Source organism: Sinohyriopsis cumingii, unplaced genomic scaffold, assembly GCF_028554795.1.
Source record: "Sinohyriopsis cumingii isolate HCF-2022 unplaced genomic scaffold, ASM2855479v2 utg000360l, whole genome shotgun sequence".
NCBI lineage: Eukaryota > Metazoa > Mollusca > Bivalvia > Unionida > Unionidae > Sinohyriopsis > Sinohyriopsis cumingii.
This window is the reverse complement of record NW_028315892.1, coordinates 1,067,108-1,139,196: the sequence shown is the minus strand read 5'-3', so window position 1 is coordinate 1,139,196 and position 72,089 is coordinate 1,067,108. Positions and strand designations below refer to the sequence as shown.

Here is a 72,089-nt window from a genome sequence, read left to right as displayed (position 1 = left end):
TCGTGATACAACTATGAAATCATTAAAGAGTCAGATTTTCCAAAATTCAAACATGGATGCTTCTTGGAATTAAAGTATGTATTATCTCACATTGAATCTTGTCCGGCTGAAGTCCAATTAACTTTTTCAGCTCAAGTATTGATTCATCGCTGAAACGGTGGTCGTGCTAAATTTCCTCATAAGCGTCGACGTAACTTTTAACGAGGTTTGTGGTGCTACACCTTTAAACGGAGGATATTGTCCTTGCCATCCGCACATGATAATTGCCATTTTTTTGTACACAACCAGTCAATCAACATTGTTAACATGTAATTAGACACAATACATATTTCGTACCAAATTATAATTTTAAGATTATTATTCCCATCCAGCTGTGTGGGTGTCCACACATCACCATGCCATCGAAAGAAGCCATGATACGTGCATTATTTAACTCCACGTTGTTTCACCTCCCAGACAAAGCCATTGAGTTGGCGTAAGCAATCTTATCTGAATTTCTACATAAATTTATCGCACGTGTTGCTTTACCAGAACAACCTGAACCATTGAGATAAAATGGTTAATGTCTTGCGATTGAAGCAATCACTGACGGAGACAATGATGGTCGTGATAAATTATTATTACATCAATATATCGCAGGTGGTTTAACGTTGGCTGATTCAATATAAGTACGTATTTGTTCACGCTTTATTCTCTAATGCCCCAACGTGGACTAATGTCTTTGCTGCCACTGGCGTTTTCAACGCCTTCGTGGGGCGTTGCGTCTGCGATTATCTGAGCTGTGTCAAAAAACGGTTTTACAAGATCTGTTTTTGATCGACTTATATAAAATAATCCGTTGCTACTCTAACAGCGTCATTTGGAAATATGTTGATCATCGACAACAGGTTTATTGACAAGTACGCAAGCATCTATGATCACAAGTGAGCAAACTGCGGGGAATCACCATCGCAGTAGCTAACGATTGTGCCAAACATTGGTCATATCTGTGCAAGGCATGAGCTTTCCCTTCAGAATAAGTTCTGAGTAAACTAATACCTGCGTCGTCAGGACTGGCGATATTGCAGCCAGATGGCGTAAGCGGTGTTAGGTCAACATGGAGGGGGGGGGCTTATTTGGGGTGAGACTACCTTTCGCTCTACCTTTATCTACCTATATCCCTCAAGAATTTACCTTCCCTTTCATAATTTTACTTCTGTCAAGATTTTATTTAAATCACGGTTTAATGCAACAACTACTTTTAATGGCGAAAGCAGACTTATCATCACTTCAGCACAGATAAGGTGCATTTCCTCACTGTCAGACACTGTGCTTTACAGAATGAAGACAAAAATGCATTTGTGACTTTTTCCGCCCACTTTTAAAAACAACTGCCAATTGATAATGTCGACGCCTGCATATGGTCAACCAGTTTTTAAGGGAACTATTGAAAAAACCTTCCTTGACACTTGACACTCATTAAAAATAGTAAGACATGTAATGTTATGCTGATTCTGGCATTTCCGTGGTCTTGCCTAATCGATCCGTAGTATTTTTCAGGTTTCATCCATAGAAAATAAGTTTAATCCATAGGGTTAAAGAGGTCTGAAGAAGGTGTGGAGTTTAGGGAGCATTTCATTGATCCAGATGTACTTATTTTTATAGATGCGCTGAACAAATATTTTAAATGGATTAGTCAGCCTGAAAACAAAGTCCAACCAGTAATATTTCAGGATGTACAACTGACCTTGGTATTGAAAGTAAAACTCATGAATTTATTTTAATGTTTATATCCTTTCTTTATAACACTTAAAAATGACAATCTTGAGAGCTGCTTCTTTTAAAGAGATCTCTTTGTTCTCGGGAATCTAATTTCCAAAAGGGCAATATTTTCATCTTTTTCTATAATCTTCCCATCAGTATATGCAGCCAGATGCGGGTGGTCTCTTTTAATGACCAAGCCAAATTTTCCACCATATTGCTATCAACATTTTGATGTCTGTTTTATTTTAGGGTTGCTTTCCAGTACCAAATCTCTGACTGTGAATATATTGCCATGGCAATTGGAATACTATGTATTAAAGATTTTTAACTAATTTTTAGGAGACATTAGAAGCTTTTCAAGATATTGTTTCCCAAATGAAGAACGTCAGTCAAATATTTTAATTCTCTTTTCAAATCTCTAATACTGCTGTCTGGTTCCTTCTTCAATGTTCCTAATTTCTTCATCTATCTGTTGTATGACCTTTTATATGTATAATGAGCAAAAATTGAGAAGCGTATCTGGTTTTACATCTGTTATCATTTAGCACATCTGATCCATGGTATTGTTTGGCCATCTATGCCTGCTTTTCGAGTCACACTTTCTTTCTTCTTAATTTGACATCCTCCTTCCATTGCGATGTTCATATCCTATCTATGTGCAAAGCTTGGCTATGGAAAAACTTTTCTAACCCTCCAAAATTTCAACAAACTGTTTGATTTTAAGTAATAAAATATTTTTATCATCATGGAATATATGCAGCTTCCTATTACGCTATATATTGATGTGCCGATCAAACAATTTTGGTGACTTTCAGCATACAACCCTTTCTTTGTTATCAACTGATATGGTTGGTATCTAATCTTGTCCTACAATGATGCTGCACCTTATCATCTCTGGACGTACAAATGTTCTTCATGGTTTGCCTATACTTTTGACTGTAGACCACCAGAGTTATTAAGTATCCCCTTATTCTTTCTGAAACACTCCATGACTGCAAAATCATTCTACTGCTGGATGATAATAACCAACTTACCTAAAGTCTTTAAAATTGAAAAACAAAACAGTATCAATACATATTAAAAAGAAATATAAAATATGTCACTAAAGTACAAAAAATATGTATAAAGTTATGTGTACAAATTAAGTTTATGCTCATAAGCTTTTGTGGCCTACTCGACACTCCATACATTCCACTGTCGAAACCCACTTCGATCAATACATGTTTACATGTCATCCTTACCATGTTACGATGCACTTACGTTAACCATCTCGATCTGACGATTGTTAACAATAGTAGTATTCAAAGTAACTAATGATAGAACATTCTTACAAACTACACAAGTGTTCATTTCCTGTACCTGATATGGTCGTAATTATCCTGGAACTTGTCGTTCCCTTCATTTGAACCACACTCTCGCAATGCAGGAAGTGCCATATCACACACCAATGGAAATACAACCTTCAAGTTCATAAGTTCAGTAACAAAGAATTTAAATATATATATATATATATATATATATATATATATATATATATATATATATATATATATATATCACAATTATGCACAAATATTATGATACAAATATTTAGCTTATGTTAAATACTTTTAATAACCATTGCAGTTATAAGAAGACCGATTACGGATGGAATAATACCATACGATATACACTTATGTGGAATGATGTTTAAAGACCTACATGCGGCTAACGGAGAAACAAGAAGATCATTGTAAACAAACAGATAACTCACTGAATACAGTCTATATCAGTAATGGTCCAGAATAATATTTGATATTAACCTAATCAACTATAAGTCATATTTATATATGAAAAGTTTCATTGCCATCAAATTAAAGACATAATGTTATTATGACGCTCAGTCACAGGACTGTCTTGACTGCAAGAAGACCAATATGGAAGCCCCCCATTACATATAATGGTCATGAGTTTTGCATGCAGTGTATGCAGGGTACCATGTACGTGTAAGATATAACACTCACTGCATATTGCATAATCTTATGGCAACACAATAATTACAATGAAGTAGCTCAGTTTTATTCCAATGCCGTGATCTGCGTGTAAAATGTTTAATTAAAATCTTATAAGTAAGCTTTCCGCAAAAGATTGTACAGTTGTACCTACACATTTAATTTTCATTTAATTTTCATTTCTGAAGTAACTAATACCAAATATTTGACTTATTATGTAAAATATATTGTATTTGGCTACACCACACCCACCCAACATGTCAAGCCTATTTACACTCTTAATAGTCCTTAAGAAGTGTATGAGAAAATGTATCATTGTCATTTGCTATCCATTCTTGCTAAATAACTCATGTTTCTAAAGTAATAAAATATCAATATGAAAGAAGTATATTTTTAAAAAGGTGAAAGTATGTGCTTAAGTGTATGTAAACCAAGCAGTCCTGGATACAAATCAAATGACCCATATATGGGACCTTCTATGGGGCATCTTCAGATTGACATCTTATAATAAAAGCAGAAATATATGAATGACTAGAAAGCAATATACAGTAAAGGATCACAATGACATGATTACGTTACCATTATCAGAAGTTCACTAGCGGTGCTTAATCATGAGAGGGTAACTCTAAGCAGCTCTGGGACAGCAAACTCAAATCCGAGTCCAAAACATCCCTATTTCGGCATCATACATTGTACTCATGGGGTGATATTTTGTATGGAATTTATGATATTTATACAGAGCTAAACCATACCCCTTGTGTATTTGGCCTTCTAATAATATTACCACTCGTTTTCAGCCGAGGAAGGAACTACAAAATATTTGAATTGCATTTGATCCTCTTAATATGGTCCAATGGCAAGTCTTTTCACCATAGAACACCACAGAGCATATAAAATTGCACCAGTGACATATAATAATAGTATTTTGTTAGTATTTGGGGTTTGAAAATAATTCTTCAAAATGTGAGAAAAAATGTAATTTTTATATATTTAATTGAAACAATAGAGTTTGGTCATAGCTGACACTCTGACTGATAACTCTGACAAGTCAGACAAAACACCTCCAGACTTGTTTAAAACACTATGAAGCTGCCAGGAACACCACACAAAAACCTATACTAGGCACTCTTCTTAAGCCTTCACAAAAAAAGAATATTTAAAATATAGTCATGCATTACGTCTACGGGAAAATTAATGCGCTTGTCAATCTCAACCTTATCATCACAGCGAACTCAGAGCAGAGGTAAACCAGATTTATTGCACTCATTTCATCCCTCTCATTCGGAAATCGCGAATTTTGTGATCAAAGCATCAATATCCTCTTCGACCTCGCCGTATATACATTATTTCGCACGTCAAACTTCTAAAACTACTTTTATTGGATGCAATTGTGTCATGGCATGCCATGCTAAGTGTATCAAGCTGTGCATAGCTGATATTTACGTTTGTTGTATTCATCACGATCTTTAAATGATGAAATACGAAAGGAGGGGTGGCGTATATACGATTCGTAGAACAGTGCAAAATATTTGAATTCATACCACATATTTCGTTGACGAACAGTATAATCTTATTGTACTCTTTTCATTATTTTATATAACTTTTAGATGCAAATAAACTTTAAAAATCCCCACTCGGCTTGCAAGAAATTTGTTGCGATTGTCAGTGTTTATGACATGTTCAGTAACTGAAACCTCGTTGTGATACATGTTTCGGTTGATACTAAACTTCCGAGGGAGGAAAATATGTTGAAAGAAACAAACTATTTGTTAAAAGTTACAAAATGGCTTTATTTTAGAAATGACGATATAAATATATGGTTATATTTGTTTTGTTATTTATATGAGTAGATAACAAATATTATTTAATAGATGGAAATAGTTAATTTAGTGTACGCAAGGCTCCCTTCCCGGGATCCAGTGAAACTGCTTTGCCACCAGCCCGGATGATTTGCATATGAAATACATTGTGACTATAAACAGCTCTAGATAGTTGTTGGTGAATAGCGATCAGAGCTCTGTTTCACAAAACAAGATGCGCCCAAGATTTTTTAAAGTTTTACGTACGATATTTGTACATGACTAACGAGAATTAAGTTGCGTACGTTTTATTTCCAAACTTTCCCTTACAGTTTTACTTAACTTTACGGCAAGTATCAGGCAGTCGTGAGTTGCTAGTTTTTTCGTATGTAGGTTAGTGAAGAGCGAACGTCAACCTGAGAGGGTTGATTTGAGATTCCAATACATACCGTATAGCGGTCCTTTCTTTATTAAAACCATAATTTATATTTATAAATGATTTCTGTTAAACAAATAAATAAATAAACGATAATATATGTATGATACATGTTATTTCTTGATTAGAAAAAATATAAACATGCTAGATATTAATTCATCAATTATAATCAAATTATTTCAAAACTACGGCAGGAAAATTACTCTTTTATGCACGGTATGTCAGGGTTAGTAAGAACCATACCCACACTGGCCGAGCCCAAGACTCGAACCCACGCGGATTGAGGTGTGATGGTAGTGATTAGACCACTCGGCCACCAAGGGCCAAGCTGTCTCTTACGAAATCAATCGGAAAATAAAAATCATACAGGTATCACTTCGAACGATGAGTACCATCATCAACAACATTTTCAGTATAACCAAAAGGAGACAGCCCTATCCTGAAGAAACTGGAATTAGTTAAAGTTTAAATAACGGCATATGTTATGATTTTTTTTCTTGCAGACTTTGTGGTAGTTTAATTATAATAAATCGTGTCATCTAAAACAAGAAAATATTATTTATGAAAGTGATAACTGTATTATTGAAGAATATTTAAAATCGAAAGTAAAAATAAAATCTTGGCTGGTATAATCCATAAACATCTGTACAGTATTTAGTCACAATTGGATATTATACAAAATTTAATTTCGACACAACGATTATATAGAGAGAATAATACACTTTTCCCACTGGTTTATTATGATTCGTTAGTGAGCTTAACAAACCATTTTCACTTTGTATGTTCATATTTCCCTTGAAACTGCACATTTTTCAACGTTTCCTTAGAGCTACAAATATTGTGATTAAAAACATCGTAGTATCTAAGTAAGCCTGAGCAAACTATTATTAAAGCAAATGATAAGCGGTATATGTATTCATCAGGTAAAATTTGACCATAGTGCGTACAGTGCATGATAGCAAAGTTCGATTGAAATAATTCAATCATGACGGCTGCTTACTAGTGCACACATAATGCAGGTAACATTATCAGTCAGCGGGGCAATCACTCAAATATGGGCGTACAATTGCAGCAAATCTTGATAATATCTTGATAGGATAACTATAGTTTCATCTGACTTCTATTTCGAGTTTGTAGTTGTTTGCAGAAGGATATTGCTAATCCCTTTTCCTATATCACTGTCAATATGCTTGATTTTTTTAATGAACAGAATGGAATGTTTTGTACAAGTCTACATAATGTATCGTTTTATAATTTAACTGCATATTTTTTCAATGAGGACATTCGGACATCTGGAAACAGCAGCTCAGAACTCCTTATTTCATACAGTCTTACAATGGAATTTTGTATTTATATGTAAATATGCAAGGACATAAAAGTCGATAAATATAGATAAGCATTTTGATCTAGACCGTTACAGTATTGTTGCTTAACGTCTACCGTCAACATGTAAGTTGAATTATGTTTATTCATCGACTTCTATTATAGCTCGACAATCTCTCTCTCTCTCTCTCTCTCTTTCTCTCTCTCTCTCTCTCTCTCTCTCTCTCTCTCTCTCTCTCTCACACACACACAGACACACACTGTTTTCCCATTAAACAGACAAGGCAACTGCCTGCCTAGAGCGGAAATAAATCAAAGCAGCAGCAAATTCTAAAGTGTGAAAATCTGGGTTTGTTCAAAAGTGTATTTATATTGCACATCAAAAACACCGGATACAATTTGTTTATATTAAGAGATGAAAGGCCTTTACAAAGTTTGGTTTGAAGACTTTACTTTTGCAAGGGGTGGAGGTGGTGCCCCAAGCCTGATAGTGACTTGGGTTTGCAAAATCATACATCCGTCGCCACAGACAGACACACAAACATATACACACATGCAACCTATCTTCTTTAATCAGAAATAGTATATATATTTCATTCAATATGACCAGTACGTTAAGGTATATTTTACCTAATATATTTGGCCATTGTATTGCTAGTATTGTTCTTGTCGTCATCTTCATCGCCGTCCTTTGCAAGTATCTTGCACGTGCCATATGATATTTTACTGATGTATTATCTACCTCCCATACAAATGAGTAGCCTACTCAAAATGTTTCATAGAAATACGAAATGTTCCTACGGATATATTTGTGAAACACACTTACGAAATAGCGTACGTTATTCTTAAGCTTAAAACTTAGAAAAAATGTGCGTAAACTTACATTACAACGTGAAACGGGGCCCCGTTGAATAGGGGACTTCCAGTGAGTGTGTACAAAGGTTAATAGGTGAATCATACTATAATTCCGTTGAGATCAGAATGTATTTGGGATAAGACAAACTAGGAATAAAGCAGAATTGCATGTTTTTACTTTTGGAGAAGTTATCTTTGATTACCTAACTGCAATCTATGTGATTTAAATCTTTCCTCAGTGAGACATGCATTCGGTGAATTTATTCACATCTTCTTTTAGTACAAGTTTATCGTTTTATTTTAAGCCATAGCAATTGAGTGTATACGGTTATTTCCCTGGAATTCATTCTAAGGCTGAAATATGTATTTCATTCAGTGATAACTATTATTGATTCAATTCGTTATTAAATTTGAATGTCAATCACTCTGTAGATATTATTCAAATATACAAATTGTTGGATATGCAATTCAAAAATAATGCAAGTGTGAAGTCTCTTGCTGGGATTGTTACTACGTGAAATGTTTCTTCATAATCAGTGATCCTTGATATTGGAAAAAGAATAACATATCTGTACCAGTTATAGTTTTGTTATGAAGCATGTGTAATGAATTTATTCTGAATAAATCAATGCAAGAAAGCAATTGTCTTCTTGGGATGGAGGGGGTGGGGGAAGGAGTGCAAAACAAAATGGGTGTGGAAGGTCCAAATTATCTGCATTGAACCTGTTATTAAAAACCGTTTGATCTGCATGGGAAAACGGCATTAAAATTGGTGCAATCGGATGTGTTCAGCGGTGTTCTGTGGTGAAACGATGCGCCTAATGACCCCAAAACGTTTCAGCATATACACATTTAAAGAACATTTTGAACGATTTTTATAATAGTTTTGAAAATTGTAACGGTTTATGCGCCTTGGCTGTAACTAAGTTTTGGGCCAACCTTGGTATCCAAATCAAGTCTCCAAACCGGAAGATGCATTGCCAACATGGCAGAAATAGTACATGTAGTTAGTGATGCTGATTTCTCTACTAAACTGACTGATTCGGACTAGGATTAGAAAGTGCTCCGCATATATTATGAACTTCTGAGAGAGAGAGAGAGACACGTGCAAAGAGAAGCTGTTTGCAATGCAATGTATGAGTTATCAAATACATAAAATGTAAAAGAAATGATATGCTATTTATATACGGCTTACCAATGAAGTCCATGAAGCGAAAATTACCAAGCGGATCTAGCAGTTTGATTTATTCTCTACAAATTCACATCTGAGGTAAGGTCAAGCTGTATACTATGTAGTCCATAGCATACCCGTCGATCATTCACCAAAATAAAAGGAAATGCAATGTCTTTTAACAATACCTAAGATATACATTGTCTTTTTTAAATAGTTAAAACCTTCGAGGAAAACGGGGAAAATCTCTTTCTTTAAAAATGTAACCCTCTTCAAAATATGGAACTGTTGAGCGCCGACTTAAAACAAATACGAAAGTTTTAACAATTATTATTTTCTGTTTTACATGACATCATACTCTCAAAACAAACCCGGCATATTAACCACCTTTGACTTCATTGAATCTGATGTGTTCCATCCCTTTTTAAACTGTAAAATATATTAATGACATTTCAGTAATAATTGTAGCAAGTTTCATGATACTGTTTTTCAGCATAACATTGTTTGATATATTAAAATAGTGCAATGTGCATTTTAAAAATAATTCAAGTTCCTTCATAAGACGGGGGAGGGGGGTACCTGGTCATGAGTGGGAATACATTACTAATGAATACGGTTCTATGGGTGGATGAGAATTGTTCACAATAAAAGTGTTGACGCTTGTTTCTTGTGACAAAAATGTTTCAGCTATACAACCAAAATTAAATCACGCAATGCTAATACCTATGTAGTGATTAAAAGAAATATGAAAATGTATACAGTTACTTTTCTTATTTTCGACCATTATGAAAAATGTTTTCTATAACCCATGTTGCACTTATCAACCTTACACCAATATAAAGGAATTTAAAATCATCCAAATAATTGGAATTAAAAGATATGCAAGGTTTTTGTTAATTAATATAGCATGTGACGAAAACCTAAGCAGTTCTTGTTTTAAAGAAACTTACCCTACGTAATATATGGAACGATATTATTATGTATGATGTTCTCATAAAAAAGCTACGTAACATTGATGTTATGCATGCAAGGAAGGCAGTAATTCTTAGTCTTCTCTTTCTTACAAATTTGTGCATTGTGGAAATATTGTGTATACAATGGCTCTATTACGGGGAAATTAGAAGTAATAGTACACAGGTGTGAAGTCAACTTAAATTTAAAATTGTTGCATTAAGTGAAAGAAATGGGTAGTAAAAATGTTTATTTTTATTCGTATAGCAACGAAATTAAGAGATAAATGATTGCAAAGCAAATTTGCTTTCTTCCATATACCATTGTTATAAGAATAAGGAAACATTATACCCCTTGATGATTGACCTCGATGAAGCTGTCAGATTCGTTCCATACCTTTTCAAACTATACTATTTATTAGTCACGTCTTAGGAATAATTATTGCATGATTCATGTTCTTGTATTTCAACAAAACATTGGTTGCTGTGTTCCAAAAATGCGATATGCATTTGCTTCAATGGGTTACTTTTAATTTGGGTGGAGGGCTTTGATAATATGGGACTCTGCTACTAGTGAATACCGTTTTGTCGGGAAAAAACATGAGATTTATTCACAAGGACCCTTTTTTGATTGCTACTTACATGTGTCAACTATACAACCAAAATTAAATCATATACTCTGGTGGGGTGTTGGGGGAGCGCTCTACATATATTATGAACTTCTGAGAGAATGACATGTGTAATGTGGAGTCGTTTGCAGCATGTACACGAACAGTCGCAGAGAGAATATACACATAAAAGTCTCATCAAGTAAATTCAGAAAGTGATAATGAACTGTTCTTATATTTGGAACTTATGGATGCTTTGAACAAAGCCAATGCTACATCCACCGGGACCAAAAACAATTCCAGTGTTTGAAATATCTAACAAAACCCTCATTAATTGATCGCTTGGGAAGTTTTAAATGATTAACGGACCATTGGTAATATCCCTAAAACTTGGGAAGAATACCCGACAACACGTGTTCGCAGGTACGTATAACGCAAATCCTTTGAACGACTGTCCCACTGGCTTGACGAGATGTGTCTCTAAAACGATGAAACGAATACGCAATGCAAGGCTTAAACATGAACGTCTTTTGATTGAAGCGAATGACCCACTCCTTATCACATCATGGATAAACATTATCTTTACAATATGACCTAAAACTGAGACCCGACGATGTGAAACCTGCGTTTGCATCTGTTTTCCACCCAAATAAAACACGTGTTAAAAAACCCAAATGCCATTCCTGCCTGTCTCAGAATATCTTCCAGCTTTAACAAACAAAAATTTGCCTTTGAAAACTCTAAAAGTCTTCTGTTCAATATTATACCCCACTGACATTTAAAACAGCCGACACTATCTTGCATTGCCTCGTGAAGGAAATAATTCAGACAAAGATTTCCACTTTTTATTACTCTTATAACGAAGTTCTCTCTCAATTAATAAATACACAAGGAAACTCAAAGTACGGAAAAAAGGCTATTGCAGCCTTTATTTGTGGAAATCACTGCAATTGTCTGTTTGACAGATGGTGTATCGACATTTTTAGCAGAAATTAGGGCAATATACTTTGCCCTGAAATATATCGAAAGCAAACATATTATAAACTTTATCACCTTCTACAATTCTCTATAATATATCAGTCATTACACAGTATGAAGGTGGAAACTCACTATTGACCAGTATTCTCATCAAACATACCGATCTGTGTACCTCTCACAATATAGTGGATTTTTGGTTGCCTAGATATGTCGATATTGAAAGGAATAAAAAAACAGATTGTGTTGCTAAAATAGCCCTATCTCTACAACCATCTTATTTGTAAATATAATACACCTATTTTAACCCTGGCATTAACAAAATCAGTTTTTAGTTAATGACAGGCATCGTGAAATGATGATGTCAATAAGCCACATGTGATCAAGCCTACCATAGGAGAATGGCTTCCTTCTTTCAGAACCAGCCGTAAAGTCGAGGTAGTCACTGCACGAATCAGAATACGCAATGGTTACATAATCCATCCATACATACTAAAGGGCGAGAACCCACCCGAGTGTGTCTCTCTTAATGAACCCTTCAATGTAAAGCACTATATGGCTGACTCTTTTGTTTCCCAACATACACGAGATCGTTAAGTACATGGTTTGGCACATGAATTAACCTTTTAATGCGGAAAATGTATATTTGTGCTTTAAATTTCTTGAAGGAAGTTACTATTTATTCCAATATATGGTTTGTGTCCAATTAGAGTTCCTCTGAGTATTTTAAACAACATTTATAATGTTAATCGCACTAACTTTTATTATATTATTATTTTGTTATACCCACTTTATATATTGTCCTCACGATCTCATCGTTTTCTCTTTTTAGTACTTGTATCTCTCGGTGGTAATAAACCTTTTTCTTAATATATAAATCTTTATCATGTAATCTTTTCAGTAGCACTAGATTGTCTTACAGTTATGGTGCACCCATAATCAAGTAATCAACGTTCAGTATGAAGTTATTGAACAGTTGCCAAGTATTTAATATTACCTTTTGAACATATTTGTCTATATATACATGTCTGTTTTTTCCACAACCGTTGTGGGTGACATTCTATTATCAATACCTGCACACACTGTTAGTTAATATTACAGACGTGTTGAACCATGCCAATGTCAGGTAGTCGGTTGAATTTATGAATAGTGTCCAACGATATTTTTTGTCGGGCTAAGTATTATTGACGTTACGAAGGAACAAATAGAGTGCATGTTTCAAACGTACCAGATAAGGTAGTAGCACATTGAATGCACCGTCACAATAGCCAGTAAAAGTATCATGGGATGTATGTATAGTGTAAATATTTAAGTGGAAACCTTTCGTCCTGCATCGTCGCTTATAGTGAATCTGGTGCGTAAATGATATCGGGGAGTGCTTGTGGGAAGTAGGGCATAATGTTTCTTTCCTTATTCCCCCAAGCTTTTGCGTGAAGTAAGGACCTTATATTAAATTGTATTTGTGATGAGTGTTTACGAAATGACGATACAACGAAATACATGTACATACACGTCTGCAGAGATATGGATAGAGATGGGTATAAATGAACACCATACATTATTTCACTCTATAGTATCACCCATACTCTTGTAGGATCAACGGATAGTATTTTCCACAATTGTCTGGTGTAGATTTATGCCCATCTATATAAATTTCTTCAAGCCTTCATTTCCATTGATGTGAGTGTGTCGTCTTCGTGTTTCTTTCACGCAGGAATGCTTACCTTTACAAGTGCCAATGTTTTCTAGACTCTCTTAGTCATGTACGCATGATCGAGCGGTGTATGATTTGGTGAACACAGATAAGGCGGTTTTTGCCGTATCCTGACGACCCAGGTTCGAATCTCAAATAAGGAACCACATTGCATTTCTAACATTTATGATAACATTGTTTCCCTTTAGATAATATAAATCTATATTATCACGCATCAACGTGCGGCATCCAGGCAATGTTGCATTTAGATTTTAACTTTTGCAAATATGGTACCGACCCTCAAACACCGCCTTTCCATCAATACATGTCTTCATCGTATGGTTTACCCGAATGCACCAGTTTACTTGCACCACTAGATCCATTGATAGCACTATCCACTCCAACCTGTGTAAAGTTTTTAAACCGTCTGGTGTAAGCTCTATGTCTGTCTGTCTGTCTCACTCTCTCTGTATATATGCAAGGCTTGAACGTTAACGTCTTTTGACTGAAGCGAATGACACACTTCTTATCACATCGTGAATAAAAAGTATCATTACAATATGCCCTGAAACTGAGACCGACCATGTAAACCCTCCTTTTGAATTTGTTTTCCACCCAAATACAAAACGTGATAAAAAAGTCATTCCTACCTGTCTCATAATATCTTCCAGTTTTAACAAAATAAACGTATGCCTTTTAAAAATCTAAAAGTCTTCTGTTTATACAATACCTTACGGACTTCTAAAACAACCGAAACTATTTTTTGTTTCCTCGTGAAAGAAACAAGTCAGACAAAGCTTTCCACTTTAATTTACTCTTATAACGAACTTCTCTCCCAATTTCAGAAATACACAAGGAACGTAAAGGACGGAGAAAATGTTATTGCAGCCTTTATTTGTGGAATCACTGCAAAACATCGTTTCACAGATAGTGTATCGACATTTTTAGCAGACGTTATGGCAATATACCTTGCCCTGAAATATATCGAAAGCAAACATATTTAAAACTGTATTACCTTCTACGATTCACTATTATTACATCAGTCACTACTCAATATGAAAGTGGAAAGCCTATTATTGACCAATATTCGCATCAAACATACCGAATTGTGTACCTCTCACAACATAGTGTATTTCTGGTTGCCTAGCTATGTCGATATTAAACGGATTCAAAGAGCGACTCGTGTTGCTAAAAGAGTCTATCTCTACAACCATCTTATTTTTAAATATCATACATCGGTTTTAAACATGGTTTTACCAAAATAAGTTTGTAATAAGTGGCAGGCATCATGGAATGATGCTGACAATTAGATCCATGTGAAAAAACTACAATAGGAGTATGGCTTCCTACTTTCAGAACAAGCCGTACAATCGAGGTAGTCATTGAACGAATTAGAATAGGCTGTGTATACATAACCCATCGCTACACACTAAAGAGCAAGAACCCACCCGAGTTTGTCTCTCGTAATGAACCCTTTACTTTGAAGACTATATGATAGATTATGTCGATCCCCAACCTAAACGAGATCATTTATTACAAGGTTCCGCTGAGGAATTAACTTTTTTATGCGGTAAATATATCTTTGTACTTTAAATCTTTTAAGGAAGTTAATGTTTATTCTAATATATGGTTTTTGTGCAATCATGGTTCCTTTGAGTACTTTAAACAACATTTGTACTGTTGATCACCCTAATTCTTATTATATTATTATATCTTATATTAACTAGTTGCATCCCCCTTTCATCGAGGAACTTCATATATTATCCTCACGATCTCATCGTTATGGTATTTTTTGTACTTGTGTCACTCGTTGGTAACAAACCCTTTTTAATATATAAATCTTTACCATGTAATCTTTTCAGTAGCGCTAGATTGTCTTTGTTATTTTTTACCATAAAACCCACATTCAAGTAATCAACGTTAAGTTTCAAGTCATTGAACAGTTGCCAAGTTTTTCATATGACCCTTGAATATATATATCTATACATACTTGTCTGTTTTTTCACTAACGTTGTCACTGACATGATATTATCAATACATGCACACACTGTTAGTTATTTCATACGTATTGAACCGCACCAATGTTAGGTAGTCGTTTGAATGTTATAAATAGTGTCCAACTATCTCAAGCGACTATTTTTGTCGTGATAGGTATTACTGACTTTACCAACGCACAAATCGGCTGAATGTTCCAAACATACCTGTCATAATTGTCAGTAAACTTATCGAGGAATTCATGTAAAGTGTTTATATTAAAGTGGAAGTATTTCGTTCTGCGACGTCGCTTATAGTGAATCTTGTGTGAAAATGACATAGGGGCTTGCTTGTGGTAAGTACGACATAACGTTTCGTTCCTTACCAACCTAAGCTTATGCGACATGTAAGGTCCCTTTATTAAATTGTATATCTGCTTGTGTTTACAAAATGGTGATACAACGAAATACATGTATATACAAGTCTGCAGAGATATGTATGTATAGAGATTGGTATAAATGTACACCATACATTATTTCACTTTATATTATCACGCATACTCTTGTACATATGTCTGGCGTAGATTTGTACCTATCTATATCAATTTATATACGCCTTCATTTATGTCATATACATGCGGAATTGCTGTGAGTCTGTTGAAAGTATAATGTAATTTCCTAAATAATTATTTGGGGGTGGGGGCAAATATACAGTGGTCAGCTTTACGTTTTATAGATGTAGGACAAAACATGGTTAGAGGTCAAATCGGGGTGGGGGAGGTCCTCCCACTCTCTTGCCCATATGTGTCGGCGTCTATATCCACTAGATAAAAATGTATGCCACCTCAGAGTTTACAAAATTGTTATGCAACGTAATACATGTATGTACATGTCAGCAGAGATATATAGGTATAGAGACAGGTATAAATATACATTATTTCACCCTATATTAGAAAACATCCTTGTTTAGTATCCACAGATAGTGCTTTCTACTCTGCCTGGTATTTATTTGCACCTATCTAAATTAATTTCTACAAGCCTTGATTTCTGTCATGCGGAGTCGCTGTGACTGTGTCGTTTTTGTTTGTGTCCGTTACGCAGAAATACTTGCTTATGCAAGGGACAATTTTCTATATTATCTTGGCAATGTGCGTATGATTCAGTGTGCGTATGATTGAGGGTTATATGGTTTGGTTTGCCCAGGCAAGACCATTATTGCTGTATCCCGCCGATCCAGGTCCGAATCTCATATAGGGAACCACTTTAAACGTTTCTAACATTTATGATAGTATTATTTCCCTTTATATACTTTAAAGGTATATTATCACGCATCCTCTTCTAGGATCCAGACAGATATGTAATTAAATTTTAACTCTTACTTGTATGGTACCGACTCTCTCACCCCGTCATTCCAGTAATAAATAACTGCATGGTACGGCATACCTGAATGTACCAGTTTACTTGTACCACTGGATCCAGGGATAGCACTGGAAACTCCGTGAAGTGTACAGTTTAAGATCGTCAGGCGTATCGATTTTAAATCTCTATCTCTCTATATATTTCTCTCTCTGTCTCTCTCTCTGTCTCTCTCTCTCTCTCTCCGTTGGCCTAGTGGTTAGTTCGCCCGCCTAAGACGACCGAGGTCTTGGGTTTGATCCCCGGTCGAGTCATAACAAAGACTTACAAAAATGGTACTGACAGCTGTCTCGCTTGTCGCTCAGCATTAAGCGGTTAGTGTTATGACTGGTCGGCCTGGTGTCAAGATAATGTGAATGGGTGGGACACCATGCTACATGTCTGCGAAATGATGTCCCAGTGCTAGACTTAACTATAAAGCGAAATCGGGATGGGGAAGGCCCCCCTTGCCCCTATGTGCGGGTGCCCACTACCCCAAATCAACTCGTATGTCACCCCAGTGTTTACAAAATGATTATACAACGAAATGCATGTATGTAGATGTAAGATGAAATAGGTAGGTATAGATGTGATGTGATGTGATGTGATTTTGATTTTTAACGTAGCTTTAACAATGTTTCAGTCATATTGCTACGATGTCTGCAATGTGGCAGCTTATTGTGATGTCTAGCACTGGAGCAGCATGCCGCAGACATGTAACATGATATCCCACCCAGTCACATTATCCTGACACCAGGCCGACCAGTCCTAACACTAACCTCTTAATGCTGAACGCCAAGCGAGGCAGCTGTTAGTACCATTTTTTAAGTCTCTGGTATGAATCGGCCGGGGATCGAACCCACGACCTCCCGCATCCGATTCGGACGCTCTAACTACTAGGCCACCGGAGCGGTCGGTAGGTATAGAGATAAGTATAAAGATACATCACACACTATTTCACCCTATATCAGCATGCATCATAGTTCAGTTTTCACGCTTGGTACGTTCCAGTCTGTCTGATGTATATTTGCACTAGTTATACTAATCTCTGTACGCCTTCATATGTATGACTGTAAGTGTTTCGTCTTCGTTCGGCTGCGACGCACAAAGTGCTTATATCAATGACTATGTTGCTGCCTCTAATGGAGACTTGCGCATGATCGATGTGTCTATAGTTTGGTACGTCAAGACAAGGCAGTTAATGCCGTAACCCTCCGACCCAGGTTCGAATCTCAGACAGGGAACAACTTAAAACTTGTCTAACCTGTATCATGATAATATTTCCCTTTATATGTATTTGAGCTACATTATAATGCATCCACATGTAGGATTCAGACAGCTATCCAGTTTGATCTGTAATCTTACAGGTATGATACTGTCCGTCCCACCCTGTCATTCCGGCAATAATTTGTGTCTTAATGGTAAGGTTTACATGAACGTAACAGCTTGCTTGCACCACTGGATCCAGGTATAACACTTTCCACTCCGTCTGATATCTCTCTCTCTCTTTAATTATAGGTCAATGGAACTAGAAAACACGTTTCTTTTCTTGTTCTTCTTGTGTATTTTGTGTGTGGCTTCTGTCACAATTTGCATTTTTGAATGTATTAGAAAAATGACATTAGAGGAAGTATATTCCGACTAAAGCAACACTCCTTTATTGTGCGGAAAAGAGTCAATATGGGCTGCCAAGTGTGTGAGATATTCCTGAAAATTTGACGTCTCTTTCTTATGTTACTCGACCTCGGAATACTCTACACAACGCCGTTATAAAAGCAATAAGGCGGCAACATAAAAGTGTGAATATCAGGGGTGACGTCTTACGTTGCATGACTAGCCCTGAGTGCGATATAGTGTTTGGTTGTATTGTTTCTTAGATTATATTATGACTGTAAAGTGTGTAGAATGGTTGTGTAATCTTAGAAAAGGTAGTTTTTATATAAGTGTTTTATAGAGACGTTTGCTTTTCGTCCAATTAACACCGAGATAATGTAAAATGTAATGATGTAAAATGTTATCTGTAAAATAAAATGCTGTGAAAGTATAATGTATCTATCTGAACAAAGCCAGCACTCTGGACGATTCTTGCCTTTTTGTTTTTTTGCAACCAATACACCAACAACCCTTACATCATTTATATCAACAGACATGTTAAATGATAGACTGAAATTTAGAGCTGAAAGAAACTGAGCACTCTTAAGTATGGACTTAATTTATCAAAATCCTGCTGACATTTCAGAGCAATGAAGCCTGGTTTTCGTACTCAGCAAAAGGTGTAACTGATACATCAGTTATGAAATATTTGAGCAAAATGTCCGACAACATCTAGCCATACCCAATATTTGTATCAGTTGCATTTCACAGATATGTACAATACATTCAGTGAGAAGAGTAACGTTAACGTCTACAGATTTAACACGTCCTAAAAATGTGCTGTAAGTAAGGCAAACTTGAACCCGAAGTAATTGCGAAATTTGTATCACATAGAACGGTTTCTAAACTATATTTGCACCTGTAGTTTTAGTCGGTGATGACATATATTTATATGTCACAATTATGAAGACAACATTTAATCATGTTTATTAAATGCAGAAAGATTCAAATGGTTTAATATTCATATGGTCCATCTTGAGTTGCAAATGCCGAAATTTCATTTTGTTCTTTCTGTGAATGGAATTTGCCACAATCCTTTGAAAAGGTGAAACTTGGTGACTTATTTTGCATTTCCGATTTTGTCAATGTATTCATCGATATGTGGTTATAGAAACGAGTCTGTTTGGTGACACTGTTTACTTTTCTATAATTTGTACACATACGGAAAGTATTATCTAGTTTCAGCGAAAGAATACGTAGTGAAATCCTATTTCGTTTACTTCGTACAATAACATTATTCTCCAGAAAATGTTGAGTTTCATTTTCCAAACATTCACGCATAATAGGATTCAACATGTAAGGATACTGTTTCACAGCTGCAGAATCTACACTTTTAACGTCACGGTACATTGTATTTGTCGGAATATCTGAAAACAAGTGCTCATAGACACATAACATCTGTTTTAATTCACAATCTTCTTGTAGCTGTAAATATGAAAGTTTCTGATCGAGAATGTTTAATATTTTTGAATTCCGAAGACTGGTTAAAGCAACGTTACTAAAGTCTGATCGAACGCCATCTTTTAAATCCACAACTGTGGGACAGGTACGACTAAACTGAGTTGATAATCAACAGTAGTATCTATATCATAGTACTCCTTCACATTTTAAATGGCACAATTGTTTTTGTTATCACCCTCCTGGTTATATAGGTTAAGTCACTTACGGTTATTTTTACCTATTTTTGAACGATGATACTTAGCCAGTGGGTAATTTTGATATCGGCAATATAGCCAGAACTCTGCCACACCAGGCTGAAACCTCCTTTTTTGTATTTATGTCATAACTCGATATCAAGTTAGACAGAGACAATTAGAGTGAAGATTACGTATTTCTACATTACACTCTTTGAGGACTTTTATTTGAAATCAGAGAAATAGCCATGAATATTAACCTACGTATATTTGGTTGAAAGCAGTTATGCTTTGGCTACGTACAATGATCCACACACAGTATGTACAAATCTAGTTCAAAAGGACTAAATAATTATTGTGTGTGTGTGTGTGTGTGTGTGTGTGTGTGTGTGTGTGTCTGATTTGGAATTTTAACGTAGCTTTAAAAGGTTTCAGTCATTTAACTACGATGTCTGCAGTGTGGCAGTGTAAAGTCATGTCGAGCACTGGGGCATCACTGACACCAGACCGACCAGACCTAACACTAACCTCTTAATGCTGAGCGCCATGCGAGGTAACATTAGTATGAGTGTATGGTATGATTCGGCCGGAAATCGAACCCACGACCTCCCGCATTCGAGGCGGATGCTCTAACCACTAGGCCACAAGAGCGGTCCTAATAACTCATGAACTGATTCACAAAAAACGAATGTGCATATTCATTACAATATTTCCCTGTATCAAAGCAATATGATCTGTATCATACTTTTACGATTTTGATGAAATCTTTCCAAAGCGCCTTGATTTCAGGGTGATTGGCAGAATATTTGAACTATTGGTTGCCGAATTCATACGATGCTGGAAAATACAGATATAACATTTTCCCCTTCATCAGATTAAACAGATTGGGGACGACAACAAGTGTAATGGTAAAAAGATTTAATGATGGTTTCTGGTTTAATATTTCTTAAAAGAACTCCCCTCTGGAAATCTTGGAAGCACACGTTATGGTCACCAAATGTTGCTTGACTGACTTAGTCTTAGGTGAAGGAACTACACAGAATACCATTATTCTGCTAAATGGTTTGTCAAATGCAGGAATAGGTTGGCAGATGAACCTACGGTATCTTGTAGGTTTTTCCTGCGATTTCACGAGTGTGCGAACAGTATTTACAGGAATCACATAAATGACTTTCCGATGGAGATTCATTGGTTAGACCAATGAATTCCTGTTGCTTTGACCTAGGAATAATTGTTGATATCTCATTGACCACACGCCACCAGCAAGTACCACATGTAATCTCCATTATCTCAAAAGAACCCCATGATTCACACAATCACAAACTGGTACTAGCGTGACTTCCATTTCGTTAATTATCCTTTGAAATAAACAGAAGCTCTCAGGATATTGTTTCCGTGATTTTCTTGTCACCCATATTAGAATGTTCATGATCAATGCCTTTTGAGTCATCAATATCAGGAGCGAAATTGATCTCATCAAAAGACTGGTCAATAAAGGCGCCAGTTAAATAGAAAATGTCCTTATCAACATATTGTAATAAATAATTTTAATAGTTGAGACCTCTCAAATTAAAACTAAACACAACATTACATACATTTATATACTGAAATTAATTAAGAACAATAATACATTTGGATTTAGGAATGACTTAATCGCTTCTGCATCCAGATAAATAGCCCAACTATTCAATTAAGGCTATATGGCCCAAAACCTCCCACCTGACTAATGTGGTGACAAAACCCACGTGATAATATATATATTATTTCTACAAATCCAGACGAATTAAAAAAAGTATAATGATAGAATGCTCTTTTATTTACGAGGTGACGTTTCTTTCTCAGACTGGTATTTCATACTTATTGGGAAATAAGACCATCTTTTCCCCCACAAATGCATTACAAATTGGCTTATGTCCCCTCTGTTTAAACCGTTTTGCTTGCTACCGTGAATACGTTATAGATAAAGGTGTATATCACCCGTAAGCCTAACTTTAACAATTCCATAGCCATTGTTAAAAAATACGGTATTTATTATCCGATTTTAAGTGGATTCAGACCTTTTTGTACCGAAATGCATATGTATGATTCTTTCTAAATTAAGTGATTATGTTAATTGCTGAATTTAGAAAGGTCAGTAATACTTAGGCACTGAATGCTGTTTTGAAATGCATGTCGTCATTAAGAGAGCGAATGTGAGCGTCTTCTTAAAAAAAAAAAAAAAAAAATTAGAGTTTTCTCCACACGCGTACATCCGAATACTTACTTATTTCAAGTCTATTTTGGTCAAGATCCTTGAAATATCTTGTACAAATGATGGAGAATTTGCGTCCTTACAGGACCGACATGAATTAGATACGTTATCCCCCCTCCCTGCATCTATTTAAATATTGCATTAAGTTCTCACCTGAATAAGTCTGAAGTGAATGAGTTTTTATTCTGAGGTTTCAGGTTGAACGCTTTGGTGCTCTTTTGAGCAACAAGCCCAAACTTATTCTATTTTTATTGTTGTATTATACTGATCTAATTTGGAAACATCTATATATGTAGGCCAATGAATATTCAAAATTGTGATATTTTCTAAATATATAGAAAACTATGAAATGTATTGTTGAGGCTTGTCAAGTAATGATTTCTATGAAAAAGGCAAAGAGCGATTATCCCAGCTATAACCACAAAAACGAACGTGTTTTATACCAATCGCAATTCAATTATCTCATTGATTTTATTCCGCTATTTCTCATATTGTTGTTCTTGTTAGTGTACGATACAATAAAGGGAGGAGTCACACTAGTCACATGGAATACTGTTCTTTCTTTACAATGTCGTAACTATTACTCGAGGTTAACTGTAACGCTCTTAATAACACTTCGCCGTATTTCATCATCATCGAAAGCGATATTTCTAGGCACCTCTTCTCTAGGAGATTATATATATATATATATATATATATATATATATATATATATATATATATATATATATATATATATATCTGTAACAAGTAAATATATTTTGGCACTACATCGGACTAGTCATTTAAATTTTTCAACTAAAAATTTCATTTAATTTGGGATAGGGTTTTTATCATATATACAGCAGGCATACCAAGATATCAACTAATATCGAATGAAATATTACGCGAAATCACCTAATGGCCTTAACCTATTACAAAAACATATCCATTGCCACGCTTATGTTGCTGCATTTCATTCTTTATCAGTCTAGAAAGATGGTTATCATGTTAAGTTCAGAGGATAATTTATGGTGGCCGATTTTTGGTCATTTCATATAGTCGTAAGCCGATAATGTTCCAGTATGACAAATTGACATTCCGACAAAATGCCACATCAGCAAGACAAAACGGGGTTGAAAATGCAACGGTCTTATTTTGACACTTTATGGCCATATTTAGTCGCGATGGCGCTTGGATTTTCTGAGATGTTATGATTTAGCTCCATTCTGTTATAGTTTTTTCGCAATGCGGCTTTGTCGGATTGTTGACATTCAGTACGCATGTGCAATGGAAGCATTATAGGATCACCATTTGCAATTACTGCTAACTGTTATAATTCCAGCAAAGTTTACCTTGGCCGGTGTAAGGAGGGAAGTTGAGTCTAGTGAACGAATCATATAACACTAGTCCTTTTTCATTGTTATAACAAACTATGGACAAGACTATTTGATAGGAAAGTATATTTTAAGTTATTTCAATTGGGAAATACGACATAATATTGGTTTTCTTTAACTGTTACTGATAGTACGAAATGTATATACTAGTAAAGGACGACTCGACAGTGTTCACGTATGAAATTGAAAAGAAATCAGAACGATTCCGCTCCAGTTCGACAAACAAAAAAGGTGAACACAATGAATTGCTAACGATTCAATGAGCCAAGCAATAACATTTAGCACATTGCACTACTAAGCCACAAATCTCTGCAGGCGATGATTTGAATCCCGTAGGCGGCATGTATGTAGGACCGTAATTAACCATTATACTCCCGTTGGATGTCGCTCGGTTCAAATGATACTTGATGATGACATTCCGAGCTAGTCTATTCCAAAATGTCTCAATATATTTATCGTATTATTACAAACTGTATCCATGTTACTTTAGTTTGAGTACTCATATCACGCCCATATATATATATATATATATATATATATATATATATATATATATATATATATATATATATACATATGTGTGTAATGTAATACATTTTGAGTATGCGCTTTTGTTTATAGCGGTCCGTTTTAAGGATGTCTTAGATTTGTGTGACTACTTGTTTGATTATGAGAAGTCGGTGCTGCGCATATAGTCCTCAAACTTAAATAGTTGACAGACAATTGGGTAGTTGTGAGATTTGTGGTCTTGCATTAATTAGAGTAAAATTATTTATAGAATGGATGTGTTGCACTTTCCAGTTTACAACAGCAGTTGTATAGAGGTCTTTTGAATCAGGGGAAACTTATGACCTAGCGGAATCGCCCCAAGGTTTGACATCGCTCGGTCAAGAAACCCATTTGCTTGTTACAGGAAATAAAGTTATGCTGATAGCGTATGATACACGTTGGAGAGATACAGAGACAATATAATACTTTGTCTCAAGCACTTAGTTGGATTTGAGCACAGTAACGCCTCTCTTATGAAGACGTATATGGGTATAGCGCAGACGTTAGGCGACATGGAGGGCATATCATGTTTTAGAGATTTTAGACGAGATGATTGTAAGAGTTTGGCTAGATTGTTCCGGCAAGCCAATTAAAAGTTTCCTTGTCGTATCGTACAGCTGGTTGCGAGAAGTCTTAAAGCAACGCCATGATGGATTACCGGTAGACATAAATGCATCTACAAAACTTTCAGTAAAGTGAGCAAATGTTAATATTGTTCCTGTATGAGGGACGATATTCGTGAGTATTGTGCGTCTAGCTCCGTGTGCTCTTAGCAGAAAAGTTAGAACCAGAAGCGCCGAGCGAAACTTCAGGCCATAACTGCTGAGGAAAAAGGAGAGAAACTCGTAGCCCTCGATATTTTAGGACACCTTACAAAGACAGAGGAAGGAAATGCATACAGGTTTTATCTCACTTGCCATTTACTACTGTGAACTTCAAGAACTTTCCCCATAGCATTTCTGGAAATGTATTCGTTGTTCTTTGACATATTGTAACTACTATTCTAGAACTTGCTCTTCATACTCACTGCTTGCAGGTTGTTTGTCGTATTCCACAGTTAATTATGGATTTCTTTAAATATATCAATTCCAAACCTGTGCCTTTTACTACACCACCTATCAAGTAATACTTGAAATATATTTAACGATCACAATACAGTACACAGTGATTAGGAATTGTCAGTGGTTTCGTGTACACAAATTTAAAGACTTGCTCATTACTCATTTGAAGTTGTTGTAGTTGCTCAGCATCGCTACTCTCAGTTTCATATCGTTGAAAAGTGTATGTTTAAACGTTGTTAAAACTGCACTGAATTGTAAAAACATTCCAAAATATATTATTATATCAGTTGCTATGTAATCACCTCTGTAGATTTGTTTAAATGGGAAGGAATTAACTACTTTAGCTGATCTCCAATTAAAATTAAAATAAGTATATACTCTTAATTTGTTTTATGTCCATTATTTAGAACTCTTTGTCACTTAAGATTTTAAGTTTATTTTTACTCGATGTTCTGATTGCTATGCTTAGTATCAATTCCTGCATTTATAGACTCATTCCACTCATATGTGGGCAATAGTATGTATCTGCCCATATGCTTCATATGATTATTCCATCTTTTGCAACCATTACAGTGTATATCGTACACACAACTGAACCAGTTTCCTCTAATTCAATATCGTAGCTGAACAGATCTTTAAATACAAGACCTCTGAAAGGGATACAAATAAATATAATTTAGACAGGTGATCGCATATTCTAAATTATGTGTCTCATGTAATCTCTATGCTGGAAAGATCCCAAGAGACCATCTTATTTGGGCGATTTCATTCAACGAATTTCCTCAATTATTTCCACTTGGTGTCCATGCAGATCAAAGACGTAAATCTCAAGCAGGGTCCAAATAACAATATTTTGAGCAGAACACGTTATGGCCAATAGTTCACGTAATTTCTAATTTAGCTTCGAAGTTTCTTTTTATAACTATCCTGTACTAAGTTTTCTACATCTTTGAGCCGGTTTGAACAATGACGTGTAAACGTTTTCTCTATTTCAATAGTTGTCTGACTACAAACATCAAAGACTTGTTCAGATTAACATACAGCTAAAGATCTCATAGTTCAGATTTAAAAGATCCTCTTTCTATTTAGCCTGTAGATACTTACATCTCTGCTTTACCATGCATTCCTTGAATGTGATCTTGAGTGTTCGGGATTCCTCCTCGGCGATCGGCGTCCGAACAGCCATGTGGAATTGTGGCATCATTGACAAGATCGATGCTATTGAGGTGATTCTCGGGTTGTATCTAGAACACCATTCTTCATCGTGGCATTGATTTCACGAAGAATAGGAAGCGCCTAAGAACTCATCGTCAGTGCTTTTTACATCACCGATGTCTACAATCAGTCTATGATTAAAGAGTGCAAGGTCTCGGTGTTCATGATGTTGACGGCAAGCAACCTCTGACAAATCGATATTCTCCTCCTTCGGCATTGTATTCATTGTTGTAGCTGATATTTCTTTACACGTTTGGGTGTGACGTGTTCGCGTTCGTGTCGTAAATCGAGCGGTACATTTTTCCTACACAAGTTAAGTCAATTGTGAGGAAGCTACATGGGTCCCAAAATTCTTCTCACCATGAAGTTTCGACTGCACACCAGGTCCAACACACATTTGCAAGGCTTCGCACGACAACCGGCGAAACATCTTACACATATTACAATTTTCCTGGGTTACGTTTGGCATCTTCCGTATCGTCGGGTCACATAGGATACGTATGTTTTATTGTGCCATCCTTGAGAAAACAATCTCGGAGGGTTTATCTTGCTGGTCAAGCTTCATATTTGCGCACACGACAAGATTATTGGCGCCGAGTACATGGATGAAATATAGTATATATGGAAGGATCAATGCAAATTAAATATTTACGTGCATTTCACGTTGAACACATGCGGGGTGTTTATGATATGTACCCATTTTAGTATCAAGCTTTCCTGAGACGTGGGTTAAACAAACACACAAAAAACCCACAAAAATAAGTCTTTTTCCATTACAACAGGTTCTAGACATACAGCAAATAGGCAAATTAGATGTATTTTATTTGTCAGTGTTGCATGCCTTAATGTTATGTGATGTTGAACTTCGGCACTTGCTAAGGGTTTTATGTTCAAGGAGTAAAACCATACTGGGCCAAAGGATGATTATGTCACATCATTGCACATGACACGATTATTCGCGTTAAGTGCATTGTCGTCGATGATATATAGTATATATGGACAGATCACTTCAAATAAAAACATGCATTTCCAGAAGAAAACATGTGGCATGTTTATGATATTTACCCGTTTTGATAAACAGAATAGAACACAAAAAAATAAATCGTTTCCATTGAAACATGTTCAAGATTGACAGCAAGTAGGAATATTAAGTTTATTTTATTTATCAATGATGCACTCCTGAATGTTTAGCAACATTGAACTTCAGCGCTTGTTGAGGGTTTAAATGTACACATAATAATTTTCAAGGTGTAAAGCGACATTTGGCCATTTGACAATTATCTAGTAAAGCTTTACTCGGCGTTCATCCTGTCAAAATGAGTGGACGAGTGATTTGTTTTAGGCCCTAAGTGGATTATTCATAGTGTATTTAAATAAGTAGTAATAATTTGCAATTAATAAACATAAGTTTGTACCTCCAGAGAGAAAAGTGAAAGTACTGGAATAGTCATAAGCTCGCGAGACTTACATGTTTGGTCATACCAATATGTTCGCATTATAGATATCCAGCGTTATCCTTTCCGCAACTTCTGTATTTGTCTCAGTCAGATTATACACAAGCGTAAGGCAAAAATTCACGTAAGTAAATGCCCTTTACCGTGTTTAACTAGTTCACCCATGAGTAACATTGAAGTGTATAAGGAGAGTCAAAAATGACAATTATTTAAAAACAAAATCAAAATTGAGAGCATTACCGAGATAAAATTAAACGGCGTTTAGCCGATTACACTAGCTTCGAAGCTGGCAAGAAATAAAGGAGAATTGTTTTATACGCATAATTATACCGAGATTTTAAAAATTCATTATTCAGCATATCTATGTCTGAGCAATCGTTCATTGGAACGAAAATGGTCTTGCGTAATGCATTAAATTACATATTTTATTATTATAGTATTTAGATGATGCATTTAAATACATAACCATTTAATTAGCACATGTTGCTTATAATAGAAATATTGTACTGAACGGAATCGCTTGTTAAATATCGAATGGAAACTTCTGTCAAACATAACTTTTTGTACTTGTTATTGATGGAACAATTGTAATATATCACAACCTTATATAAAAGTTCTAAGAAAGGTTAAACAGCTGTGTAGAACATGAAATTATTGTTATAACAGATTGGCTGGTTTACCGAGAGATAGATGATGAAAAGATTTGGATTTGTTTTCCTGTAACGTAGCTTTAACAACTTTTCAGTCATATCACTGCGATGTCTGCAGTGTTGGAGTTTATAATAATGTCTAACACTGGGGCATTATGCCGCAGACATCTAGCATTGTGCCCCATCCAGTCACATTATCATGACCACAGTTCTAACACTAACCTCTTAATGCTTAGCGCATAGCAAGGCAGCCGTTAGTACCATTAGTATAAGTCTTTGGGATGGCTCGGCCGGGGTTCGAACCCGAGACCTCTCGCATCCGAGGCGGACGGTCTAATCAACGGGCCGCCGGAGCTGTAAATGAGGAAATGAAAACGAAACAAGAAAGTTAAAAGAAAACCTATAATGCTTATGGGATCGTTTACTAAATCACGCAAGTTAATTTGACGTTTGCTACTCGTTATAATTAGCAGGTTAAAATATATGCCTGTTCACGTGTACTAATGACCATTTCTTACTTTTAGATTAAAAAGATGATCAAACCCTTGCATTGCTGCGTGTTCTTACCGGTAACTCTATTGGCATCACTGTGTACAGGTCGGTAATGTCACTATAGTTACGTTTTAATAAGTTGTTCAATATATGGTATATAATATATATTATCATATTATTTCAAAAGATATGTGAGTTTATGAATATAAATATTTATCTTTCTATTTATAAGAAGAGATTGGGCATATTGCTTTTCTTCACCTCGTTCTTTTTGTCTTATTTGAGACAAAATGTCATGGAAAACAAACTGGCAAGGAAAAAGGAAACATTCAAATTATGTCGAAATAAAAAGAGAATTGCAAACACAAGATTAAGATTGACTCTAATCAGATATTAACTTACCTGGTATATGTGAACTAATTCTGACATTCAATAATGTTGTTACTTCACAAGACAATAACAGGAACTTTCTTTCAGAACTTGATTTGTGTCGCTTCGATAATAGATACACAATTTAAAACCATATTGAGGAACATAGCATATATGTGCAGATGATGTTACTATTAGAAATAAGAAAATAAGCTGTAGCAGCGTTTATCAATGAACTCGTCAGAAAAAGTACTGTTTACATTATAATCATGGCGCACTCTTACAAGTATCGTCAAAGTAATTCTATGTATATGTGAAATAGTGTAATTTAGTTTTATGCACTAAATATCCATAAGGACAAGTATTGTAGATTATAGTATTGGAAGCTTATAATAATAACAACTCAGTTCATAATAGTAATCCCATTGCTTCCAAAAAGAGATTCGGTACTCTAGGCGAGTCTAGTTTTCCATAAATCTAAAGTTATTTGGCAAAATCACTGTTCTTAATTAATCATGTTCCTTCATTCGTCAACTTTTTTATGTATGTCAGATTCCACTTTGGCCAACTATTACTTTGTCTGCCATCTTTTCAGTTTCAGATTTATTTGCTCCTTCTGTTACAAAATCGTAGCATTTGTCTTTACAATGCACCACATAATTCCAAGATTGTTGCCTGTGAATAGCTGGAAAAAATTTAACTAATGTGTGTGTGTGTGTTCACATTGTGCTAGTTTATAAAGGCAGAACATAGCTCGGTCACCGTTTTATCATTAATTTAACTACTTCTGCGAAAAAGTGACACATATTGTCCACTACTTCATCTTTACCTTGTCGATTATTGTGCTCCTGCTCTACTCTGAGAAGTTCCTCTATTTGTAGTATTACGACATTATGTAGAGTTCTAGCTTCAATATTTCACTCACTTCATATAATGACTTGGCGTTTAGATTATTCAACTACCGACGTATGCTGTTCTGCTAATAACACTTTTTCCATCTTTCTATGTGGAATTTCTGTTTAATTATATGATATGCACCCCCTTTTTTCGTTCATTTTTTCTCTGCAATTTGTATTTTATTGAGATGGCATTATTTTCGTTTGCAGTTTTTACTGAAACGATTACAGCATAGATCCCGGTTTATTATCGCAGCACTCTCTAATATAAGTTTCATTTTTGTGTCTTCGATTTTGTCGGTGTGGACTTGTATTAGTACGTGTTAAATCGATCTTTGATGATTATTTGGTACTTTAGCTCCTTTAATGCAGGAGGTCTTTTATCGTTGTTTGACACTAATACCATTGTTTAATATTTTAGTTCCATGAAAATATTAAATGGTTTATTCACCTTTCTATCACTATGCTTACTAACTCTGCACAAAAGTGATATATGTTGACCACTACTTCGTCTTTACATTATTGATTATTGTGCTCCCGCTCTAGTCTCATCGGTTTCTCTCTTTGTAGTATTGCTTCTCCCAGATGAAGTCATATCTAGATGTAAAATCTATAGCCTCTTGCACTGGTTCTCTCAGAAACTGTACATGCTGTTAATTGATGTCTGTAATAGCGAGTCGTCCGTATTTGGCATAATAGCCTTTTAAAGACTTTCCGGCACCAAAGACATGAATTCATATATCATCATATATTCGGTTCAGTACACTATATATATCAATTCAGCTCCATTCATTCTTTTGGTTCAATCGACGATGCAGGATTTGTACCGTACACCTGAGGCCGTGCAAATATCACGACTGCTACAGTGTTACCTCTGTGTATCTTTCGTTTATATTGTGATACTTAAAATATCAAGTTTTTTAATTCCAGAATCTATCTAAAGAGTATTATTAAAATATTACTGTCTGGAAAGAAACGTCAATTTCAGTTTATCTGTGACTGTATATTATAAAGCTGTCCATCGGCAGTAGGTGGTTGATATTTATTTTTATGGAGTCCTTCATTCTTTAATGTATTTAATATGGAATCATAATAAGCGCTCGAGGAGAAATTACGCACTTAAGAAAACTATCTTGATATAAAACCTATATAGAAGACATCAGTTATGATTCAAAAAGCCCTGAATGGCTGCATCCAGGAAGATAAATTAGATAAATTACTGAATGCAATGAATTTCGGCGTGTTTAAGGCTTTGCAGACTATGAGACATTTCAAGATCCAAGAGTGCAGAGTGCATTTCTGAAGTTATCAATGTTAATCACTTGTTTCGTTTACTATCTCTTCCTTTTCGGATGACACTGCTATATATGGGAAGCCGAATCTGTGTTGCTGGCAAATTTGTCGAAGATCATATTGATCGTTTCAACCCGGACCTTTTCTTTTTTGTAGTTGCAAATATTTTAATTAACATGTAGTTCATCTCATTTAGGAAATCATCTTGCAGACTTTCCTCATTCATCAGAAAACCTGCATTTGAGTATGCAGTAGAGTCTTGCAAATACAGTTCAATACTGGTGGATTTCTGTAGCCAGAACCGTTGAACTTTGGACGTAATAATTTCCCAATCCGTTCTGTTGGTCTTAATTTGTATTCTTGCTGATCGACATCCTTCAGCTCCTCCCCGTCTTTGATCTGCCTTAGTGTTTAATCGGTTTTCCTATATGATGTTTTATATAATCTTTTACCCTCAGTTTTGTGCAGCATGGTACTGGATAAGTTATCCCGAACACTGATCTCTGAGTGTACCTGTTGTTGTTTGATCTTGAATCGCTAGTCTTATTTGCACTATTTTGCAAACTTTTTATATCTACTCATTTCTTATGACCCGTAGATCTCTTGCTTCAGTATTTCGATCACTTCATATAATGACTTGGTCTATTTATTACACAACTAATGACGTATGCTGTTCTGCTAATAACCCGTTTTCCATCTTTTTCTGTCTAATTTTAGTTTAATTATATGATATGCCCCTCCTTCTTTTTGGTTCCTTTTGGTTTTTATTTTCTCTGTAATATGTATTTGCTTATTTAGATGGCATTCTTTTCGTTTGCAGTTTTGTTGAAAAGTTTACTGCACAGAGCCTGGTTTATTGTCGCAGCACCCTCGAATATAAGTTTTATATTTTTTTATTCGATTCTGTCGGTGTGTACTAGCTTTAGCACACGGCGTGCGTTAAATCGATCTCTGATGCTTATTTGGTACTTTAGTTTTTTTTAATGCAGGGTTCCTTTTTATCATTGTTTGATACTAATACCATTATTTGATAGTTTACTTCCACGATCCACGGCTGCGTGTCTCTAACTGTCTGGATTTCGACTAAACGCTATTGTTTGTATTTTGTTCCAGTTTCTTCTATTTATTTTATATCAATATTTATACTGAACATTTATGGTTAGTGTTTATATTCAGGTCAGTGTTAATAATATAGTCCGAAGTATCAGTATTTACTTTTTTCATGGTTCATCCAACATATAAACATGCATAGTAGTGCATTCTATCTAATCCGTCTAACATTGTTCAGGGGCTAATATCATACACTTTTCTATAGCCACCACGCTTCCTTGTCTGTCTATTATTAGAAGACAAAGACCATCGGATAGCGTCTTCTCCCCCATTGACCACCTTATCGGGTTAAGGGTTGTCCGTTTGATTGTAGCGCTTTTCTTCCTCCTTGACATGACCAGTTATGTTGACCATATGAACATTCATCACTTCTTTCTTGTCGTTGATGACGAAAATCCTGGAATTCTTCTAGTTTTTCTTCTTCTTCGTCTTCTTCTTATTCTTCTTCTTCTTCTTCTTCTTCTTCTTCTTATTATTATTATTATTATTATTATTATTATTATTATTATTATTTCTGACGATAATGTTTCAGATAAAAATATTTTTATCTAATATTTTAAATTTCAGATACAGGACATAGTTCTATATTTGTCTGCATCGGAGATCCCGTACATGTGTTTCAAAACATTACATCTTCCAATTTCAGTGGAGATATTATCCTTTACAAAAAAATTGCCGATAAAGCAGAGGCAATTGCTACGTTTCGTAGCGAAAACGATATAATACATGATAGATACAAGCAAAAGTTGTCTTTGGAAAATGGAGATATATTGATAAGAGACTTTCAAACATCGGATGAAGCGATATATACTATTTTATATGACGGTTTTTCTAAAAGAAAAGAGGTGGCAATATGTGCAACTGGTGAGTATTCAATTATACTTTTATAGTCCAGATTTGTTGTATGTACTTATAGCAGTGTAGCGAGTTAGGATACGTCAGAAATTTCAGCTCTAAATCGTTTGCATGTATCATTTTATTCTATAATTATTGTTCTTTTGTCCTCTTGTTCTTTGCGAAAAAAGGTGAATGCAAATTGATCATGTTACGGTGCTTTGTATATTCGCTATCAAGACCTATTTATTTCTAATTCAACAATAGCACATAAAGATTAAGAGCTAATAATACTGAGGTTAAACAGAGACGAAATGGTTTATCCATGGGCACCACAATGCATACATGAAAACATAATCAAATGAAACAAATTTGTATATAATAATATAAAATACCCCAGTTATAATCGCACAACATAGTGAATATTAATTTGTTCTAGTCCGAAAGGACTCGAATACGCACAGCGAATAATGGCACCTGCTGCCACGCTCTAATTTACTTGCAATGCGTTCTTCCCCGAAAGACTTTGGAAGGATGTCAAAAGGATAGCAAAACAGTGAATTTTCAGCATAGTATAAGCCACACACATTAATTAATTAATAATCAGCCAAATGCAGGTTTATATATGTATATATTTATTGTTTCAAGTGTTAATATTAAGATAGAGAGAGAGAGGTAGAGAGAGAGAATATGACACAATATGTTCATATTTTATGGTTGCAGCTTCAGCATACCATGTGACCGACGTTATCCATCCTCCCAACATGTTCACTTACAGCTAGTAGTTTTAATGAAATGACAATTCCGCGTTGTTTTACAGGATACTAGGCATTTAAGTTTGTCATAGTTTTCCAGTTTAAAATACATTATATATGAGCATTCAATTATCTGCAGAAACATGCAACGTCAACAATAATTTGAGAAGCTTATGTATACTTACTGGCACTGGATATAATACGATTTGATCATTTCATCTATTTCATCATTCGCAAGCGACAGCTGACACACATTCAGTACGTTGAATAAGCCCTACCACTAATACAACGAATACTAGTAATGTTGTTATGGCTAGACGTTCCAGAAATGTAGTTCAGATCAAAATTTAGTCGATGTAACTAAATGTATTGTTCCACGATTTGTCTCCCACTACCTTGCAATTTGCACAACACAACTCGATTACAAATATTCTCTGTATGAATCTGCATTGCAAATGTTTTGAACATAAGCACATACCAGTCATTTTTAGATGACAAATATAACACAAAATATTTCATTACTTCTATTCTAAGTACAAAAATTTAACGTCATTTGTTTCTGCTGACATTGTTTCCATCACTGCTTCGGACGTGAAAAAACCTAATGTGCACTTTATGGCCTAAACGTTGATTCATCACAGCTGATTTTGAGAAACAGTTAACAAGAAAATCATGTTTATCATTATGAACACAGTACCCGATACAAGAAGAGGCGGCAACCAGACGCACGTATAAGAATCGGAGAGCGCATTGAAAAGCATTGACAAGCATACATCAGCACAGCGCACGTTGGACAGACGACTGGTTCCAGCGCCCATCTATATATATATTTAGATGGAACATTGTGCTATAGTTCAGCATAGTGGTTTCTAAAGACATCTAAAGACATCTTTGTTAACGCTGGATATATATATATATATATATATATATATATATATATATATATATATATATATATATATATATATAGTTACAACACTATGGTCTTAAAATAAAATAACATGAAAGAGGAAAAACCAACACATTTGGTATAACTGAAAATATTAATATTTTTAACTAAAATAATTTTTTGCAGGAAATGAAACTGAAAAAAGTATCAATAACGTAAAGTAGAGTGAATTAATTATTAAGGTCTTAAATGGTCTATCAATTCCAAAACTATCGATTAATTTGATTTGGTCTTTATTGTATTTGCTTATCAACACGAGAGAAAAAGCACTGCAATTCAACCCCAAAATGTCTTTAAAATAATCCACACTAATTCCGTAACGGCTATAAGTATCCAACTAGTCCTTAAATAGTATTTCCGTGACAGCTGTTACAAATCAAAATAATCTGAAATATTTCGAATACATTAGTTCGAACGAATACATAATTTAAGCAAAATGTGTTGCTTGAAGATGACTTCCTAGACTAGTGGTAATACTAAGAATGCCTAATTATACATAACATTTCTATTATACAGATTACCAGTTAATAAGACTCTTTTATTTACAAGAAATGAAGTATAAAATATAATGCTGCTCCCTTCCTATTACATCTCAACCCAAATAAGCAATTAGTCCAGAACTAGACTTATATTGGAAAACTCGCGAACTTTTAAATTGGTGCGATCTTTGCCCATGCACGGTAAATGGGCACACATACAAATTGGTGGATGATCTAATTATAAGGAATGAACATGGCTTTCTTATTGCAAACAATTTTGTCAGTAGTACGGCAATTGTAGATAAATGTGAACAATTTTCAAATAATATACAATCATATCAATATATTGCATTATTTGTTTTTTACTAATATACACTGGGAATCCAGAGATAATATTTTCGAAATTCCTCTCAGTACTTGATACAAAAAGGCTCTGGGAAGTTCCTTTGTACATTAATGTTTTAACAGAGATGAGATAGGCTTGACAGAATCCTAGCGAAGCAATAAAAACATGCTGACATGCATGGTTCATAATTCTCCGAAATCAGAGAGGGGTTTAACAGTGTACTGCTTTTAATACAAGACCGTGACCTTAAGGTCTTGAAGATAAGATCATTTGGAAAACCTTTATGTTGTTGCTTATTGTACTTTATTATATTATACGACCTATTGTAATCAGAAATGACGTGTCCTTTATTTTAATGTGCGTGCAGGTAGGACAAGGACGAGATAAGGATATCTGATCAGTCTTATCGATATCTGATTTCTAAAAGTTGTGATGGATTGATATTTGAAAGTACCCGTATGAGATTAAGATCATTTTTTTACCAAAATAAAACATCTAAAGGATGTTGTACTGACAATGAACAGTAGATTTCCAGATCTTTGTCAGTAATTACACTTTGTAATAGAAGAGTCCAATGCCATTTTAAATTTTTAACAATATTATCAAAGTGAAAAATAAGTATCTACTGGTTGTTGAAAAAATGGATTCCAACCTAATGTTTCTGGTGACATTAATGCCTAGTATTTTTGTAAGAGAGGAGTGATCTGTTTACCAATTCTATTTCCACTAGTCTATGCCGAATTTTCATTTTTTTTACTCATATTGCTCTTTTCTCCTTCTGCATTTGCATTTGGTTTTCCTCACTCTTAATTTAATTTGCACTTTTATTTCATTCTTCTTGTCCTGTCTTTGAATTTGTATTTCCATCATTTTTTCTGAAGATGAACTTTCTTATTCCAGTTCCATCAGTTGTTTTTAACTGTAATTCTGTCAATTTGCTATCATAACCCAAAGCACTAATATCCCAACTTGTCTTTCCAACCAAATACTGAATAAAAGAATTGTCTTTCTTGTTCTTTGTTAAAATTCTTTCATTCCAGAACTGTCAAAATGTATACCTAGATGAAGCACCTCGTCCTTTATTATAGACTCTAACCAATCCTGGGTAGGATTTGAGTCAATTTATCAACATCCGATTAAATGTGTTAAATTAAACTGTTTTCCAGGGAAAATGACAATTCCGAAACAAAGTCAATTTAAATTTTATACGTTTCAATATATATCTCTGAAATATTTTTGTTTTGAAGAAATTCAGATCCCCAAAGAGCTCCCAAGTTTTGTTACGATCCTGTGCCTTAAGTTATGCAATATAATGAAAGTGATATGTTGGTAAAATCAGCTAAGATTGTTTTTTCTATACAATGCAAACTGGAAATTCAAGGTACAGCATATTATTGCGAATTAAATCCCAAATGATCCTAAATGTCCGATCACAGTTCTCAAACATAGAATGTTTCCTATTTAATACTGCATGAAGCGGATGTAGTGAGCTGGCTTGTTGGCTTATTTAACTCCTTAAGGTGTACTCTCCAGTTTCAGAGGTGGCATCAGTGTTTACTATATGTTCATATTTATTGAACATAAATATATGAGAATTATAAGCTACATAAACCTGGAGACACCATGCACAAAATCATCCAGATAGACATGACATATTTTACTTAAGCTTCTGAATGATGGTATAAATAATGAACTTTTGCAATATGAAATGGTTAAAAAATCTTTACTATGGTCACTATGAGTAGATGCGTACATGGCAAATGCTGCATCTTGTTTGTTCAAATAATAAATCACCATTCAAATAATTAAGCGTTTGATTTTAATTAGTTGCTGATTTTGTTTTATATTACTTATTATAGTTAATTTTCTTCCTTAAAATAAAATCAAAACACCCGTAGTTGGGATCATTCTATTTATGAGTTACACAGTTTGTAATGCTGCCAGCTTCTATTTATTCACCTTTCCTGTGTCTGTTATGAATATTTTATTAAAATCTCAAATATCATTCTAATAGTTGTTTATTGTTTGTTCTTATTCTTGTAGATTTAGCCGCTGCTGCTGCTGCTTATTATCTGTCCTTCGGTTGAATGGTGTGATTGCCTACTGTTTTTGTTATTTTTTGCGAACGACTATGTCTTTAATACTCCAAATACTATGTCTTATTCAATCGAAAACCGGCTGTACGAAACAACTTTTAAATGGTCATATTTCATTGTAGACATAATATGTACCCTGATACACATCACATTCTAGGCAGAAGTATAAGTTAACTTAGTAATGGTAAACGTTATCATTTCAGTCGACATTTGTCTATTGTGTATTACCCCAGAAACTTAAGTTGTCTATCAATTTCTATTTAATTTTACATTTGTGATTATATTGATAAATATTGTCAGGCAGGGTCCATGTTCCATTAGGTAGTCGACGGTGACATGTTTATCTTTTACAGTTTAAATTTGTAAAGAGAAATGATAACTATTCCAACGCCTTTAAAGTCCATGTTTGATGATGGACATATTGACTTACATTAAGTGCTTGTATGAGCGCAGTTTAGAATGCGGCAAGGTTAACATAGCTATTACTGTCTTTGTTTGCTTGCTTGTTTCGCGGAACATTTATATGTGGAAGCACATGCACTTTTTGATAGCTGAAACGTTAAAATATGCATGATATTAAGGTTGTTCTGATTTTGCTCATTGTTCGTTTTCCTTAACTTCATCAGTTATTGCAACTAGATATTAAAAATGACGTGAAGAAACAATTTGTCTTCGTCTGTGTGAAAAGCTGATTAACACAGATACATCGTCGCACATTAAAAAATACATCGTTCTGCCTGGACTTGATTTGTTTCCCTAAGATGGAGTTCTTTCTCACTATATCGTAATTTTGTAGTCTCTTCTACGTTCTGCTTAGAGGTTCAGTATTTTTTGTGTGGCTTTTTATAATTATTGTGAAGTTTCATTTATATTTTGTTTAGTTTTCTGATACGTTAATTAATAAAATTGTATATTCTTCCTTGTTTGTACAAATGGCTAAGCCATTTCAAGATTATGTAGTAATCTCTAAGGTCACAAACCATTTTCGTTATGGGTAGTGAAAACTATTTAAACGTAAACAAAGAAATATTATTTTTAGAGGAGATGAGAAAAAATACTGTATTCAATAATCATTTCACTATTGTCAGTCATTTTCTTAACCAATATGTGAAACAGCTGAGAGATAAAAGAGGATAATTTGGACAAGAACCTGAAAGGATATAATGCAAATTATTCCTGAAATCACATAAATGAATACAAAATATTCCATTTACAGTCGGTACAGAGTAGTAAACGCATTAAGAGAAAACACTAAGTCAGATACTGCCTTGAAGTTATTGGATGTGCCATCATTTCATCATATCATATAATCTTCCTCGTGTGACCTTATTGGAAACTAAAGAACAACGAAATTCATTCCAATCCATGAACATGATATAAATATGAGTATCAGCGACAACGAGCAAAATTAAGAAAGTAACCAAGATAAATGCAATTGAAGATACCTATATTGAATGATTCAAGGCAGTTAACTTGATCAACTTAATCAAATGTTAATGATAAGTGATAACTGTGTGAACAGAAAATACAAGTCAGCGTTACCTCCAAGACTTTGATTGGAATTTGTTTTAGTATTCATATATATTACGGTGCAGAGTAGGACAACTGAACATAACTTTTAGCAGCTCTTCAATTTCCTAACTTGATTTTGTCACACTTCTCCGGCTCATTTGTCACTCAACCCTTTACGGATTATCTGTTTATATGTTCTATTTACACAGGTATGTTCTGTTCATGTAATTTTAAATCTCTCGAGGAAAGTGTGTTTTCTACTTTAGTCATCGATTAATCTAACTTCTTGATTCTATCTATAGTATGCTCTGCACGTGTACTCAGTTCATTCTTCACTATTCAAAAAAGCAAATAAATGGCTGAGTGTAAAGGTTATGAAATCAAACAAGACGAAAGCCCCGAATAAAGAGATCATAAAGTGGTAGGTTCATCCGATTAAATTCGCTTTGATGACACTGTAAATATTGTTGATGGTGTTGGTCGATTAATATATAGTGCATCTGAAATTAAAATGGTTACTCGTTAAAGATGAAAACAGTTTCACTAACGCTTATTAGAAACTTCAATGAATTGATAAAAAGAGGACACAATATAGACGAATCACAGTATTATTGAGATTAGATCTAGAGCACACTATAAGAAACCTCTTGTAACATTAGTGTTGAAAAGGGTTGCAAAAATATATACGATGATTGATAGTGACACCAACTAAATTAGACAATGCAATGTTCGCTTAATTACTTCAGATATGATAATACATACATTTGATGTTTGTGTTTATCCTTCCTTCAGCTGAGTGTAATATCTAATTTGTATATATATATATATATATATATATATATATATATATATATATATATATATATATATATATATATATATATATATATATACTGTTTATATATTCTTCGCCCTGCACTAAACTATTGATCTTAATTTGTTAAATCTGTATATCTTTATGATGAATGCAAATCTGCATTTTCCTTGCAACTAGATATCTTAAAACTGCTTTAAATCCCGATTCGTTATTATTAGTATCTTGCATTATTTGTAATACAATTCAATTTGTTGACACCCGTATCCACTCAAATCAAGTAACAGATATACACCATCTCTTGAGACAAGTATTGTTGCTTTTATGATAATCAATTAATATTTATAACACTGATTAAATTTCAGTTTATGACATATTGCGTTTTGAACTATTGAAATTTCGCTCCTGTCGATGCTCATCAGCTCTACTACAGTCAACAAATACATACATACAACAGTTATACATGTGATACATTTTGCGAATACATCGGTATTGTACTAGTTAAAAGTTAAAAAAGAAAATATTGAGTGCTCAGAATTTGTACTAGAGTAGCTGACAGTTGGTAGATATGTAATTAAAATTTATGATCGTGTTTATTTTTTCATTTATTGTGCGTCGATGAAACCATGCACTTACAACATATATCCTTTTAAAACGTTCGACGAACTTATCATGCATGAGGTGGGGATTGCACTATTAAGCTTCATATTTCTGTTCACATAGTATGAATGCATCGACTGGTAATGCGGTATGATAATTTATTTTGGTATATGAATACAGTGTACCTGTAAGTGTACTTAATATAATATCGTTACCAAAAGAATATAAAATATTTAATTTGCAAGCATTAATTGTGTGTTGCTATTTAAATATTAAATTGCAATATATATATATATATATATATATATATATATATATATATATATATATATATATATATATATATTATTAAAATTAAACATCCTATTCTTGATTTTAAAATACTTCGTAGAGAGATTTCAAAACTTTTGTATACGAATGATTAGCTTAAGCAATTATAATATCTTCTCTCTAAAATTGTCAGCTCCACCAACTAAGCGCTGCAAACCAAACATAGTACACGATGGAAACGTTTTGACTGTGTCTCTGGATAATCCAGATTACTGCGGAAAGCCTGTAGTGGCTGTCCACTGGATGGAGTATCCTAATAGTTCCCGCGCAGTAAGTAAATTGTTTTTACCCTAAGTGTATTTCTAAATGTATTGTACAATCTGTCAAGATCTGCCTTTCATTTTTCTTTGACTAAATGTATTTGGATAAATAATGTCTTGAAAAATCTAAATACATTGCAATATTCTACATTTGATTAATCGGTCTACTTGAAAAATCAATATCCTTATAATAGCTGTAATCAAGATATAAAATGAACAAATTTATGCAACTGTGTAATGTCTAGAATTCTGGTAGAGGTGTTCGAATATCATAGATTCTAATGTAATTACTATAGCATGAATATGGTTTGTCTCGGTAAAGATTATACGCGGTGATTTTTAGCGACTAACGTAAGTCCATTAAAACAAATATATATATGTCCAAACAACCTGATTCATACACATGTATCTACTTCATGGAATCACTAAATAGCAAATTGAGATCTAACGTGAGCAAATTTTCAAATATCCGGATTAGGGAAGGGAGAGGAATAAGACGTGCGTGAAAATGAGATCCTTGTAATGTCACAGTATTGAACTTAGTGGAATCCTTTGAAGTGAAACTCTTCTACACTGTAGTCGTTGCAATAGTAGACTCACATCCATGGGTTTCCTGGTATCTGTATATCGTCTATTATGATGACAACCTCAAACAACTCTAGATTTCAACCGTTGAAGTGGATACTCAGCACAAGCTACTGGATTTCAGAGTAGTGTATACGCACAGTGGATTAGAAGGTCACTAAGGTTCCATGTATTAGCTCATTTGTCTCAAAGTTAATGATAAGCAATGATTTCTTTAATTTTTTAAATAAGGAGATCTGCCAGGTGTGTCGAACAACTCGTTGGGTTTCTTTTAATATCAGACAGGTGAGGTTTGAAATGGTCTGTAATTAATTTATACCAAACTATCTAGATATCATTTTCTTGGACGAGAGACCCTGCGTCATACATTTACATTTTTAACTTTCTTCTTGACTCATCGTTAAGTACTGTTTGTGCAGTCTTTGACTATGATGGTGGATTTGACAACCACAAACTGTGATTATATCAGCCAAATTATCAGCAAAATTGAAACTAGATCCTGTTTTGATTCTCGCTATCTTGACACTACTGTTAGCTTTTCTTACTTCTTTCTTCTTTAGTTCACGATTTAGGTTGGATCTGCAACTGTTGTATTTCTTAATACTGATCGTCATAAATATAATTGGCTAAGAGGTCCATGGTTACATTTCGTAGACTGCTGTCTTCAAGTATATTATTAAAAACTGTAATAAAGCTTACATTCCTAAGCTCTAGTGCAATTTGAAGCTTAACACCGAGCTGTCATGATTGTATAAGGTGGAAAATGACCCTTGTCATTTCTTGGAATGGTGTGAAATTAAATCCTAATAGGCATTACCATCCTGCATAGTTGTCGTATAAATTGTCATGGAAACTGTTGATTCTCAATTGTTATTTGGCTTCAAGTAGTGTCCGGTAAGATCGTATGTATTCTTTGTGGTAAAAAATAAGATTAAAGTGTCCGAGTGTGAGCTCTTACAATGTTACTAATTAAACTTTAAGAATCTGGTCCTAGACGACATTAGTTTTGAACCTGGGTTAGAGTCCTGAGACAATGGTGAAGGGATTTTACTTTGATTTGTCGTGCTGAATGATTACCTGCACTCAATATATTCGCTTTGTACCATTTAAATTTGGCCATCAAATGGAGGACGTGCTTCAATTCAGTCTTAGACGCACACGTTTGCTGTTTGATAAATATGTGTACAAACACAGGTCCAAGGGTAAAATTTTCATAATGTGCGTTCCTGTTTGATGTTTTTTGTCCGTAGTTAAATCCTACATTGTCGTCTGCAGTTTCTTCGTTAATCAGATATGTCTTTAAACATTCACAATATGTCCGATTTTAACACCATGCAAGCATCAACGTATGTTTGCTTGGCTTCTTTTGCAAAAATTAGTAGATTATCGAGGTAAGCATGGTAAAATTAAGTGCCAATGCTGTACGTGACATAAGTGCTTTTATTTGTTTTAAATAGAAAACCACGTCGCTTAACAAACTTTGCATACAATTTCTGATGGGAACTACGGTAGCTGGATTAGTGTTGTCGGATCTAATAATTTTCACAATCAAGCACCTGGAACTTTTATCTCGATCACTTTATTATGTGATTGGCCGTTTGATTTCAAATTCTATTTGAGCTGATGTCGTCAAAGATGGCACAGGATGGAATTCTGCCTACTTCGATTCTTCCATATCGTCATCATTGCATGTGGTATGGAAGCATCTAGTTCTGCCTTGTACCATTCGTAAAAATTCTATGATGGTGCTTCACCTCTTATTATTTGCCTTGTTAAGTCGATATTTTTTAAAACATTTTTGTAATGCCTTTTTTCTGCAATGTCCTCACCGCGGCGTGGAAGGTGAGTCATGAGCTTCATGAGAAGTGTAAAGTGAATTTGTATGTGTTTCTCTGAGTCTAAGAAAGTTACTTTCTGTATAGTTTGATGTATATTTCCCTCATTTCAGCAACACTGGCTTGGGACTCTGCTTATTATTGATAAGCACGTTTGTACGATTTATTTTCCTCGCGTCATGCTACCGTTTTCTAGAACTTGCAATCTTGGGAGACTACGGGCTACAAAACCGACGCCACAGTGGAAAAGACCGCACTTCTAAATTCTTTGTACTCGACATGAGATTACACAAACATAAATTGAGCCCGTAGTTCATTTATATTAGGTATGAAACATAGTTTCTTAAACGGATGTTGTTGTTGTTGATCATGTCTTTTGCTGGAGCAATGCTCATCATTCCAACCAGAATATCAAACAAACTGGCAAAAAACTCTGACAACATTTATTGCTGGATCAATCACATTTTAGAGCGTGATATGCAATTACATCAACGGGATTTAGAGCATTAAAGTAAAACCATACAGAAATATGAAGAGCTGTGGTAGATGGTAAAACAAAACCGTTACATAAACTTTAGCAGCTTCAACTTCAACTCCAATAAATACATGAGGTCAAATAAACAACTCCAACCAACTATTAGGTGTCATGACAGCTTCTGATAAAAATCATTCCCGATGATTCAGAGACTCGACCAGGAATTTTATTAGGACCCTAAACTACGGCTGGTCTTGGTGCATGACATTTCCTCACTATGTTTGAAACATCAATAAACATGCACCAGTCATTAATGGGAAGAACAGGTAAAAATAGGATATTTTCGGTGTCAGTGGGACCATATAAAAACGTTTTGGATTCAAGATGACAAGTGATGGCTCAGTGATGTCCATTCCAGTGGTGTAGCCATTATCAGCAGCAAAGCTAGTACAAAATCACTCCTAGAATGGGAACCAATATTAGTGTCAGATTTATTAGAACAGTATTCGAGTCCCAATACTAAACGTTCACCATACCGCAATGTTATACCCCTACAAACGAAGCTGAGGAGGAAGATTAGGACTTGAATGAACTAGCAATTTCCAACACAACACGACATGCTCGTGATAAAAGGTTATCTGAATACCAAGGTAAGAACAGACGATACAAACAATGAGTAGGGCGTGCGGTAATATTGTTGTGGAGTCGCCAATGACAAAGTGAAGGACATGTGGATTTTTGCCTCATCAGCAACTGTGTGATAGGCGGCCCTCTCTTCCGGTACAAAGACAACCACAAACTAACGGAAAATTCAAACCTTCCTGCTCGGATTATGCTTAGAGTACGAAAAATGAGCACACCTTTACCTGTCCTGCAATCTTCACTGTCTATCCATTCAATCGTTGGCTTACTTCAGTCAGATTCATATGTCTAGCATCATCCTCGTGTACACCCCATCTACAAACTTACATGTCTTCATTCGACACTGGTATTCCCAATGTTCCCACTATTATAACGAATTCATATGGGCAACGTTCTTCCGCGTACCATGGCCCACAAACGTTGAACAAAATTGTCCATATATATGAGACATATGGAAACTGTCATCGCATTAAAGAGTGCTATTAAAACGCACTTATTTCGACTACAAGAAGAGACTTAAAAAGTTAATAACGCTCATTTCATTAATTATTGTCAACCTGTTTGTGTTTTGTTCTTTAATTTCATGTTGCGTTTTTGTAATCTGATCTTTGTGCATATTGTTGTGTTATGTAATATTCTAAAGCGCTTAGAGCTTCTAAAGATTAGGCCGTGTACTAAGTCCACATTATTAATATTATTATTATTATTATTATTATTATTATTATTATTATTATTATTATTAATTTTATTATTATTATGGGTTATGGTAACTATGTGCGGGCTTCGTTGAGTAGATTTGGACAAAGTAACCATGACTATGCATATTAATCCACGCTTACACTTAGTGGCCAACATGGTGAGAGGGACTAGCGGCAGAATGGAATTAAACGTAATGTTCCACTCCTCTTTGTTTTTCATCATTTTTATTGTGTATATTGTACCATTTATACATATTTGCATGTAATAACGTGACATGATTTAAATATCCATTTAATGTCCGCTTTGTAAACTTGTGATCTTGAAAGTTTTGGATGAAAGTCGAATTTGATTTCTCGGTACAGTAATTTGACATAATTACAATGGTTGATCATTTTTTCCTTCGATTTATTTGTGATAAACGACATACGTGAGAGAAGCATTGTTTAATACCCCGAAGTTATGTGGCCAAATTATGCTTTGATCGAGATAATACATTTGTCATGTATCTTTTATAATATTAAATTCTAAATGTAACGTTAATATCAATATACATTTTCATAATTATTGTACAAACAAATTATTCGATCTATTGTCATATTTACAAATCGTTTTCACAGGAAACCTCCGATATACATTACTAAGTCTTTTTTTCATCATATTAAATTTACATTTATTTAAAGTATAACTAAATCAGATTAGAACTGCTTTTTAACAAGCGTGACTTTAAAACTACTTCCAATGTTTTTATGTGCCCGTTATATATTGCCTTAAATATTATAAAATAGTCAGTAGACGTATGAAGTAAAAAATTAATAGTACTGACCGTGTTTAAATGCACACCAACCACATATTGATCTCCTACTCTCTGCTTTCATTTTATATTTGTGCTGAAGGTAATATTTATTTTTCAAAGATTTGATACAATGCCTGACTCACGTAAACTTTATTAGCGATATTTAAATAAAAACAATAAACAAAATACATGAAATAGTGATTGACTGGTTTAAGCAACGTTTTTATTGCCTGACATTTGAAATCCGACCGAAAAGCGATAACTGAAAATGACAATAGTTTAAGTATCACGAAAATATCCAAGAAAGTAGATATGTTAAAAGTTCAACGATAAAGAGATAATTCGCTGTCTTTGTATCATGGATAGGGCGAGAGATTTCATATTCAAAATTTACCTTTAAAGCAATTATCACAGCACGAAGCCTTCTAAGATATGTTCTTTTACAGGACGAAACAGTAATAGAGTTACCGCATGGAAAGGAAGCTGGTATATATAGAGCCTGTATTGAGGGTGTGGCCCTAAAGTGTCTAAAAAAGTCAACGCAATGGGACAACTGCACAAGCTTCAATATAAAACCTATAGTAGGAAGTAAGACATTGTTTTTGTTCTGTCACATACTATTATCATTATTTTGATAGTTCTTTTAAGATATTATGCATAGCCAAATACGACTTCCTTACAACAATTTTAATTCATTTGGCATTAAGCTCTAAAGAGACTCTGTTATATAGAGCCACTGCCCTGCTATTCTCACACCTGTTATACCGTTTGTAAAGCTCGACACACCTCACCTTAGTCACAAAATACAAAGCCATTTACCAGAACATTTTACAAAATCAAACAAGTGTTTCTGCACATTTTTGACATACCATAAAGCTAAAATGACCATTATTCTAAAGTCATCATAAGCTCTACTTTATATCGCTGATCTTCTGTTCAGACAGAGTTTTTTGAGCGATAATTGGTGTCAAATATTGTAGCACCATCCAGAAATATACAGGAGGAAACTTATATACCAGTAGACGTTCTATATACATCTATTTTAAATATGAATAACAGACAGCACACACATATTCGCATCAAAATTGCGATAAAATCACGACTGTTGGTATTTAAAAACTCATCAAAGTTAAAACGGATAAGGATCATGAATTTATATTCATGAAAAATACGCCCGCCTAGAGAAGTCTTTATCAATGAGAAATATTTTCTGTATAATACATGTATATCTCTATTTTACAATTTACCTACAGAAATGCAGTGAAGCTCAATTAGGGCACTTTGTGAATCACATATCATTGACCCAAAACTGGACTGTCTTTATAGTGAATCCGTTTGTAAAAAACAAACATTATTTTTTCCAAAGGGATATTACTAGTAATTAATCGGAGGGATAATGTATACGTGTAGTTATTCTTATATTTTAATTCAGTCTTCAAGCTTATTTGAACGTTGACTAAATTGTTAACCGTGAACAAATCACATGCTTCTACACATAAAGGATCCATTTGAAACATCTTCAAGAAGGTTCTTTTGTATCGATCTCATTTGGTTTACTACTGCGTCATGCAAGACTCTATTCGCAACATTCGACTGACATTAAAGAAATGTATCTTCATCTTAAATCCGTCATACCTTTCATTATAATTTTACATAGCACTTCACCAACGATCAATTTTCGTGAAATAAATCAACGGACAAAATGCATGTAGTACTTTTTAAGAGAAAAATCTCTAATCTCCCTCCACCGAGATTATGAAATGTGCAACTTAATTCACTTTCCGTAAGGATACGAAAACATTTAATCTTTAAAAGATTTAATTAGTTTGCAGAAAGAATTCTTCCTGAAAGAGATATGACCCGGGTTAACAAAATATGTGTAGAAGCATGCGATTTTAGAAATTTTTGTTTCCAGCCAGGTTAATACACTTCCAATATTGCTTGTCTTTATGATAATTTATGAAATTTGTCAATTAATTCGTTATGGCTAATTCCCCCTTCTAAGCCGCCTCTACAGCCACCTCCGACACTGCTTCGTGCCTACAGTGAATCCTGTAATAAAAAGCAGCAGAGAGGGCGAACAGTCTCGAATTGATTCACTCACCAACCGGAAAAATAAGCCTTCCTGAAAATCGCAAAAGAAATCCCAAAAGAAGATCGTGGCGGTAACTGGGGGTGCCGAGACAACGCCCTCATTGCTGCTGCTATCCAAAAAATTTATCAAGGCCGACTCGGTATCTCGATCATGTAAGTTTATTGTTATAAATCCATGCGGGGATAACTAAGCCTGACTAAATAAATTTATAAACATAATTATGTCCATATATCCGCTACACCAAGTCTGATTAATATGTCGCAGAGTATGTGTATCAACTCCGTTAAATACAGCTAAAATATTACAATTGTCTCTGATCACTTTAGGTATTTGTGTGCATCGTTGAGTAACATAGATCACGTCTGTGTTTTTATGTCTACCGCGTAAAAATATTCTAGCAGGGTCTGATTGTTTATCTTGTATTACATCATCGTACACAACTAAATTATTAATAAATCCATCAAGGTCATCTACGGACGGTGCGTCATCGATATCAGTAATAAATTTAATAACATCACCGTTTTCATCCAACAACTTTGCGTTGTCATTGAAGTCTTTCAGTGCATCGTGGCATCGCTGACCATCAACTGACGGAGCTACTAAATATCATTTGTCCCATTTCATCCATCTCATTATCAAATTAAGCAGCAGTTGCGTTTTACCACTTCCAGATGGACCTATGATAATCATTCTAATATGACTTGTTAACGCTGCGAGATGTTTAACCGGTTCTCGCTTTCTTGTCGCCGAAAAATCCATTACATCCATGTTGTAGAAATACAATAAATAATATGGATATTTATAATGTGTACAATGCAGTACGCGTATTCCCACAAGTCGACTAGCACGTATTACAACAAAGAATAACAGATCAGTAGTTACACGTAAGTGTACACAATGTAGTACAAAGAAATTTAAATTTATTTCTAATCAGAAATAGTATTGAAAAGGAGGTGATATTGCCTCACAGTTAACAAGGTTACCAGGAACACCATGGGCTAAGTACCCAGGATAAAACATCTTCCAGGATATGACTATTGCAGTCCTGGTACCCGGCTTAATATCCGACTTGATAACTAAAATCAACCCAAACCTGGTGAGTATCCAGTAAACGCTATCGATAAAGCGTTTCACGCTCATGATGTTGCTTATAAAAGTAAAAACATACAAGATAAACATATTGCAGATGTGAAATTGATTTATGCGTTAAATTCCATTTAAAAAAATCTTTCAATAAATCATTAGGTAATTGGTTGGTGAAATCTGTGATGAAGGGTAAGCTTCTATTAGGAACCGGTACTTAATCATCCGATTATAAAAAATAATGGAATCGATTTATTATAGCCCAAGAAGATATTGGAAAGGTAGAGCAGAGATTAGCAAGCTCGCTGAGCAGCAAATGTTAAATACCACCACCTAAACTAATCGATTATGCACATTTTTATGTTAGCTTGAAAAATGAAGTTCATCAAGCAGATATTTGATTTTTACCACACGACACAATTAAAACTGGAAGACGCCAGCGCACGTAGAAATACGCTTTAACTGTCTTTGATATTGCAAGTAGATTTAAGGAAGCAGGGCCACTATCAGCAAAGACAGCAACTGAAGTAGCTTCTGCGTTTGAACTAATTGATCAACTAGGACCCCTACGATGGCCAGACCAGATCCTGGCAAAGAATTTCAGGTTGCTGTATCATCGCTGATGAAGCAGCATAACGTAGAAATACGAGGAGGACACACTGCAATTCATCGTGATCAGGCAATTCTTGATCGATTTAATCGAACATTTGCTGAGCGGTTATTTGGATATCAGTATAAAAAGAAATAATTCACGAAAAAACATCTCGCGAATGGGTTGCAAGATTACCTAGTGTAAATGCTGCATTAGATAATGAAATTACTCGAACAACTAACATAAAACCTATTAGCGCGATCACAAAAGCGCATATGCCTGTACAAGAACAGGATTTTTCAAAACAACCAATATTAGGTAATATGACTCTGAGGTTTTTATATGAACCCGGTGAACTTGAAGGTGTTAAAGAAAGAGCGACTGATCCTATATGGGGTATTACGACACATAAACTGTCCAGCGTGGTAAGATCCACGAACAGACCCGCAATTTACAGATTAGATTCAACTTCCCCTCAAAGTGGATTTTATTTTACGCATTATTCCACACGAATTTTATTCGGTTGTAGTCTGATTCATTTATTAATCTCCCTTTATTCTACTTCAAGAGATATATGATCATCAGTTATCTCCTCGTAATAAACCACACAATTCTTTAGCCATTCGTGTGGAGATAACCCAACAAAACGGCGGTGGTTCACCATGATCGCCATGACCACAGCTGTATTTTTTAATAATAGCCAATCGAGAAACATTTTTAATATATCTAAAGATAATGTACATGTCTCATCCCAAATGATGATCCATGGAATGTATTTCTCGCCCATTCGGTCAGGAGTCAGTGTGTCACCCTTCCATCGGAAGAAGCTGTGATAAGTACATGATCGCACTCCTCGTTCGCTCATTTGTCTTGCGAGTCTGTGTGTAGTTGTTAAAACAACCATATCATCTGAACTCCGTCTATATAATTCGAGCACTCGAGTTGTTTTACCGGAACTACCTGATCTGTTTAGATAATAGTCTTGTGTCAGGATACTGGATCATACACGGACGGTGCAGATTATAATTCTGATATCTGATTATTTTTGTAATAAATATCTTTGATTTCAGCGTCTGTGGGTTCAGAATAATTACATAACATTTCTTGTTTTATTCTCCATTTACCCCACGATGCATCATGAGCGGTAAATTGAGTCAGTATTTATAAGTACTTGTTTTCGATATAAAATGAATCCGTGGCAGCTCTTTCCGCGGTGGAAGGAAATATGTTTACCATCGATAATATATTCATAGAAATATAATCTAGCATTGAGGATTTTAAATGAGTAAATTGATGTGACTCGCCATCAATATAACCAACAATTGTACCTAATCGTGTTCCGTAAGACAAGTAAGCGTTTTCTCGACTTATAAATATATCTCTTTTCGTTGCATCGCAGTTATAAAATCGAGCTCAACATTGTCTTTGATTAGTCTTATATAATGTCGTTTATGATCATATGCCTGCCCCCCCCCCCCTTGAGCAAATTTATCAATTATTCTTCTACCAAGATCTTATACGATTTTATTTTTATCATCAGAATAATTCTCTGATGGCAACCAAACTTCTTTCTGAGGACCGTGTGATATAATTGCCTTACTAACAATCAACGATATCAGTATCTTACAATCAAGCATATAACGTGACAGCACTATTGGCGACCAACGTTGTTCTGAAAAGTGACTACCAAACCAAACCTAACAGATCGGATGAAGACCCTTAGCAAACTCAAATGATACAATACGATCGAATCCTATCAGTGTAATATCGAGCAGGAGTCCATTTATTGCCACTACAGTCATCTCGTGTGTGGGGTGTCCAAAATCTTCTAAAATATCCATAACACTCTCCGTAACCAAGAAACCTTATCGGATAAAACGCGACCATATCAACCGAGATAACGTTGTGGTCATTATCGGTATTCCACAATCCACTGTGTCCGTATTCACAGCAGGTTAGCTGTACGTCCTCATCAAATTCAAACTGCATTGGCTTCCACGAATTGTTCTCGGTTGCAAAGTGAGCAGCAACTTACGGAACGGTTAAACAATCATTTAGTAATGTTTCATTATTTTCTGGTGAACATTTCTGCGCAAGATTTTTCATTTCTTCATGAAGAGATTCTTTACGATATATTTTGCTGTTAGGTCCTAGAAATTGATCAGGTCTTTCATTATCTGAACTCTTAAATAGCCATACTGATATAGGATAGTTTTTACTTATTTCCTGAATAAAATCAAACATATTTCCCCTAGAACCTTTCTCTGGTTAAAATCTTGCAGTCCGATCTCGTGGAAGTATTGTTACTCCTTTAGTCCACGCATGCGCATTATGATCAACAATTTCAATTGGAGCTTCATTCGACTTATGCTTAGATTCGTATAAAATATCTTCGGTAATCGTTTTTAATGTTATTGGAAATTTTAATTTACTTCTAACTCGGCGACATCATTTATTGTAGCTCCGGTATCCTTAACCGATTCAGCCCATTTGTTTATTTTTTCACGTCGTAGATCCGCTAACCTATTTCCACGTATCGCGTTTGTAAAATGTTCGATTACTCGTTCGGATACAAAATTTAGTTTTGATAATCTCATTGGTGCAAGATCATTAATGTAGGGGTTATTAATTAGTTGATAAATTCCATAAATAACCAAGGTCATATGATATGCTCGAGCAGAATATGGTCTGTCAATACCAGTCAACATTCCTGGTTTGGAAATTATACTTAGCACAGCGGTTTTACCATTAGCAAGGACAAGGTCATGTTTGTCACGGATAATCCACTCATCGGAATCTGTTTCTGCTAGCACAATAAACTTTATTGTGAAGAAATAGCATTGATCGTTGAGATAATTAATAATCTTTTCCACCTCGTATAACTTTGAATGTCTACCATACGTGAGATGCACCATCGTCGCAAAATTCTTTTCAAGCATCTCGAATATTATTAATCAGATTATTCGTCGTAACAGCCAGAATTCGCCTCCGCAAGTCAGAGTTCTTCTGTCAAGATCGAATATGGATTCAGAGACAAAGTTTTCCAGGGCTCGATTGTGGATAATCTCTCAGACTCTTCCACATTATATTTTAGACAAGTATTTAAATAAAAAATATTATATATACAATGACTCCATTAAAATCCAGTGCAGATGGCTGATGATAAGGTGTTTAACTCTTTGTAACAAATATTGTTTAAATTAATTCTTCGGACAACATTTGCAATGAGTAAGAAGACGAGTCTACGTCCAAAGCCCTACTTATGTTTTTGTGCTGGAGTTAAAGGGAAAACACAGTTGCGTGTGCGATGTGGTGGTAAAAAATATAGAGAACTAAAACGATATTATGATTAAAAAATAACAGTGTTGACGTTGTCAAATACTCTGTCCTTGATACAAATTTACACGATAGGTTATAAGAAAACCTGAAGATTACATAGCTATATTTGTAAAGACAAATTATAATTTAGACAAATAATAATATATATAAATTTGAGTAAAAGGAATTTGTTAGACATCCTATCATCAAGAATTATGAAGCATCTCGTGATGGTGTAGCAAGACACTATCTGTTGAAAAAGTCTGTTGGTGTTTTTAATAATACTGGTCATCTAATTTTCATCGCTGGTAAGAAAAGGTATTACAATCATTGGTTTGTATACGAGACTTTTCACGAGGAGATCAAAGACAGTCTTGTGATATATCATAATGACGTACAAAAACTCAATAACTCCTTGGATAACTTAAAAGCTATCAAACAGAGCAAAAATTGTGCATTCGGAAATACTGGAAAATATAAAACTGTTGCAAGGAAGGCAATTAAAATATGTAAATATTAAGACCGGTGAAGATATACTGATTCAGTCACGGTTGGCAAGTATTTCGGTATCTGCATAATTCCAGTACGACATGTTGCAGATAAAATACAAAATCTGCCTTTTCACAGAAGAATGAACATTGGATTTATGTTCCAAAAGTGTTAGATACGGACAACGTCCTTGATAAAATCTACACAGATTATTCCGTCAGGCTAACTTTTCTCCGGTAGATTAATTAAATAGTTATCGTTGTTACTGAGTAAATATTGTTTTTGATCATTGTAGCTGCCATGATCATACAATTCAAATGTATGTGTGATAATTTACATAACATATTGAAGCAAATAGTTCACTTACCTCTGCCAACTTCTGTCCAGACTGACTTGGAATTCGCGATTCCCCCGTCTATATTGTTATAGTCAGGTATTTTCAGTGAATCGCGTAAATTCCCAATACAACTCATCGCTTGAATTTCCAAAATAACTCATCATGCCATTTCCCAAAATAACTCATCATGTACATTCCCAAAATAACTCAATTTAACCGATTCACTTGAAATACCTTATATAATTATAAAGACGGGGAATCGCGACTTTCTAATCAGTCTGGACTTAAGTTGGCACATGAAAGTGAAAAAATTTCTTCAGTAATCTAGAGTTTGTGTTTTACACAATTGTATTATACCACATGGTTGAGAAATATAATTTAAAGATATATTACATACTGTATGATGAATTATTAAAATATCAATGATATTATTTCTGCTATTAAAAAATTAAAACATGATTGCATAAATATATCTGATAAACTATATTCTGAAAAAAATATTTTGAAACATTACATTAACATAAACACAAAGGTGGAAACACACTACCATCATAATATAAGTTTTGGAAGCGAATTCAGAGTTCCATGATTCAATCGTTGGCTAGAGTAAAATAAACTGAAGTGGGGTAATTCATCTCTATCTCTCACTCTCTCTCGAACGCAATAGAAAAAATAGATTAGAACTGTCTCGTGAATAAGAAGCAAAAAAGACAATCAACACCTGTATAAGACAATCAAGAAAAATTATGTCAGAAACTGTTAGTGAAAATTAATGTTAGGTTAATTCGTGGAAATACTCAAACAATTCCAGGTTCAGATAGTAAAAGCATGTCAGATGAGTTTAAAAAAGATCGTCAGTGAATACTAACTGTCTTTTTTCCCACTGATTTGTCAAATCCACTTGAAGATCAAGGACGGGATTATTGTACATTTTTCTCCTGTTTTCAATGTATATATCACGCGTCAGTCGTATTTTTCAAGTTTCGTACGAGTAAAAATCCAAGATTGGAAATTCTTAGGATTTTACACATAGATTGAGACTTAGAACCTCTCCACGAAGATCAAGCAAAAATATTGATCTTGTCAGTTATATTAAAATGTATGCTTAATAATAGCGGATTATGACATCATATATAGATCGGATTGATCGGCTCTTGCACAATCAGATATCCGGGTGGGACTTGTGGTGTAAACGAATATGGAATATATCCTTCCTGTGGCTGATTTGATTTGTGTGTGTTTGTCTGATAGCTCCAATCAGTTACGTCACATACAAGATTAACCGCGATCGTTGAGGCTATATTTACAACTGTGGGAGAAATATGACAACCTTCACCGTGTGGATTATTATTACATCTGATAATATTTGATGGTGGGGTTATTTTTCTCCATGATCCGACAACTTTAGGAATGTTTTGGTTGATAAGATCGTTGAGTGAATTTTTGAGATCTACGGTCTTAAATTATGATATTACAAATGTTGGTAGTTCTTCTTCGGCTATTTTATAATGATCAGCAAATATCCTACTTAATCTAGTACGTATTGGTTTTGTCGGAAAAGTATCATAATCAGTAAAATCTTCATTAGAAAAAGCTTCTTGAACAACAAGATAATTAACAAATTCAAGATCTGATTCAATTTGATTTAAATGTTGTATTGTTTCAATAACTTATTGTTTTACATCGTTACTATAATGTTGTGAAATATTGGAAAATACATTTTGTAGATTATTAAGTACACGTGTATGTTCAGATTTGATTGACCTAGCATATTCATTAAAAAATTATTCAAGATCTATAAAATGACGCCAGGTTTTTTCATTTAAACCATGTATTGTTCTACAAAATCTTTTAAGTTTTTTTTTTACCATTAGTCACAGTAAAAGAGTCTCCAATCATAGCTTATCTTCCTCTCCCCCCATCACTCCACTGATCAGTTTCTCGGTATTTTGTAATTATTATAAACTTTCTTTTGTTAGTGGAAAAATCACCACCGCGTAGGTTATGGCAGTCCTTGATATTCAGGTGCAACATCAACTCATCCTAGTACCGATCTAATCGATGACATATTATCAACAGCGTAGTCGGAGGAATTTATCTATATCGCGGTTGGCAATGTCGGTTCATGTAATGTTATGCCTATCCTGGATTATTGGCCTGTTACCGATGTTATTCTGCGCTGGAATTCATCATTGATTTGTTCGATTTGGTAAATTCTGGTCGGTATTCCAACAACTTGCCAATCGGGTGTTCCATCATCTTGTTTTTAAATGGAAATACCAACGAATTATTTGATTGTAGTCCACCGAATGATTTTGATATAATATTAGACAAACTGAAGTATACTCACAACTGATCCAACGAGATTTTATTTACTGGAATCGCGGTTGGAAAAGTAATGCTGAGTTCATGGCTAGTGGAGTCTACTGATATTATCGTGTTTTCAGCGGGGTTGTATTTGCGATTATCTGCTGAAGCAACGATTGATATCATGGTTTTCTAAACCAAGGACTTCATTGTATGTTGTATGCATCGTGTCAAATTCAGAATCTGATATCGTCGTATTGTCGAGGCTTGATGATATCAACGACGATAATTTAGAATACACGTGTGTTGCCGTGTGTAATTTTACAGGGTAATTATGCAATTTTGTATTCGTGCAGGTGGATATTTTTATCGCGATGATATTAGAAACCCCAGCGATGGTTGCCGGTGATGAAACACATATTGTTGCAGCTACAATTGTTGTCACTGGTGCTAACGCTGATAATACCACACCGATACCAGCAACGAGCGTAGATACAGAGTACACAATAACATCAATGAGAACCGCGCGTATTCGGTATTTTTTATGCTTTCTTTGTGTACTTGTCGATGATTATTTTCGACGTTATTTGCCAATCACGTACCAGATCATATATACATTTTTGAACGTTCATATACTTTACATAGTAATCAATGGCGGCGTTTCGGCAGGAAATTCCAGACACCACCAGTAAGATGCTGCGGTTAATTTCTTATCAGCTGCTTCCAGCATAAACGTTTCTTCGTCTTCGCTATTTAACACAATAGACACGGTTCCAGAAAATGTATCGGTTGAATGGCGCCAGGGATGCATACTGTATATGCTAAATTTTTCAACGCTGAACACAGACACTCTGTACACACCAGTGACTTCCACGGTATGTTTGATAGTATTATTTTGCTGTGACCATGGTGAGAATCCCGATGCCACTGTGTTTACTATATTGGCAATCTGTTTGTGAGGAATTTTAATCGTATTAGTTTTTTTTAACGATATCAGGAATTCCACTTGAGACATCTAGTGTTTTCTTAATTGCAGAAATGCTCGTCTTGATATCAGAGAGTTTGATGTCAGTGGTCAACGGAGTACAAAATAAATCGTTTGCGATTTTATTAAGTCGCTGAAAATTTCTACGCGTGTTTATGAACATATTTACGCGAATGTCATACTCGACCCGCAGCGTTGGTAATTTACCATCAACGACGCTGTAGTTAACGTCTAAATATTTTTTTATTGCTGCATCTGCGTCGGATATTATATTTCTTAATTCAACTATTTTATTTCCGTTTATCTTGATTTCACCTGTGATTATATCACCGGCATTCTTCAGACGATTAGCAGCGATTTTTGCAATTTCATTTCTAAATACCGCGTTTAAGGAAACACAGGTATGTTATCCGTGGCAGCGCCATGAACTCTACGACTAATGCCATTCCACTTGATGTTACTCGTTTTTAAAACGCCATATTTATCCTGAATAACAACAATCTCACCTCGCTAAGCTCTAGAGAGGTTCATAATATCAGCGAGTTCATCCTTTGTCTCTTAATTTGACAAATCTATTTCATCATCATTTTTACTCTCCTAGTAGTATCGTCGCGGCTGATTCCGTAAATATCTACAATTATTCGTTATAACGCCCACTTGTATAAGTATGCACGACATTGTGAGGTGGCAGCGATAATTTTGATATAGCATCGAGTAGAGCAATTACCTCACGGCCGCATATCCTCAGATCGGTTAGTGTTTGAGTACCAAACCGGGATCCTTGACTGCGTCAAGGAATGCTTGACATAGTTGATAAATTGAAGCGGGGGAGGCTACCCATACGAATCGAAATAAACCATTCCACGGGGATCAGTCACGTATGACACCCAATGAGTTCCTACATCGGTAATGTTATCAAAATTAGTAATACCCGTCTCAGTGCTGTTTGGTCGTTTTCGGTAACTGATCGCGCATGAGAATACATCTGAAGTTTTTTTATATTATTTTTAGTTGCTTGGCAGCATCAATTAAACCAAAAATTGACAACAGTGTTAACGAAGTGTTCCTGGAAGTCTAAGGCCCTTCTGGAAGTCTTAAGCCATTAGCCATTGCTTTTTTAATGCCATTCCACCAGCTGCTGAACAGCACCTAATACAGATGCTTTTGCAACGGCTGGAGCTGCTCCAACATTAACGCTAGTATTGCCTCGAGGAGTGGAAATATACCGCCGGTTTTATCAGTATCTTTAATGACACCGGCGGAAAGTTCAAGTCGTATTCCAGTCTTGGATTGTTTGGCTTTATTAAGATGTTTAAGCTGACGTTCTGTCAGCGATAAATTGTTTTCACCACCTATAATCTGGCTTTGCTTTAGCGTTATTGTGGTTCCTGTTTGTTGTAATGATGCGGATTGTGGCTTTTTAATCTGACCAGGAGTCAGACTGACACAAACATGATAACATGATAACATTTATAATTAAACTTCATTTTAAATCACCAGTTACATGATTTCAACTGGTGCTTCAACAACATTCATTCGACCACCAGCACCATCAAGCAGCATTGCCTTGTCGCTGAGTATAACCGCAATTGCTCTGCAATTAACACCACCTGGATTTACTCTAGCTCTGAAGTGTATGTCAACGACATATTGCCTAAATAAATCTAAATGTTCCAGTGAAAAGTAATAGATGGGATACAGTGTTGTAAAATCCAAATGTGAGATTTGTAAACCGGTATCTACATTTTGATCACGTCCCATATACGAAAACAATCGATGATACACGTGCCCAACACTATTGTTTTCAAAATTCACGATTATATCCTCGGATTGTTCTTGGTGTCCGTTTACTCGTAAAGATGCTTAACTGACTCCAAGGGGATCAAATACATGTGGTGCAGAAACATCTTGCTGAGTCGCTATTTGACATGTATATATATCGGCCATATTGCTCTAAATGCAATATGTGGACATTGTATGCCATGATAGCAACGACTTACATTTGTGTTCATGAAAGAAAATAATCGTTGTTCTTCAGTGGTGGAGTCATTACTGGCATCCATAGTGAAAATATATGCGGATTTACTTTCCCATCAGTAACGCCTGCTACGACTGATCGCCAAATAGCATCATTATCGTTACCTTATCGTACAATCACAACTGTGTGATTCGCTCCAAAGATATTTTTTTCAGATATTTCTGCAAAATCCAAGGATATGTGACAGTGGAATTGCGCATGAAATATTATACAGTCACCTTTCAACACTGTCCTACGTGTGACAAAACCAAGGTTCTAATTGTTGTTGTAGCTATGCGGCATCAAAATGTCAGCGCCAGGTCTATCTATTCTCTCCAGGTGGTTGTGGATCAACCGCAGTATTGCGTGGTACAAGTATATGACGAAATTGAATGGTATCATGATGATCAGAGTTATCTTTGTAAAACATCTTTGACGGATCAATTGATCTTGTATAATCGTCAGAGTATCCTGCTAACGCTACTCTTGTTGTGGCAAAGTCAACATCCTTTTGAACTGTCTCGATGTTTTGGCAAAAAATCATGTATGTGGCGCTGTCAAATAACGCCATAATACCGTTATTAACAAAACCAACTGTAACATCCCTGTCGTATGGTTTGTTGAGAGGAATATATGTTACAAGCTCACATTCTACTTCAATAAATGCCTCGGCGGGTAAAAAAAAATATGTCTGATTGTATCATGGACTTGCTATTCAATTCTTTCTCATGCCTTAGGAACACGTGCGTCATAAGAATAAAATCGATAATCGCGTATGGATTCATCTTTGTGAACTGGTTCATCCATGTCGCATGCTGTGTCGGCTGTACGCTTGAACATCTTATTGGATTACCGTTTTTCCAAATGTTATCGCGCAGACCTACGAAGACCACTTCCTGAAATGAAACGCGTATTTATTTCTACCCTAGGTTCTCCTTGATTTACCTGATCTAATAGTTTTTGATTTGCGGCCTGATTTATTTTTTTACTGACACCGCGGGCATGGTTTCCGTGGATTGTAATTTCTCTGATTGTGGTTTGACCGATTTTAAAATGCGTATTAATCGTGCTTTTCTGTCTTTGATTGCCGAGAACGCTTTACGAGCAACGTTACCGATTGCACCAGGAACTTTTTTCCCGAATAACGTCGATGACGTTCACTGATAATTGTTTTGCGATTGGTGCTGCTTTGGGAGCCATCCTTGCAAATAATCCCTGAACAACATTACCGAATCTATCTCCGTAATACGCGCTGTAAACAGGTAATCGTGAATTTACTACTCTGGCCATCACGGGTCTGCGGTGCTGCTGTTGTGTATGATCATCTTATTTGTTATTCATTTATCTAATCACTGTAGTAGCCGTCCTCGATTTTATCAATAAACGCTCGATAAACATTGATATCCATGATACCGCCTTGAAATAATCGTCGACAAATATCAGCTGCTTCATTAATAATTTCTGGAAATTTATTACCTGCTCGTTTTCCTCCTATGAGAACTTTTAGTCGTTGCACGTCATTGAGGATGTTTTTAGAACAAGTAACAAGATCACTTCCTGTAATAACACTTTCAGTAGCACTAGTGTCAGGTGCATCATAATATAGATCTGGAGATTGTGGTCGAGAAGTTGTTCTAGTTTTTTTTCTTTTGTCTACGTGCTGTTTCAATTCAATCTATCCTGGATCTTGTAGATTAATCGGTGAGTTTTAGCAGCAAATTATACCACAAGAATCCAATTACCACGTGATATCTCGCGATCATGTTGTTTTAAATAATTTCATATCCATCTACATCAATATCGATTAAATTATCCAGGTCTTAAAATTAATTAAGAGCATCATCAGTAAGCATACCTCTAGGTCGGCTACCTTCTATTCTTTGCTGTGATCTTTTTTGTGGTTGCGATGGAGAAGGTTTTAGTTTAAATTGAGGTTGAGGAGATTGTTGTAGAAATTGATCACCCAGAAAAATGTATTTGTTTCATCTAAATATGCTAAATATATCGCATCGCATTTTGAGACTCAATTGTTAATTAAAATAAGTATGCGAAATATCCATTTGTACCAAGTTTCTTTACTTTCCGATTTATTATATTCGGGTTTTAAATATATGTCTATGTAATTTCAACTCGAAGCTGCAAACGATGCTCTTTTGGAAATATCATACTGCCCCTCTATTTGCTTAATAGTTTTGTCAGTAAATGTATCAAGCATTTTACTCTGCTCTTCCTATTCCGCTTCTTCCCCTAATTTTTATTTAGGCGCAGGTTCTCCTCATATTTCACCGATGTTTTCAAGTATTTCTTTATCAGCAGGTGGCCGTATTGCGGTAGCTATATTAGTAGGAAGTTCTTGTAAACTCTTCTTTGTTTGTTCGGCGGTTTGTATTATTGTCTGAGAAAACCCTTCAGTAGCCGTTGCAACTCTTTCAGTAACTCCTGTAACAGGTCTAAACAATTGTTCTGTGCAATCTGCATATTCAACTTGTTATTCTTGACGTGTTTGTAGTTTTTGTTTAACAGCATTATGTATATGAATATATTTCGTACTTGCTTCTAATCATTCTTGAGCTAATTTAGCTGTGCATGATTCCTGGGCTTTCGGCATTATTTGTTATAATTTTATTTTTTTTGATATAAGCAACGAGGGCGCTGTCTCGGCACAGTCACTGCCACGATCTCTTTTTTTGCGATTTTATTTGGTGATTTTTAGGAAGGCTTATTTCGCTAGTGAGTCAGTTAGAGGCTGCTAAAAATGATGCAGCTAATACACGTTCCACATCCCCACTCTCGCCCCATAACCATACCGTAATACAACGTTAAAAATCTAAAGGTATTATGAAAAGTTACAACAATTTGACAGCTGTGGATTAGATATTTGCAAAAATTCTTATACAATTCAGAGAACTTCAGAAACGAAAGATAACAAAAGGAACAATATTTATGATGCCAAATATATATTGTCTAAAGTTGAATTACTCTATTTACTACTGTTCTGCTTTTATAATTGATATATCGTACACAAATATATGACCCGTAGAGAACACCGGGAAAGTATTACATCAAATGGAAGGAATATGCTGAAATATCTCCCTTCGAAGTTGATGTGGAGGAACAAAATTAGTTCAAGTCATTTACTGTATTACAATCGGAATTCAACGTCTGCAGAAAACTTAAATAATGGGAAAAAATAGAATTATTACATATTTTTAAAATTTTTAAGTAAAGCTGAAAGACTGAAGAGCAGTTGATAATTATAGCCTTTAACATTTACAGAAAAATAATGACTTTCACGAAGACAATATAAAATAGAAGACTTATATATAAGATTAATGTGAGTGATAATATTTTGATTCTTTCAAAGAAATCTACGATTATCCGTTGCGGTTTTAAGCAAACGAATAACTTATTTTAGTTTAAAGTTAGATACAAATAAAACAAAATGTAGCGTATTAAAAAGGATTCATTACATTTGACTAGACAAAATCAATACACGTGTGAATGAATGTAGTAAAAATTTGATAAAAAATAAAACAAATGAATGCTGCTGAAATTTCTATAATACACACGAATACAACCTACGATTTGTCTTTTCCAGATTGAAGCGACTTAATAATAAATAGCTATAACAGAAATGAGAACTCGCAAATATGAACACTACTGAAAAATAACTTTTTATACAGAGGCAGAATATTGGTGTGGTATAAAGAAATATTGACGATTTAAGTGTAAAAGTGAAACGATTAATAAAGAATTATTGGCACAAGGAAAATGCAGGCGAGCATAAACAGACGAAATGAAAACAATGTATTAAATAATACGAAGATAACAATAAGATAGAAGTAGGTAAAGAAAGATACACTTCAGTCAGACATTTATAAATCTTTGATTTAGATATACTTACTTATAGGAGTAAAGACTTTCAATTTCCATTGATAATACTATGTAACGTCATAATCCAAGTGAAGATAAAAAAGGATAAATTTTAAGAACTGCCTACAAAGATATTACTAATATAGTTTGGATATATATAAAAATGTTCCTGTATGGTTAAAGCAGAATGTTAACCATATTCTATTCTACTGACGACATAAGCACTTGAATTTAACTTTAGTCTGTTTTTTATCTTATGCATTCTCTATTTTAGCAACACCACAAACATTTGCTAGCATAGGATTAACTATTAGAATAGCAACATGTTGAAGCACCAGTCCTGCCTATATCGTAGCTTATTTTAAAATGTGATCTAATGCAGATAAACGTGTAATTGGGCCTAACACGTACATCTAAAATCTCTTTAAAACAATATTTGTATTGAAAGTGAAGCATATGACCTAATGATACTAGATTAAAGCGCTAAAAGTAAATGCAGAATGCTGTTATTTTGATATGTTAGATTGGATATCTAGGATAGGAGAACTCCAAGGGAGTATAGGGTTCACTTTGAAATTGTTAAATGCAGCAATCTTCATAAGCACTAGAAAATAATTGTGGGAGTTTTAAGTATCTAAACTATTGCAATTCCACCTAAACCGGGCGCCAAATAGGTATTTTAAACTGATATGAGACGCTTTGTTTGATGAAGATGGGAAAATGTTTTGTCACCACATATGTCAAACGCAAAAGCCATATAATGCAAATTTACTGTCATGTCATAGTCACTATCACAATTTGTAATTTATATTTTGTTTTTAATTTATACTAGTTATGCTTCAATTACCAAACATTATATAGTGGATGTGAGCAGCATACAGTAGCAGCCTTGTTGTAGTTAAAATTCTGCCGGGTACGTGAACAATAGTATTAATACAAGTATGCATGACTAATGAAAGATATTTATAAAACAAATTTCGAGTGCCTTATGTACAAACTGTATTGATTTATTTTACAGGCAACGGTTTAGCAACATTATCCGAAATGCCACAAATACCGACTGTTGTCATAGTCTCGGTTGTCCTTGTCATAGTCTTCTTCGTCCTATTAGTTGTGATCGTGATTTTAAAGATACTGCAGAGACGTAAGTTCGTTTTCAGATTCATATCCGTTTCATAAGAGCTTATATATATATTTGAGCCAGCGTAGCGAATATCCTTAATTTATCATGTTAAGAATTGTACTGAAATCTGTACCAATGAGCTTCTTCTGAGCCTAAGTAGGTGATACATGTATGGCAGGCGATTTTGAGCTTATCTAACGTACTTAGGAATAACGACCTTGATGAAATAAATGGTAGCGAATTGACTAAAAGGACCATACAAATCTTTACATTTAGCTGGTAAAATTGGACTAATAAATGCAGGAAATGAACAGCTCTTTTTGGAACAAAATAGATAATCATTAAATTTGTCAAAGGTTTAAATAACCAGTAATTCTTAACAGATTTCAAAATTTCAATATAATTGACAATTCGTTATTATTCCTTTGATCTGAACATGCCTCAATTATTCTTGATATTTATATGTTTAGGGTGACGTTAGCTCACTCGCTTTCTTTTTTTCATAAGAGTCCTGTGTAGTATTGTCCTCTTGGATCAGTTGTGGTTGTCCGTGTATAGGGACTGCATAAATATGTATCTGACAATTTTGGGCAAATATCAGTATAAAACGAGCTTATTTGCTGTGTCTGATTGTAGGAGTGTAAGAGCGTGAACTAGTGAATATTGCTACAATATCATCCTAACCTTTAAAATCAGTTTGTGAATTATTTGATCTGAAAGAATACCTCTGAAAATAACTGAATAATTGTTTTTTGACTAGACCAAACTAAACTTATTTACTTTAGACATTTACCTATGCAACTCGTTGAAAGTTGGTTAAACGTTAAAACAAAACATGCTTTAGAATAAATGTATATACAATTATAACAACACAGTTTAATATTGACTAATGAACTGTGCATACATTGTTTCTGGGTACTGGAGCTATTGTGGCATGTTTTACGCATTCAAATGTGCACCTCTTAGAAATTTTCTAAGAGTAGCATATAAGTGTGTTTTTTCGATGTCGTGAAGTGGTGTAATGTTGAGCTACTATCCGCCAAAGGCTTTGAGGAGCCAGGAAATGCTATAAAATCATCTATTTGTTATTATTTAAGGAATAAATATCTTTTCTCAATCACCGATAATCACATGTCATAGTCATGCTCATTGAAGCTATAATTTTACCATTTAACAGTTTGAAGTTTTGATTGTTCTGAAAGATAATTATCTCGTATTTACAACGTCCGTATTATACATTTCGTGTTCATTCACATTTCATATTTAGCATTTTACATTAGCTTGATATTATGCAAAGTTGTATTGTTCATTTTCAACCGTAGGTACATATTTTGTGTTTGTGTTGCAATATTTTTGTCTGTAACTTTAAGTTAGTATCCTTCGGATGCAGTCTAATATTTTATGATTAGGTATGTTCTCAATGTTACTTAGTCCTACTTCAACTGAGTTTCTCATATTTGCACCACTGCAGCATCTATACACTTGTATATTCCATTTAAGATAGAAATGACTGATTCATACTTAAATTTTAATATGTTTTGAGCAATATTTATTTACTTCGAGAAAATATCTTCAATGTCCATTTAGTCGATATGGTTGAATTTGTCATAATATATTTATTTAACAGCAGTCATTCTGTAATATGAAACGTACTTTCACACTTATTAACGGACGTAATAATGAGGTATTAAAATTAAATGAGGTACCAGATGTTCATTATTTATTTTTGATACAGAGTTTGGAATAGTGCATACAAAATCTCAAAGAGGAACAAGTCCAAATCTACTATCAGTTCGAGAGAGACATACTGGTAGGTAGATGAAAGGAAAACAATAAACGCTTATGTATAAATGATGTAGAATTTGAAACAGAAAATGTTATGTGTCTCTAAAGATATAACACTCTATATAAAAATTCTCACGGGGAACAGGAGGGAACGTTGTTAAGGTGGAACACAGAAAACAACATTTCTAAAATGGGGTCGTTGTTTTTATATGGTATGCAATTTTCCTTTCTCCTTTATTAATGTACTAAGACATTTTATTAGGCAAAGGTTATACGTGCAAATTATATATTCCGAAGATAATTTTGTTTTACCTAATACTTTTTCGGTGTTTCTGCAATGAGTATTCTCTAAGTTTTGTAACATTATGTTTGGTATTATTCCGCGACTAGGTAATTTCGCTTGTATGGGAACATACATATGCAATGTTGTTATAGGAGATAAAATTCAAGGGAAATCTATATTTTACAATAGTTACAATATGAACATTCGATTACTCCTGAAGATTATTGCCTTCTCTTTTAACACTCTTCTCGTCACAGATCATTATACTCGGGTGATAGTAATCTGAAAGGAAACAAATAAAATGTAAACTTTATAAAGTGATTGTTTACATGGTCCCAAATACAATATCGTATGAGACACCTTGTAGGGTAATTTGTAGGAAATAAAACATTTGTGATCCTTAGCAAGTAAGTCAGTAATCTAACTGTTACAGTATTGTTCTCCTCAATCAATACGATTCAACGTTGATAAAGTTCTTTCGTATATCAATCACCCATTGTAAATGACACAAAAGTCAGTAAAGTATTAATTAAGTTCGATAGAACATCTATAGTCACTGTGTATTTATCATTTATCAACTGGAAAAGTTTGCTAACTATTGAAATAAAACTCTATATGACAAAGCTAAATAATAACTTAGATATCTCTGCTGCCTGAGCATTACAATATGTTCTTATGAAATTCGTATATGTTTCATTCATTTTATGTAACTCATATTATTTATCTTCTTGTATGTTCCATTTAATGATGCCATGATAATTCCTGCTTAAATCTACATATGTCCTTGGCAACATTTGATCACTTCTAAATTCTTAATTGTTTTTTTCAAGTTCCATGTTATCGATACGCAATATATTTAAGATCAATATAATCTACTGAGATCCGTGATTTTGCAATCTAAAGGATGAGCATGTTAACATTTTGTAATAAGAGTAAGCATGTTTATTTAGAAAATGTCAGAGCTTTGTTTTTATTTATTTACTGCAGATGGGGAACAAGATTATGAAGCTTCATTCGACGAAACACAAGTGTAAATAATAATAAATGTATCTCATTAGTCAGAGTTTGAATGGTCCTTCGTTGTAATAACGGGATGCATTTGGTCAGTATTATCAGAAAGTAATGAAACGATTAAGTATACTTCGCTTGTGTATAGCACAGTAACAGCAAACTTCTAGTGCAAAAGTTGAAATATTTCAATTTGGTGAAGGAAAAGTAGTAATAAGAACACATGCAACGATCTAGCATTTTACCTAGCTTCTAAAAGAATACTTGTTTGCATGAAATAGATTGGCAAAATGTAATGTGCAAACTGGCAACCTTCTCCAGAAAGAGAACAAATTCGTTTCATTCCTTCCCTCTAGCCCTTAATAACTTACTATGTATGTACTGCAACAATTATTGCGTCAAGACATTAAAGACTTAGTAAGTATGGGGAAAGAGATGGACGAAGTAAAAGCAGCAAGGGAAAATGTGATATGTACAAACGATACTTTTGAACATCAAGTGAATCAAGGTATATTAATTATTCAAGCATTATAGCGATAATTAACATATAAGTTGACTATTAGTGTAGATATCTGTAAAAAAATATATCAATGACGAAAATGGTTTTGAAATTATGGACGAAATAACAAAATGATAATAATACAACGATATTTAAACAATGTACGTTGGTTGCCATGAAGCCAAACGGTCAAAATTGACGATATATTTGACTATAATAGGAAATTACTTTCGAGAAAGATTTAAAATATAAATGGAAATATGATAACAATATTTCTCTTGGGAGAACAAAACAAAAATTCGTAATCTTAATAAGATGCCCTATCGATTATGCAAGAAACCTATGACAAATCAAAGAATTTGTCAATATAAATTATTTCTGTTGACTTCTTGGCAATTATTGATTTTATGATTAATATTAGTGCCAGTTATGTGATCATATTACAATTTGTAGCTTAAGAACATTTACCGACACTGGTATACCAGATTGTCCTTCGGTGAGTTCAATATTTTGAGCATTATTATCTAATACATTTTTCATTCCTATCACTTTTGTCACATACAATGTCATATCATAAGTCGCCTTCCTGTATGATTTTAATTGTCATAGTATTATATATATATATATATATATATATATATATATATATATATATATATATATATATATATAGATATAGACATAGATATATATATATATATATATATATATATATATATATATATATATATATATATATATATTTGACTAATATGTAAAAGAAAGTTTTCCTGCATAAATCATTCTTTGTCTTTATGATGAGTGTATTAGTATGCTTAATTTGTATTTTATTTAGGATTATCTCCATGATTATATGATATGTATAGCTGTACTATGCAATCGGTCTTTGTCCAAAATTGAAGAAAGGGTATATCTTGCTATTTACATTTATTCTGGAAACATACTACGTAGCTAATATTTATTCATGATTCTTTATTACACATCCAGATCGTTATCACTGGAGGTAAACATTTTTGCCCGTATCTGACTTTAGAACATTACTTTTTCACTTGAAAATTCCTGACCTTGTTGACACCGTGGACGTTTTAAAACGGAAATTGACATATATCCTGGCCCTATTATTATGCCTCAGATTATTATATTCATTTCGTTTGCTTCGCAATTCATATGTCCCACCATATAATCCGAAACATAATCAGGTTATTGCTGTGTCCATTGTTTAATTTGGGAAATTTTATTTGTTTAAATTATTCACTGGAATTGTAAAATGTTCATCATTTTTACTTTTTGTACAAAAATGTTATTGAGACATTATTGTTAATTCACTCAAATACATTTTGGATTATATAACTGTGATACATCGATACAGTTAATACATCACCACATTTCGGGCTATTGACACATCAGCACCTGTACAATTGGAATTAAACCGCGTCATCCCTGGAATTAATATTGAGGTGATTAAACTTGGAGTTATGATATAACGTTTAAGAATATTTGGAATTTAATTCACCATACTGTAAGTCCTTTCTAAATTTTCACTTTGGATTCTAGGGAAAATAAAATATTTCTTGACGTTTGCACAAAATTTTGGTATTCGCTATTTTTTATTAGTTCGTTTAAGACCATATAATAATAGCTGTATACATTCATCCACTGTAAGAAAACGTACGAAATAATCTACAATGACGCAGAAGCGAGACATCTGACATGTTTGATAAATTTATTAAAGCCGTAATTAAGCAATCAATTTACAGCATGGATTATATGTATAAGCGACACAAATATTTGAGATTATTGGATATGTAAGGATATGCTTTGATGCAACAGTTGCTGTACAGGCATGTATAACATAAATGGTAAAACGGACATAATACAGCAACAAGAAAGGTTAGTGTGACTTGCTACCTTACACATGTAGCCCATGTTAGGAAAATGAACCTGTTTAATTAGGAGGCATGATGTAATATTAAACATTACCATCTTAACTGATAAACAGTATCGCCCAGTTGATGGCCTTGAAAAATAACTGCTATGCACTTGATTATGAAACGTTTTCTTACCGGAGTAAATAAGGGAAAGAAGAATACAACAAAAAATCGAAAAAGGTTAGGACTGAACATTTCGTAAACGTGGTCACGATGTCGATTAATTTGTCCGTCACGTACATGTACCTTTTTATGTGATCAGAAGAGAAAAGGTTCTGATCTATTTTTAACAACCTTGGCGATCCGCGTGTGTGAATATGGTTAATTCATCTTCTACATTCGCACAACCTTGATAATGGTTCATGTGTACTTGTATATTCTTCTCCACATTCAGTCATGTAGAAAAAGAAAAGATCAACATAATAAACCTCGTTGAATGTTTAGACATCAAACCAATTAAGGGTAATCTACCTTGATGCAGGTAGGTATATTTACCATAAAGCTTGTTTGACCAACTATGTAAGACTAACCAAAGTGTGCCATTTGCCGCGGTTGCATTCTTTGGAATTGTCGCTTCACCTTTCATATAGACGCTAGAATATTTTGATCGTGTGCCATTATATCAACATAGTTTACCTCCTATTAATGGATATTGCCAAAGGGGGTGTAACCTACCAGTCAAATCTAGGCCTCCATACTTCATTTGGCTATTCTTCCTCCTAGTGTAGGATTAGCTGAATGTAGGTCATAGATTAATTACATATGGTGACATTGACGTGCACGGCTAATATTTTGATGTTAAAAAAAACATGGTATGTCGATGACATTCCGTATCAATACGATTTAGTGCTGCTTCTTTTGGTGTCGATTGGGCATTAGAATCAAGTCGTATATCAAGCCTACAGTAATTATATCCAGGAATGTGTTCGTCACCAGTTTATTTAATCCTAGGTGTCGATGGTAGTTTTGTTAATGCAAAAGCGACATCACCAGCGAAATTTTTTTTTAGAATTTGAAGGTCAGACAAATACTAACTTTTTTGTTTCATATCAAACACATGTTCCTGAGAAGTGTTTTCATGCTGCATATCACATAATATGAAAAGATGGTTGAATTATATAACAACTGCATTGTACAAAAATTGCCAGTCATAATAAATAAAAGAAAATGAAGATCTTTTGAAAGCATTCTGTATTTTTTATATCATTGCATTTTTTCAAGTAGGCAATCACCACTCAAGCACGGTATCATGTTTCTAAACTCAGTTCGAGCGTTGACTATGTTTTCCTGCTAGATCAGGAAAACCTCAACTATTGTAGAATCTGAGTATGAGATGGTTAAGATGAAATCGCCTATTATGATAGCGCCGTCGGTTGATGATAAATAATGTTATGCTGTTCTTAAAGTATTTACGATATCGCTCCAGTCATCTTTGAAAAGTAAATTGC

General features: G+C 34.5%; 1 protein-coding gene and 1 long non-coding RNA gene across 2 annotated transcripts in view; one reads left to right on the top strand and one right to left on the bottom strand.

Annotated features, from left to right (window-relative positions):
* LOC149774241 (uncharacterized) overlaps positions 1–3,210 on the bottom strand; it is a 9,394-nt gene extending 6,184 nt beyond the window's left edge. Inside the window, exon 1 of the long non-coding RNA XR_016416919.1 lies at positions 3,103–3,210. This is a non-coding gene — a long non-coding RNA (uncharacterized LOC149774241). The remainder of the gene's footprint in view (positions 1–3,102) is intronic.
* A 12,389-nt stretch (positions 3,211–15,599) lies between these two features.
* LOC149774240 (uncharacterized) lies at positions 15,600–69,361 on the top strand. Its single transcript, XM_089945550.1, has 8 exons — positions 15,600–15,873; positions 29,280–29,352; positions 33,483–33,779; positions 41,764–41,900; positions 47,366–47,507; positions 65,034–65,159; positions 66,874–66,948; positions 68,194–69,361. The coding sequence occupies exons 2-8, from the start codon at positions 29,289–29,291 to the stop codon at positions 68,238–68,240; spliced, it is 888 nt and encodes a 295-aa protein (XP_089801676.1). The 5' UTR covers positions 15,600–15,873; positions 29,280–29,288; the 3' UTR covers positions 68,241–69,361.
* The last annotated feature ends 2,728 nt before the right edge of the window (positions 69,362–72,089 follow it).

Bases quoted from the DNA above. Each gene is read 5' to 3' on its own strand.
- LOC149774240 (XM_089945550.1), top strand. From the start codon at position 29,289: ATGATCAAACCCTTGCATTGCTGCGTGTTCTTACCGGTAACTCTATTG. The intron at 33,780-41,763 runs GTGAGTATTCAA...TAAAATTGTCAG, and splicing joins GGTGGCAATATGTGCAACTG to CTCCACCAACTAAGCGCTGC. The intron at 66,949-68,193 runs GTAGGTAGATGA...TATTTACTGCAG, and splicing joins AGTTCGAGAGAGACATACTG to ATGGGGAACAAGATTATGAA.